General features: G+C 43.1%; 1 protein-coding gene across 1 annotated transcript; it reads right to left on the reverse strand.

Moving 5' to 3' along the window:
• Window positions 1-3,992: 3,992 nt before the first annotated feature.
• Window positions 3,993-55,808, reverse strand: LOC147022708 (protein-glutamine gamma-glutamyltransferase K-like). The gene is made up of 14 exons (XM_085887504.1): window positions 55,665-55,808; window positions 46,031-46,219; window positions 40,599-40,838; window positions 29,526-29,644; window positions 24,361-24,456; window positions 23,689-23,863; window positions 23,233-23,371; window positions 22,629-22,732; window positions 22,426-22,514; window positions 17,173-17,329; window positions 16,466-17,002; window positions 16,178-16,338; window positions 8,731-8,867; window positions 3,993-4,632 (listed from the first exon to the last, which is right to left on the reverse strand). Exons 1-14 carry the CDS (start codon window positions 55,678-55,680, stop codon window positions 4,488-4,490), a joined length of 2,304 nt encoding a protein of 767 aa, XP_085743630.1. The 5' UTR covers window positions 55,681-55,808; the 3' UTR covers window positions 3,993-4,487.
• Window positions 55,809-72,089: the final 16,281 nt, after the last annotated feature.

Here is a 72,089-nt window from a genome sequence, read left to right on the forward strand (position 1 = left end):
TTCTGCCTTCATGATGTCATGTGACCTGATTTTGGTTAAGGTGGGTATTCACTTTCAAACCTTAACCCAACTCATTGGATGAAACTTGCGGGTTTGTATTGAGTCACCAAACTCGGTGGTAGTGGTTAGAGCATCCTCTCCGAGTCTGGGAGTTCAGCAATTCAAACCCTGGCTGAGATATACCAAAGACTTTTAAAATGGTACATGCTGTTTCCTTATTTACATTCAGCATTTAAAAGGATAAAAGCACAGAGAATCCCCATCGGTTGGCATCCATGGGGAGGGAGGATTTCATCCTGAGGAAATGCCCTGCTGAGTGCAGTAACAAAAGTGGCGCCATTGTTACATCGTTGCTGGTACTCAGAGTACCCTGGGAAATGTTGGCAATTCCCCCAAGCTCAGTGGTTGTGTTATGTGTATGTCTTGTCAGTTTGCCCATGTGTTTGAGTGGAAGCTCCATTATGAGCTGTGGACCTTGTATAAAAGTGGGATATTGTCAGCCCATTTTTATTCTGCATTTTTCCGTGTGTGTGTGTGTGTGTGTGTGTGTCCAAAACTATATATTGGCCATGTATGAACCAATTTTATTTGTACTTGGTACAAAGCCAACACAGGATCGTACACATGCGCACGTCTTTTTTTTTCAACAACAGATCCAAAATGGCCGACTGGCGCCCATTATAGTTGTAAAAAAGGGAACTCATTGTCGAACATGTCCTCAACCATTTATTGGTCATGCATTTACTTATGTTGTTTAAATTTGGCAAACAGATGAAGAACGTTGCTTTACATATGCACGTCATATTATTTTCGAGACCAGATTCAAGGTGGCTGACTGGCGGCCATTTTAATTGTAAAAAACCCGATGTTGAACACATCCTCAACCATTTCTTTCGAGATCAGATTCCTGATACCAAGAGAGCCTGCCACCATTTATCATGAGTTGATGAAGCCACTGTCTGTCATGCTCTGATCTGCAGAATTTTTCCATTCGGTTCATCCACATACTCAGTTGTATCAGCATAAGCAGTGTCCAATGAGTTTCAATTGAATTCACTCCAACGCATTGATGGCACACTGTAAGCCAATGGTTCTGGGCTTGCTTGTTTGTAGTTTGCAGTGGCTACACTGAGACCTTAAAAGTTACAACACTGTGAATCTGAGACCTTAAAAGTTAATATTGCTGACCCTATTCAAGAGCTTTGCAATGTAAGTTCCTCATCTCTGTCGAACAGGCATTCCTGGACCTTCTCATATATGCCTTGGATGATGGCATCCACGAGCATATCTTCCGATTGTGCATACTCGCAATCCATGAGAATGAAACGCAAATCCTCAACAAAATTCTCAAACGATTCCTTGGAGCTTTGTTTCCTCTTGAACAGCCAATGCTTCACAATGCACTTGTTTTTCCGGGGACAGATATACAATTCACATTTATCCAAAACATTGTTAGGGTCATTCTTCTCACCTGCATGACACCTTCACCTTCAAAAGCCTTCTTCCTTTTTTTTTTTCCTTGTTTTGTATAAATGATCAAGGATAATGGAAGAGATCAGGCAGATTGGAAAGCATAATCTCGGGGAAAATATATCATGGGTATGGATAGGGGTAGGTAGTGGTGAACAACTGTCTTGAAGACCCAAAGGGATGAATGACACTGAACAGACTGGAGAAGTCGGTTCCACAGGTAAGATAAAAGGAACAAATGGGTGTCAAAAAGAGCAAAAAAGGAACAATGAGAGTCTTGCATACCTCTCATTCTTATTCATGATCCACATTCCAAACCTTGCAGTTGTTGGGCAGATCAGCCAATGGACCATTGAAAACAAATCCAATGTGGTTTTGAAATCAAACAAATTTCTGATTTCGCAAAGCTGATCCCAGTCAATGGTGGTGTGTTTCGGATACCAGCTTCAGATAGTACAGATGGACAGAGTTTGTCACAGATTATTCTGATACCATGCAACATACTGTATGTTGGATCCCATGTCAGGCTGGATCACCAGAAGTGTCTTGTCAGGTCACTTATCCCAACACGAGCAACTCCAGAGTCGCTTACGAATTACGGAACACCTTCAAAACATACATCACAGCTTCCACATGTTTGTTCTGCCTTAAAACTGATTTTACACAATGTTGTTAAAACCTGAACAGTGCGAATGTGTGACTGTGAATGAGTAAGAACTACAAAAATTGCAATGTGCTCTCAGTGCCGGGCAAGCTCTTTACTCTGATAATTCTTGACAGGGTTCGCCGCCATCTGCTTGAGCACCAGTACCCAGAGCAGTCAGGCTTTACATCAAAGGGGTAAACGATTGACCGTGTCCTTGCTCTTCGGCTCATCACCGAATGCAGACGAAGGTTTCGGCAGGGGATGCTTGCAGCCTATGTTGATCTCTGAAAAGCATTTGATTCAGTGAATCGGGATGCCCTCTGGAGGATTCTTGGTCTTCATGGGGTGTCACAAAAACTGATCGATCTGATGTCTGAACGATACTCTTATACTGAGAGTGCTGTGAGATATGGTGAAACCATCTGACTTATTTCCAGTTGTTACTGGAGTTCATCAGGGGTGTGTTTTGTTTCCCACACTTTTCAGCGCTTGTATGGACTGCATTTTGACAACGATGTCTGAGAGATGAACCTGCGATGCAGGAATGTCAAAATCTCTGACCTTGATTTTGCAGATGATGCAGTCATCTTTGCAGACTCTTGATATCATTTTGGGGGCCCGCAAGGTGCCTAATGAGGGGTTGGAGCCACTGGGATTCCAGGTTTCCTGGTTCAAAACTAAGATCCAGGCTTTCAATGACTGATTGGATACTATGATCTTGTCTGTTTCTGTTTGTGGTGAGGACGTTGAGGTCATGGAGGGATTCACTTACCTTGGCAGTAATATTCATTTCTCTGCTGGCTGTGAGCCAGAGGTAAATAGATGTCTGGGTTGGACCTCGGGATTCATGGATTCATTCGACCATGGTGTGTGGCACTGTGGGTACCTGTGCAGGAGGATGAAAGTCAGATTATTCAGATCCTTGGTGCTTCCAGTTTTGTTCTCCGGATGTAAGACTTGGACTATGAGCAGGGATCTGAGACGGAGACTTAATTCCTTTGGTACCAGGTGTCTTCACAGAATCCTTGGCTATTGCTGTTCAGATTTTGTGTCCAATGAGCAGTTGCTAAGGGAGACTCAAATGAGATTTGTTACCTGCATAGTCCATGAGCATCAGCTGTGGTGAAATGGGCATGTGGCTCATTTTCCTGACACTGATCCTGCTCACCAGATTCTCTCAGCGAGGGAGCCTCATGAGTGGAGTTGGCCAATGGGTCGACCACGTGCATTGTTGTTGCAGCAGGTTGATCAATATCTCAAGGAGATGGGGATGGGCCAGGCATCTGCCTCGGGGATGGCCAGAATACCAGTGGAAAGTGGACGCAGCAATGGCGCATGCTCCCACACCTTTCCTGAATAACTTGAATCGTGTCACGACTGACTCTTATATTTTATGACAAACTGAAAAGAACATTTTATCTTCCATGAATTTTTCCATCAAATCAAGTTCTCCTTTGATTTTTTTTCTTGTTGTCACTCAACTTGTGAACTCACAAGCAAATACAATATTGTTCTAACAACATAAAAGCATGATGTCAAACATTGTTAAAACATTATTTTGAAGGGTATTTATAACGTCATGAAAATGTTATTGAAAAACATTGTTTTTGTAAAAATAATTTAAAATGTTATGACAGCACAAATTAACATCATAAATGTCAAAATGTTTTAAAATCACTTTAACTGTTGAATTTTCTGATTATGTTTTTGTGATGTTTTTAAAATCATACAAGATAGTGTTTTCATAACGCTTGCGTAAAAATTTTTCAAACATGAAAATGGTTTGGCGTTCGCTTGCTTTGCCTGTCAGGAGCTTGTAAATTTTTTACTGTCACCATTTAAAAATTGAAAAATTAACATCACATAAAAAAGTCTCTGAAGTTCAAGGGGTTTTATTGTGTCCTGTGAAACAAACTTTTACAATTCATGCAAATGCTAAAAGTTTATCCAGATTAATCATCTTGAATTGATCATGCATGTATGAAAAAGCACGAAAGAAAACAGTACTTTCTGTTTTTAAAAGGATATCAGTATCACAAATGCTCAGAAAAACCACCACCATGGAAAATTTCCTCAAAATTGTTCATAATTTGTTAAAGACAAGCAATTTCCATTCTGTTTAAAAAAATCCCCAAAAACCTCGTCATAAAGAGTGAAAAGGACTTTCACTTACACACATTTTAACTTTGACACAAGAAGAGATGATGTCAAATTATTTTTCAAACACTGGCGAAACAGTCAATGACATCCTTGCAATTTATAAGACATTATCACATTTTGTTTGGCTTGCATGTTTTAATAAAATGACAAACAGTGGCTTTTGAGTCGTTTCTCCTCACATTTGACTTCTGAGATCAATGTTATTTCTGCATTAATCTTGCACCTCAATCTTCACTTGTCCATGTATTTCTGGAAGCTTGGGGTCATCCAAACTGATGATAAGACTCAATTGGCCTGTCCGTGTCGCTTCCACATCGGGGATGATCAACTTGACAGTGGCATTTGGACCAATCATGCTGCAAAATATGATTGAGCAACATGGGTTTTTCATTAGGCATTAGACAATAAAAAACAAAACAAAAAGTGCATCTCATAAACAAAGGGGTTATTAAAACAATATAATTACACATTAAATAAACTAAAAATTGAATGAAAAGCCTATAATAATATTTTGGATGTTTCAAACAAGAAATGCACCAGCATTTCATCTCACTCCTTCCCTACCAAATGAATGATTAAAGGTGGGGGGCGGGTATATGAGGCCACACGTGGTCCAAGTGAAGAGGGGGCCCATGTAGTGGTGGATTATCACTGTAATTAAGAATTCTTATGATCGTGCCAGCCATTATTGTGCTCAATTGGCTAACAAAAGAAAGAAAGAAGTACAATTGGCAGTTTAGCGATCTCCGTATTTGGTATTTTAGTTTCATATTCTGGCGTCTTTATCAATCTTGATCATAATGAAAATGTCTGCAAATAAAGGGTATCCTCACTCACCCCTGAACTTCCACCCCACGCCACTCAAAACTAGATCGTTGAAGAATTGTTCTCAGCAGATCCTTGATAAATTTGGCAAAACTGGATTCAGCTATACTCATTCATATTTGGAGCACAGTCTTTGAGAGCTTTCACCAGACCAATCTCTTACTTCATGAGACCAGCTTAAATATGAATGGTGCGGTGTCCTCACTCGATTCTCCTATTGATTTTTTTTCCTAGACCCTGCAGATAGCGTTTGAGGACTTTAAAAACCTAAGCATTCAATTGTGGCCATAATGAGTGCAATTCAGCTCAGAGTGGCATCCTAATGTGCAACTGTCACTTTGATGAGGGAGATGAAGAAGACGCTGTGCTGTCATCCAAGGAGAAATTGAAGACTTCGGTGTTCCTTGTCATCATTGATCAGCTAATCAGTGCCTTGAAACATCGTCTTGAAGCATACAAGGAAATCACCGATAAGTTCGGATTCCCGTCCAAGCTCGCCTATCTCTCGAATCGAAAGATCAAGCAAGCTGCATCAAATATTGCCCGGTCCTATCCCAACAATCTGAATCCATGATTGAAGTGAATTTATCCAGTTTCCTAACTTACTGGCATTTTCAACAGAGCTTTAAACTTCACACAAACAAAGTTAGCAGAATTGAGAATGTACCAATTTCTCCACTCTCACACCCTCACCCAAACATTTCCGAATATTGAAATAGCTCTTGGGATACAACTGTCGATGATGGCATCAAATTGTATTGGTGAGGGTGAGCGGTCCTTCTCAAAACTAAAACGTATCAAGGAAGAGGTCAATAACCAAATGGGACAATATCGACTTAAACAGTCTTTCAATCTTGAGCATCGAGAGAAGTACTGAGAGGACTTGATTTCTCAAAAATCATTGACGAGTTTAGCTGACAAAAATCTAGGAAAAGACCAATATAATACAGTAAACGCTCAAATATCACAGGTTCTAATATCGTGGGATTCGACCAATCGTGGGCAACTTATTGTGTTCTGATTTAGTTATTGTCATATTTAATTTCAGCCAATCACAGTTTCTGAGCTAAGATGAGTCATTGTTTTCATCCACGTGTACGCTTACCTCCCATTATGAGCCTTTTCTTGTTTCTTGCACACTGTTAATTGTAGTAATCAGACCAGCATACAGAATGAAGCTACGTTTAATAATGAATCATCATTGAACAGGAAATGACAGATGGATATCCTGAAATAAAAGATCTATAAGATCTCATGGCCACACAAAAACTAAATATGACCACTGCACCTGTCGTTTATCTGAGCCGGGCCTAATGTTGTTACTCATATTTGATAGCATTCTGACTCGTGGGTCTGCAGAAGAAGATTATTGAAGGAATTTACTCGATTTTCCCAAACACAAAGTCGGCCATTTTGACACACTTCTGGTCACGTGATCGGCATGATCTTATCAATTTAACATCCCTACGCTGACCTAATGTTTAACCCAAATTTCGTAGCATTCTGACTGTAGGGTCTGGAGAAGAATATTTTTGAAGGAATTGACTAAGTCCGCCATTTTGACCTACTTAATATCATGTGACCAGAATGAGCTTTGCAATCCCCGTTACCAGTCAGGAGTGGAACGTTGCTGCCAAATTTCACCCAGATCAGCCCAGCGGTTTGGCCGGAGAAGTAGATATAGGAGATGGATGGACAGACAGACAAATGAACGTTGCACGATGACAATACCTTATCTGGAATTCAGATTCCAGATAGGCTAATAATGGTACTCAAACATAAAACAATGGACAAAAATTACTTGTGCCAAAAGGAAGAGAAAGGTTTTGACATTGGGCAAAAAAATTTTTTTTTAATTAGATACGATGGCAGGAGGTGAAAGTGCCGATTTATCCCTTTGAGTGGACCACTGTACGGGAGAAAGCATTGCTGTCTTACATATTTGAGTGGAGTAGTGACACAGAAGAAAATCATTGCAGATTTACCAACGTTTCCATGAGGCACCCAGGGCCGAAGGCTCCAGTTCAACCAAGGCCAACCATGGTGCTGCGAAAAAACTACCCACCGCAGCTCATGGAATTAATCAAGGCAAGGGATTTATGCCAGAGCAGGTTTTTAATGCCAAAGAGATGGGATTATTTTGGAAGAGGATGCCATCTCTACCTTCCTGTCCCAGCAAGAAAGATCTGCTCCAGGTCAAGGTGGTCTGCTCCAGAAAGATCTGCTTCCGCCGGCGGTCAGAAATCTATAACAATATTTACCCTCACCCATCTCGCTATTTTTTAAAAACAAAAAACAATTAAAAGGTAAAACTTGTGTTTTTATATTTGGTATTTATTTTATTTACATGGTTATGACTTGTAAAATCGATTCAAGTATATTGGTCAGTCGATTTTTTTGTTATTCTGTCTGTTTGTCTGTCTGCCTTATCAATCGCCTACAGGTCACAATTTTAAACCAATCTTCACTAAACTTTACCAAGTTGTAGACGTATTCTCAACTGAGAAGTCAGTTGATTTTGAGGTCAAAGATCATCCTGAGGTCAAATATATAAAATCGTCATTTTTCATCGGATTGACTTGAAATTTGACCAGAATTTGCATATTGCTTCACTGACTTGGGAAACCACCATTTTACAGATCAAAGGTTAAAATTCTAAAATCAATTCTTATCTGAAAAATCGTCAATTTTCATCTGATTGACTTGAAGGCTGAACAAGATTTGCATAGTCCATCACTGAATTGGGAAAGCAACTATTTGAGGTCAAAAGGTCAAAAGTCAACTCAAAGAAAAACTTCTAAAATCATCAAATTTCCTTTGAAAAAGTCAATTTTCATCTGATTATTCTGAAAATGAAGCAGCAATTGCATAGTGCATCACTGAATTTGGAAACAACGATTTTTGAGGTCAAATGATCAAAGGTCAATTCAAGGTCAAACTTCTAAAATCATCAATTTCAATCTGATAAATAATCCACTTTCATTCAATTGACCTGACCTTTGATTAAGATTGTCAATTTTAATCTTAACAAAATGGACAATTTGATGTATCCATAGCAACCTTTATACAGAGAGGGGTGGATTTTGCAAGTATCATGTGCTGCACGATGTTTTTTTTCTTGTTTCTATGTTAACATGTTAACATGTTTTATATATACTGTATACATATATATATATATATATATATATATATATATATATATATATATATATATATATATATTTCTGTATTTTTTTTTCTTCTACATGATTGTTTCAATTGTGATGGGTTTATTTCTGGCTGCTGCCCACCTTCCTCTCTATTATGTTGAATCTCAGAAACCGAACTCCCCTTTTCCCATTGGCCCTTGGTTTCCACTATCACAGTTTTAACTATTGCGGCATTTTCCAGGACCCTAACCCCTGCAATATTTGAGGGTTTACTGTATTGTACAGGGAGTGACCTGATTTGAACATATGCATACTTAACATGGTGCACTGTGACTTTGCTCACTCATGTCGATTACTATGGGATGGAAACGAGTACCAAGTTCGCATTGTGCAGTTAGTGGCAGGAACCCATACCTTTGGTCATCATACCTTGCAAATATTGAACAGCAGCAGAACTCAATATGTGACAAGCTGACCTACCTTGCTTTCATGGTTTCTGGAGTCTTCAAACCCGAGCCTTCTGCCATAAGATGGACTCTTTCCAGAGGACGAGAAATTGGATTGGTGAATCCCACTTCAACCTGAAACTTCTGGTGAACTTTAATATTAACAGGGACCTGAAAGAAACAAGAATTGAGTGGTGTGGTAAAAAGTCATCAGTAACGTGTTCAACATGATATGCTTTTGAGGCACAAAAATAACAAACAGTTCAACAAGTCTCAGAGAAACAGTGTTCATTTTTTCATGTGTTATGTTCCATCTTCATAAACGATTCATAGATCTGAGACCCTTCAAATTACCAATAAAATGCCCATGTGGAGTTGATGGCATAAGGTCATGCAAAACTGGCCATATTCTTTCCAACAAAAAAGAAGAAAGTTTGTCAATAAACAGAATAAAGTGATGTTCCAGGGGTTACAAAAAGCATATGGAACATATCCAGAAGTAGTTGCCAAGCTCTGAATTCCATATTTATTGCTGAAAATTAGATTTCAACATTTTCTTTCAAAGGTAGGATGTGCTGGTTAGGGTTTATACTACCAATCATACATTTAGTGCCCTGCCCATTGGTGCCTTTCCAAACTGTCATGATATTGGACAGGAATTTTTATGAATATTGTGGACAAGCCAGCCATTTCCCAGAGTCAGAGTGGACTCTCCAATTACAATTCCACAGAGTTTACATGAAGCGAAAATCCCAGGTATATTAATTATTTCTCCAACTGGGAATGAAGAGCATCAATCTTTTCATTCTGCCATTAATCATCAGAAGATTGGTGCTGACAGTAACCCTTCAACACCCAGCAATACCGTCATGTTGCAATAAATCAAAAATACCCTTTGTAGTCAAATCACTTGTTCATTGTTATATCCAAATATCAGCTTCCTCACTCAAAATGTACCCGAGATATTGCCCAGATGAGAAAGAAAATAAATACGCAATGAATAAATCGATAATAATTAAGTAATAAATTAATTAACTTATGAATCAAAAATACAATTAGCGTTTTTGCCCAAGCACATCTTCACTTTTGTCTCCAAATCTCAGCTTTCTCGCTCAAAGGATGGCTGAGATATTGCCTGGACAAGAAAGAAATAAAACAAAGTAAAAACTGAGTACTCCCTTCCTTTGGCACCCGGCGATGATGTCATGCATCAACTGGATGTGGAATTTGGAATGCGCGGTGTAAATTACTGCATTGGAGTCATCAGAAGGAACACAAATCAGTAAAGGGTAAGGAGGAAATCATCAGGTGGAACCTGGGTCAGATTCAGGTTTCAGCCACTGCTCCACTACCCTCAAACCCATCCAGGCATAGCCAAGTGAGCATTTCAGAAAAATTTCTGCACGAATTCACTTCTCCTGAGAGATAGATAACAAATGAGAGGAATAGAGAGTAAAAGAGATGAAAAAGAAGAAATAGCAAGAATTAGAAAGAATAAAGAGAATTGTGAAAAAAAAAATTAGAAAGAAGTGTGAAATGAACAAAGATGTCAGAAAGAACCCAGACAGATAGATTTCAGCAGTTACTCCCCTGGCTCAACCACAGCAACAGGAACAAGTCACAAGAGGTCTGTCAGCGGGGAAGCGCAGTCCACACAAAATTAGGATATGGAACAAACAATCAAATGGAAAACTAAATACTGTATTAGAGTGATAAATGTTAGTTCGAAAGGATATTTATCAGTTTTTCTGAATGCCTTTTTCCATGATTGGTTTATAATATTAAATCAAAGAAAAAGATTTGCCTTTTTCATTCTTTTTTATCTGATATTAAAGCCAAGATAAGTTTTAAGTGTGATTTTTCAATCACCCTTTCATTCTGTTTTAGACATTATTACATTTTGATATGGTAGGACTGTTTTCACCATTCTTTTCTGCAGTGTCTTAGGCTCAGAGGGGATCTGTATCACAATCAAGTACCGGTGCATTCAAAGTCCACCACCCCCATGCAAAATAAATAAATAACAAATCCTCCAGCGCGTGACATCGCCGAGGCACCTTCAATGCCTGGCGATGCCACCTTGCAGCACATGGAGACGGAATTGGGAGGGAGCGGTGTTCAATAATTGATTGATTAATTGTATAATTAGAATAAAAAAAATCATAATCGTAAAATAATTAATTTCTTCATCAATTGGATGCATTCCTAAACCACCACTCTTTCATCCGAATCTGTAACTTTTTGAAAATTAAGTAATGAATCGAAAAATGAAGTCATTAATGGATGAATACCCTTTATATCAAATCAAAAATACCCTTTATAGCCAAATCACTTGTTCACTGTTGTGTCCAAATATACGCTTCCTCGCTCAAAAGGTGCCCGAGCTCTTGCCAGGAAGAGAAAAAAACTAAAGTAGAGGGGGAGCACTCAGTAGAGTGCAAAACCTCCGCCGCCAATACTGCTGGGTCACTTAAGTGAACCTGATATTCTATTCATTGTAGGTCAAAATGGATCAGACTCCACTGAACCACGATTGAATAAACTAAACTAGATCGACGCGCATGTAGAAATACCAAAAAAAAAATCGAAATTTTTTTTGAAAAAAAAGTTGCAAAATTTGTTGTTTTTTTTCTCTAACAATTTTTTTTTGGGGGGGGTTGGAAATCACTTAAAACATGTAGAAATGCAAAAAAAAAAATCGAATAGTTTTCAAATAAAATCGAAATTTATTTGAAAAAAAGTTGCAAAATTTTCTTTTTTTCTCTCTAACAAATTTTTTTTTTGTATACCTTGTCGAGGCTCGTATGAGAGCGAACACACAACTCACAGCAAGGGGGCATGAGACAAGAGGGGAGGAGTGGAAGGGACAAAACAGTGGGGAACAGACACATTAGGTGAACTGTGGAAGGGAGAGGGATGGGGATGGGACGGAGAACATGGCGAAGAGAAGATGGACATTTCAGGGACTTTCAGGAAGGAAAGCAAGGGAATTGAAGGAAGTGGGCTTGGGTGGATTATCGGGGGTAGAAAAGATCGAGGATTTGGATGGGGGAAGATAAGAGGTGGTGGTGAACAGCTGTTTTGAAAGCCTCGAGGGAAGAATGGGAATGAATAGAGTGAGGAAGTTTATTCCAAAGGCTTCTTCCAGAGGATTGTTGAGAAAGTGGATGGGGGGGTTTCTAAACGGTCCTTTCGAAGAGACTAGTGAGAGTGTGAGATTTGTCTGGATTGAAAGACATGTTCCACGTGTTGGACCAGTTTGTGATTTTATCCATATCTGCAGTGAGCGAAGAAGCTGCTGCTTGCCGGTCTGAGGGATGACAGATGGTACGGCAGAGGGTGGAGTCGTCGGCAAAGAGAAATAGAGGATTTTCCAGAGAGTCGGAGAGATCATTGATGAAAACCAGAAAAAGAACAGGGCCCAGAACGCTACCTTGAGGAACTCCAGCATGCACAGGAAGAGGGGATGAAAGAACTCCATTTAGGGCCACACAGTGACTGTGACAGGAGAGGAAGTCTGCGAGCCATGAGTGGAGATGGCCTTGAATACCATGGGAAGAGAGTTTGGTGAGTAGTTCAGGGTGCCAGACTGTGTCAAAAGCACGTGATATGTCCAGGGATACGGCTCAGATTTCCTGTCTGGCATTGAGGACCTCCATCCATTGATGGGAGAGCAGAAGCAGCATATCCAGGGTAGAGTGACCTGGTCTGAAACCAAATTGATGATTGGAAATCAAGTCATTGGACAAGAGGAAGGATTTCATGTCTGAAGCGATTATGGATTCAATAACCTTGCTGATGATTGGGAGAAGGCTGATTGGTCTGTAGTTACAGGGATCTGTTTTTGCACCTTTTTTATGCAGGGCAGTGATGTTAGCAGATTTCCAAGCAGATGGCAGATGACCTTGGGCAAATGAGAGGGTGAATAGAACAGAGAGAGGGTGAGCAAGAGCAGAAGAGCAGGCTTTGAGGACACGTGGGCTGATGCCGTCTGGACCGGTTGCAGAATCTGACTCGAGGTTTGAAATCAAGCTCTACACCTTGTCAGGAGAAAAGGATACAGAGTCCAGGGACAGTTGGGTGCGACTGGGTAAGGTGGGTAGAGAAAGTGATGGGTTTAGGACACAAGATTTAGCTGCAAACATCGAGTTTAGACATTCAGCTTTATCACGTGTGGAATCAGCAGTGCTGCAATTTGAGGTAAGGGAGGGGATGGAGGGGGAACATACACCAGAAACAGATTTGATTAAACGCCACCAGGATTTTGAGGAGGGAGAGAGATTTGAGAGTTCAGACTTGAGATGAGAAAGATGTTGTTTTCTGGCTCTCCTGAGGGTAGATACACACTTGTTCCAAGCTTTGTGGAAGGAACTGAGATTGCCCTCAGTTGGGTTTGCTTTCCATGAGGCAAAGGCAAGTTGTTTCAGGACAACTGCCTCGCCACAAGCTTCAGTAAACCAAGGGCGGGAGGAAGGGTAGGACAACTGAACACGAGAGGGGATAAATCTGGGCATGAGGGAGAGCAAGTTTCTTTGAAAGAATTCCCAGGATGAGTTGATGTTTGAGAAAGTAGTGATAGGAGACCAGTCTGTAAGTTGAATGGCTGCTCGGCGACCCTGCCAGTCGGCTTGAGTGAAATTCTTGAGGCTTGAGTGAAATCTTTAGATTTCATAAGTAACAAGCACACAAACAAACACACAAACAAACACACAAACAAACAAACAGAAACGGAACTGATCAATATACTTACGAAATCTTTAGATTTCGTCAGTAACAAACAGACAGAAAGGGGTGAAAACAGTAACCTCCATCCATCTTCACTGGCATAGGTTAATAAGTAATGAATAAATCGAGAATAATTACGTAATGAATCAATTAATTGATTCATCAAAAAAGTAAAAAACAAAGTTTTGCCAAAGTACATCTTCACTTTTGTCCCCAAATTTCAGTTTCTTGCTCAAAGGATGACTGAGATATGGCCTGGACAAACAATAAAGAAAATAATTAATCAGTGAATTTATTAATCAATGAATCAAAAATACTCTTTAGAGCCAAATCACTTGGTCACTGTCATGTCCAAATGTCAGCTTCCTAGCTCAAAAGGTGCTTGAGATATTGCCAGGATGAGAAATAATATAAATAAGTCATTAAGAAATCGATAATAATTAAGTAATTAATAAATTAATTGATTAATCAAAAAATTAAAAATAACGTTTTTTTACGTCGCAAATCTTCACTTTTGTCCCTAAATTTCAGCTTCCCAGCTCAAAGGATGGCTGAGATATCGCCGGGACAAACAAACAGAAAACAAACAAACAGCATAAAAACTGCGTACTCCCTTCCTTCGGTACCCGCGATGGTGTCTTGCATCACCTGGATATGGAATTGGGAAGGAACAGTGTAGAACAACACACAAACACAGACAAATCCATGACAGAACACCTATGTATATCATGCTAATAGATTGTGCTTGCCTTTTGCAAGAAAAAATATAAGTCAAATAAATAGAGAATGATTAATGAGCAGCATGAGCCCTATATTTCAGTGTGATCCCAGTTCCGCCCCTCGCCCAACTGAGGATGCGATGTACCACCAGGACAGTGCAAGTTCCACCCCATCCTGGCTGAGGGAACTTTTGTTTGGCCAACTTTTGTTTACAGATATTTTTGTTTACAGACAGTTTTGTGATTGTTTTTTCTGAAATTGTGGCTTTGCATCAGATCATTATTCAAAATTTCAACTTTCTAGCCCAAGTCAAAAGTACTAAACATTCATATCAGTGAATCAGTGAGTGCTTAAAAGGGGCTTTCTCCATCAGATTAAATCCAAGATAAAATTTTAACATGGCGTGGAAGAGAGTTTAAGCTCATTTTACGAACAGGAGCTCGACAAAACATAATTTTAAACTCGAATTATTTGGCCGAGGCCCAGCGAAGCGAGGTCCAGGCCATTTATTCCTGGTACGTAAAACACCTCGCATGCAACACATGCCTCCAAATACGGACATTTTGGAATGCCAGCTGCATTTTCCATACACTCATATAACTTTGTTTTAAAAATAACAACCTCTAAATAGCTAAACACAACTATGTTGAAAGTTTCGTGTCAATCGCTCAAGTGGTTGCAGAGAAAATATATTAAAAGCGAATAAAGGTGAAAAAGTGAGGGTGGAAGAAAAAAAAGCCACCGCCAACGTTCCACAACATTGTCAAGTTTGGTAGGGGACAACTTTTACTTGTAATAAAATGGTGTAATAACATAAAAAGTATAAAATGTTTCTGTCCTACTCAACAAAATGCATTGACTCAGCCTGTTTAATTGCCTGAGATTTTAATATCATTTTACCAGCTGGGCAAACTCATTTTAGGCAGCAGGGAAGAATGGGCAAGATTTGGCTCCCGTCTTGCATTGGGGGGTGCAACCACCGCAAAGGGGCATCTTACAGTTCGTTGAAATGGCAAGTGCCAACTCGAATCACCCTTGCCACTACATGCACAACCACCCACAGGCTTCCAGACACATAAAAGCAACTCCACAAAGACACCACAGTGACATCCTCCAAAACATCCCCCCAATGAACAATGGAAACTACAAAAAACATCCACACTCACATCACCATGAACGCAATCAACAAACTGGGACTAAAAAGTATCCTGGGCAGTAAACCCCCACCCATCCATGACAAAGACCAACTACTCTCCAGGTCCGATTGTGTTCACCTTACACGCTTCCGCTATGGATACCACCCACAACTCTTGCACTACAAACACAGACTCGACGACACCATTGATGACACCTGCAACCCCTGCCAGGCCACACCATAAACAACAAAACACATGATGGAAGACTGCACGGTCCTGGCTCCATTTAGACAAGAGCACAACATCATATATGTGAGGGATCTCTGGGTCGCTCTTGGGAGATCGATCGGCTATCTCTGTGCTGCGGGCCTGTTCGAGTAGACTGACCGGGGCAAAAACAACAACAACAACAACAACACCAACAACAACTCATTTTCGGGAGTGATTCAGAATGACCCTCTGTATACTACGACCCTCACACAATGTCTGACTGTTAATGAAAGGGACATTGCGAACTTTAATGTCCACAAGCAAGTGTTAGTCAATGCGAGGCTGGATAAATGTCCCTTCTAAAGGATGGCGATACCCTGTCTCCAACGCACAGGTTTGTAGTTTGGAATCTAACTAAACAAAAACGTTTCAGAGGCAAGGACACCAACTCTGGACGATCGTTCAATCTCACAATAGTTGTTTATTCATCCATTTAATAAGTGTTTCTGAGAAAGAAGTTTCACATGCTTAACTTGACATTTTACCAGACAATTGAGTTTTCACTTTACATTGTCCAATGAAATGGTTTGTATTTTGATTGAAAATTTATAATGTTATTGAAAGTTATCTAACGGAAGTGCACAGCACCTTAAATGTCCACCAAAGGAAACATCTGACAAGGATACTTACTGTAATATTGAGTTCCGGAGAAGAAATGTGGTATGTTCGAATGCTTGCTGCAACTGATTTAGTTTCTTCGGTACGAGCCCGTGCAGTAAATCTCAATGAAAAGTTGTCCACCAGCATGTCTAAGTATTCTTCAGGTTGAACCATGATTTGGACATCTTGTTCTGCAATATTGAAAAACATAACTGGAAAAGTCATATAATCTTACAATATTGTGTTAAAGGAAAGCGTAAAAGTACAATACTTTGTTAAGTCACAAAAATTCAATGAATTGCCAGATTTCCTTTTCACCTTGTGAAGCTTGAAGCTTTAGTTCGACGTCTTTGTCGTAAAACTTGCCAACGACATTCCCTGTGTAAGTGACAACATGGCCCAATATTTTCAGCTTGATCGTGCGGATCGCGCTGCTCTCATTGATGACCCGAACCTTGGCATTCAGTGGCTTCCCAACAGTCGTATTTTCATTCATCTCAATGATGAGCTTAGTGCTTTGGTCTGGAGTCTCCGAAATGGCACATATTGCACGGTTTGCCATAATTCCATGACGTTCAAAACGTGAAAGGCGAGACGAATCAAACATGGCCACTGGCCCGATGGAGGTTGTCATGGATGACATGATAGTTGGATCATCATTCCTCCGTGCCAATCGAAGAGGAACATCAGCTGACCTATCTGAGTTGTACATCATTTCTACATTTGAAATGTTTGACATTCTTGATGAAGCTAAAACTGGAAAGGAAAATTCATCACTTCTTCCACTTGAAAACCAACTGTCAGGATTTGCAATTCGTGTTGCCTTTTGCACAACCATCCTTTCTTCCTCGGAACCTGAAATACAAATTATTTATTCTCAAAAAGGACAGACAACTGCTTCATTTTGGCAATAAAAGGTGTTCACTGAAGCTCTCATGGTGAGCCCCTACCTTGAGTATTTAAGCTGATATGGCTGACATGAAGAGGTTTTAAAATAAATTATTCCTGACGTGGAATTTCTTTACCTTCTGGGAATTTGTACTGAAGTGTGATGTCTTCCCTTGCAGAACTGCTCCCCATCACCTTTGTGCTGATGTTTTGTCCAACAACAGTCATGTCTGTGTATATCTTTCTAACCGAACCATCGGTCTTCTTTTCCCAGTACACCTGGTCACTATTCACCTGGAACAGCAAGTGCACATACACCATTGAGCATGAGCTCCATATACAATTATTATTTTGGTGAATCGTCACCAGTTTTAATCCAAAAGATCTGCAAACCATTATCATTATGAAACTCTTGAATATTATGTAACTTTGCAGTATAACCATAACTATTTCAACAGGATATTTAAATAACTGCATGCATGTAAGGTACATACAATTAAGTTTGTACAAGGGCATTGAAAAAGTTATACAAATGAGAAACTAACAATAGTCCAAGGCAAGCCAACTTTTATATATTTTCATTGAATAATTAATGTGTGTGTGTGTGTGTGTGTGTGTGTGTGTGTGTGTGTGTGTGTGTGTGTGTGTGTGTGTGTGTGTGTGTGTGTGTGTGTGTGTGTGTGTGTGTAAAGCTTCTACTTTGATTTCTATACATTTCCACACCTCTGGACCAATCTCCATCAAATGTTGCATATGTACTGGGGGTACCCAGGGTCAGGTCATGGGCATAAAATATCTTAACTGTCCTCCCCTCCCCCTCCCGCAAGAAAATTATTTGTATGTATGTACATCTGAAAATCATAGAAAAACAACGGCTGGTCCAATCTCCACCAGATTTTGCGTACATACTGGAGGTACCCAGGGTCAGATAATTGGTACAAAAATATCCCCTCCCCACCCCCCACAAAGCAATTCTCTGTATGTATGTGTGTTTATACATCTGAAAATGATGTAATAAACCAACAACATGAGACTGCTCCATAACATGAGACAGAGAAGAAACCAATCTCAAACAAGGACATGAGGCCATTTGGTCCATAATTGGCATGGTGCACTCTGGGTTAATTTTTTATACAGATTTAAACATTCTTGATGTTTTGATGGTCTACTAAAGACTAAATAACCTGGTCTTGAGTGGGTGACCCAAATTGAATACACACACACACACAGTTAGTATATTTTCTCGGGACAACCATTCGTCAAAGAAAGATGAAGGGATGGTTTCACATGATCATTTATTGTGACCATCCCGACCTTGTTTACATTCCTTTTGGAGGAATATCGCTATACATCCTTTTGCATTTAAAAAAAATGGTTTTATTACTTGTTCTTATCAATCTGACATTCAATAATATTAAAAAATAATATGTACTGTATTATAATATTGAAGTATATGCAGTACGTATTAAAAAGAACACTCAAAATATGTGACATTGGATTCCCAATTTTTTCTGAAACTAAAAATCCTTAAGTGTTGGATTAATTCTGATTTGAGATTTAAAATCACCATTCTCGAGTTAGTCGAAGACACATACCATTATGTCAGTAGCGAATTTCTTATTGTCTAGTGTAATGGGAAATAGCAATCTGATGCCTGTTCTTAGGGCCCTGTCACACCTTGACGTTTTCGCCAGCGTATGGCAGTGTATCAAAATTGATATAAAACGCTGGCGTACGCTGAACTATTGATGTTTTTTTCAGTTTTGGGCGTATTCATAACGAGTTGGACTTATGCATAACGTATTAGTAACGTACACAGAACGTTTCGATAACTTATAGATAACTTATACTAGCGAATGCTTAGCGTGTTGTCGGCGTTCACAACCTATGGCCAACGATAGTCGAACTTATGCATAGCGTGCAGCAGCATATCGCTGACGATCACGTGGGATAGCCTATTAATAGGCTGCCGCTCGACGATTTAAATCATAACAGCACTAGAAATCGGTGTCAACATCACCCTCATGCCGAAGAAAAAAAAAAAAAAACCATGGAGTCTGGAACACTGACGGGTTCCTCCTGTGAAGCCCATTTTTATATATCAATTCCCCTAAACGCTGCCAATACGCCATTATACGGTAGCTGTAAGTTAGAAACACGTTCAGTAAGTTCTGTGGTCGTCGGGAAGACATCAAATACGTCTACATACATCAATGTGCGTTGGAGATACGTTACACATAGGTTCAAAGCACGTTACTCATAGGTTAGAAATAAGTTTCGGGTACGCTAAACATTACCTCGATGTATTTCGACTTATGAGTAACTTACAAGTAATGCGTGTCGACGTGTGTCAACGATCGCATAACGTGCCTACAACTTATGGCCAGCACATGCGGAACGTGTGCATCATACGCTGGCATACGTCGAAAAATTTTGAGCATGCTTAAAATTTGTCGCCAAGCTCGGCGTACTATGACGTATGCCAGTGTGCTTCAGGATGCTCTTAACGTATACAAAACTTACCCATAACGTATTCGACGTGTACCAGCGTATTCACCAAATTTTTCATACGTCGGCATAAGCTGGCTAAAACGACAAGGTGTGACAGAGCCTTTACATCAGTTTACCCATTGCAAGACAACCTCATCCCATGGGGTATTCCGTTCCGGCTATGAGGTTGGACTGCCTGCACTTCAAACCCGTTGAGCACTTAAAACCACTTCAAAATGTTAATTAAAATTGCAGATGTGGCCAAAGAAATGTATTTCGAAATTGCATAGCAGCCATTTGAAAATATGGTGCAAAGCCACCTCAAAAGGCAAATTTTGTTGGGGTCCATCTCTTATCATATTTAGCACCTGTCATAGCATGTGTACTAAATGTGAAGCTATTGTCACAATTTCTCATTTCTCACAACTCATCTCACAACTCATCAGCAAGGTGATGGAATCCATCATCGCCTCAGATATGAAATCCTTCCTCTTCTCCAATGGCTTGATTTCCAATCATCAATTTGGTTTCAGACCAGGTCACTCTACCCTGGATATGCTGCTTCTGCTCTCCCATCAATGGATGGAGGTCCTCAATGCCAGACAGGAAATCTGAGCCGTATCCCTGGACATATCACGTGCTTTTGACATAGTCTGGCACCCTGCCCTACTCACCAAACTCTCTTCCCATGGTATTCAAGGCCATCTCCACTCATGGCTCGCAGACTTCCTCTCCTGTCGCAGTCAACGTGTGGCCCTAAATGGAGTTCTTTCATCCCCTCTTCCTGTGCAGGCTGGAGTTCCTCAAGGTAGCGTTCTGGGCCCTGTTCTTTTTCTGGTTTTCATCAATGATCTCTCGGACTCTCTGGAAAATCCTCTATTTCACTTTGCCGACGACTCCACCCTCTGCCGTACCATCTGTCATCCCTCAGACCGGCAAGCAGCAGCTTCTTCGCTCACTGCAGATCTGGATAAAATCACAAACTGGTCCAACACGTGGAACATGTCTTTCAATCCAGACAAATCTCACACTCTCACGATGTCTCTTTGAAAGGACCGTTTACAAAACCCCCCCATCCACTTTCTCAACAATCCTCTGGAAGAAGTCTTTTCTTTCAAGCTTCTAGGTCTCACTATCTGCCATGACCTTTCCTGGGAAAGTCACATTTCCAACCTCGCCTCAAAAGCCAGTCGCCGACTGGGAATCCTCCGTCGTGCTAAGTCCTTCCTCGGCCCTCTTGAGCTCCTGACCACTTACAAAGCTTTTGCCCGTAGCCTGATGGAGTACTGCTCTCCCCTCTGGGCTGGTGCTCCTGCCTCCCACCTTTCTCGGCTTCACGCTGTCGAAACCAGGGCATTTAAGATCATCGGCATCTCCCGCAATGCAGCTGAGTCTTTGGGCCTCTCACTCAATCACCGCAGGTTGGTCGGTGGTCTTTCTGTCTTCTACCGACTCCTCTCCAGCCTTGCCCCCCTGCTCTCTCTGCGATTTGTCCCCACCACATTTCCACAGGGCGCTCAAGGTTCGCCAACAACCCCCTTCTGGTAAAACTACCAAAATCACGAATCACTGCTCATCTTCACTCTTTCATTCCTCTTTTTCCCCGCCTTTGGAATAAACTTCCTCACTCTATTCTTTCCCATTCTTCCCTCCAGGCTTTCAAAACAGCTGTTCACCACCACCTCTTATCTTCCCCCATCCAAATCCTCGATCTTTTCTACCCCCGATAATCCACCCAAGCCCTCTTCCTTCATTTCTCCTGCTTTCCTTCCTGAAAGTCCCTGAAATGTCCATCTTCTCTTCGCCATGTTCCCCGTCCCATCCCCATCCCTCTCCCTTCCACAGTTCACCTAATGAGTCTGTTCCCCACTGTTTTGTCACTTCCACTCCCGCCCCTCTTGTCTCATGCCTCCTTACTGTGAGTTGTGTGTTAGCTCTCATACGAGCCTCGACAAAGGTATACAAAAAAAAAACAAAAAAAAAAAACGTTTTTCAATTGTGGCTAAAATGTCCTGATATTTTATATTCAAATATCTATGTAATTTGTAAAGGAAATTGTCCCAAATCCAGGCATTATGATCAGTACCAAAATATCTGCTTATTTATGAACAGGTTTTGCAAATTAACTCTATGGTCAAGGTCAAGGTCACACTCAAGGTCAAAATATACTTGTAGGCATAACTTCAGATCTAATAGAGCTATTGACATGAAACCAACGTTAAAATGTTCCATGAAATAAGAGCTTTCAGGATGATAGTCCACGATTGGTAGTGACGTCATTGGAAGTGCGTCAAAATGACGTCACAAGGTGACGTCATTTTTAAACTTTCGATTATTTTCAGTGTTTATCATTCCATTTTGTTGGACTGCCCTCAATGACGTCTAACACCAAATTTGACGTCCATCGGACTGATGGTTGTGACGTCATGGACGTTTTTAAATGACGTTTTTCAAATGTGCCCGGAAAAAAGTAGCGGCGGCGAAGGTATGCGCTCTACCGAGTGCCCGTTCTAGTTTCCTTTGTGGTGTGCTTTACTTATTAACTGTGCCATGTCTTGTAAACAAATGTAAGTTTGCGTTGCACCCACCTGTGGATGGGACTTTAATTGATTAATAACTTTTTGTTTTGTAACAAACACTTTGTCTGTAAATGATCACAATGATAGTTTGGAGGTTTTTTTTAGTCAGGGGTTAAAAATCTGCAGAATTGAACAACTAAGTTGTGAAATCAAATCCCAGGTAAAGCATTCCTTCTGCCAGTGAGATTCTGCAAAGTCAAATTTCTCATAAATCAAAATTCTCCAATCAACAACACTTGAGTAATCCCAAGCAAATGTATTATTTCTTGGTTTAGAAGTTAAATAATTGTGTGAATCATGAAATTGAATTGGTCACCCTACCTCAGCAAACACAAAATGCCCATCATAGTCATGGTATATCTCTCCATTTTTTATCGCTGCAACAGAAGTTGGTCCACACTGGAATAGTCCTGTTCAAAAACAAAATGAAAACCTGTCATGATTTTACATCATTGATTTTACAAAAATTATTAATAATGGTGAGACAGTGAGATTACACACAACAGAAAACTGGTTCCAAGTACCTGAACTCCTTTCTTGAGGTGTGGAATCGATCACCTGCCAACCTCCATATTTTGATCCGAGGTCACTCCTTTGCATCCAACCTTCATTCCAACAATGAAAGTTCCTGAAAGTACATCGACATTTTCTTGAATTCTTTAAAATCTGCAATCATTCAAATCTTTACTGCATCAGCAGTAGTATGCCATCGACAGAGATCTCTCAAAGCAACAAATCTTAAAACTGTTCATTTTTAATACAAGAAAAGATTTGCAGTATAGTCCATCCATCAATTGGGACCATACTCTTGTGCAGAGCGTTGATGCTGCCGAAGCAGTCTCCTTGTCTACTGGGCACAATCCTGGACAGGTCAACACTCCGACACAGGAAACCAGCAAGCTGGCACTCATTTTGCCAACCTCAGAAGGATGACAGGCAACGTCAACCTCACCTGGTATCGATGGAACAGCTGAGTGGGATTTGAACTTAGGATCCAAGGATCCCAAACCCACCACCCTAACCATTAAGCCAACACCAGGCATCAACAGATTTCAGTCATATATCATTATTCATTTCGAATATCAAGCACAATTCCGTATATGAATCAAATCAGAAAGGTATAATCACCAGATGGAATCACTCGACAGTGAATTTAAGACATTGAAGGATTCATCCACGAAGGTGTCAATGGTGACGTTTTTGTCCGTGTCATGAGCAGAAGAGAAGTTTGAGATGGTACGGCAGGGAATTCCCAGGGAGCGTAACACTGAACAACACAGGCAAAAAATATGTTGAGGGTGATCAAAATGTTAATAGAACGAAAAATAAAAAAGATTAGTGCGTGGGAATGACAATTTTATTGCAGATTTAATTCCACTAAGAGTCAAATCAAGAACTGCAGAAAAGTCAGATATTTGCATCAATAATAATTAATCAGCACCGACAGGAACATAGCTTTTCTTGCAGCAGGGTTACAAAAGTCAATACACAATCTGTTAATTCATTTTTTAATACCAATCACGAGCATTAACCAAAACCTAATACAATGGCGAAACAGAATGCATGTGCTGTGATTGTGCTCACCAGTGGTCACAACACCTGCAAACACCCAACACTGTCCATATTTCACCGAATTTCTGGTTTTGTAGAATTTACGGAGAATCTCGACACTGCCATTCCATGCCATTGGCGAGATGCCATCCGAAAAAGTCGATCCCCAATTACCGATAAGAACTCCACCTTCATCAGTCGCGTTAACCTGGTTAGAAAGGGCATAACCCAAATTATACATTTTTCAAAAGAAAGTGTTAATGAATGAAAATGCTGTTAATAATAAAGTGGAATAATTAAAACTAGTGAGTAAATATTTTTGCTTCATGACATTATTTTATGGGGAACACAAGAAATGTTTTTTTGGGGGGGTTGTTGTGGATTTGTTTTTTGATTATTATTCACTTTTTAGTTCTCTCACCTTCGTTAAATAAGTGACTTAATTGTGCACCGGAGAAGCAATATCACGCCAAAATATCCCATTACAGAGGCAAGGAAACCATTCATCAGAAGAGATTTAAGGACAGAAAAATCAGAATCCTTTAAATATTTGGGAAATATCTCAACAGATCAGAATACTTTTTTGCAACAACCAAAACAGTTGTTTTTATTTTTGAATGAATGCAATAAAAGTATTAGGAAGGGGTGGACAGAGAGAAGGATAACAAACAAATGGCTTTGGTTGAGCTTTTATCGCCAACCTACCAAAGCAGAAATGGTGCGAACAACATTGATAGCATCTCCTCGATTTTCTGTGGATTGCAGAAGCAGCAAAGTTGCATCAAGAATGGGCTTTTCGAACTTCAAAAAGAGGAGAAAAAATACATCAGTTCTTACATTTGTTACGTTACATATTGCACTCATCTCAAATGTTATGGTTATATAGTTGTCATCCGCTTTCATATAGTGTCTCGTACCAAGTGCTTGCTCACTGCACTGGAAATTTTTCATTTGAAATTCTGACCCCAGATTCATCCAGAGTCCTCTCATGTGAATATACAAGATACTGAGCAAGTAACCAGGACTGAAGAATATAAGATATATGGAGGGGTGATGAGGGCGTATTTTGCCCCATTCTATCCGATGAGAGCTAAGATTAGAGTTTTTGAGATACCGTATTAGTTAAGAGTAAAATGGCACTTAAATGACAGCATCATATTGCAAAAATTTTCCATGACAATTTTGCTTAAATTTCCTTACGTTGAACGCATCCCAGCAGTGCAGTTTGATGATGATGCCCTGTCAACTACTATGACTATGACTACTAATCACCATGCCAAGCGTAGGGGTGAAGCGACCCTATTAGGGGTTGATCCTTTTGCACTTTGTTCCCTTGGAACAGGGAAACTGTGACGGGGCAGGAATTTTGTAATTATTTTAGCCATTGTGCCAGTGATTGCTTGACCAGTCTTCATGAAGGTCACCATGTAATCTTTACTGTTCATCAACTAATGACGGCAGACAGGACACCAGTTTAAAATTCATCTGAGAGACAGTATACTAACAGCTTAGTTCAAGCCCCGTTTTCCACTAAAGTAATACCAGTGGCTTGGCTCAGCCTGTCATCCTTCTGAGGTCGGCAAAATAAGTACCAGTGTAGCAGCCACAAGGCTGCACACGAAGGGACAGGGGTATTGCTGGATTTATTAAATCTGCCATTGGTGGGGTGCAAGCATGATGAGCCAAATGGCCTCCTTCTGTGCATAAAAAAAAAATGCTGAATCACCCTGCCTGTGAACACCAGGATGACAGTTTGTATCTTGGTTGGGACTCAAACCCAGGTGAGATGGTGGTGAGTGTGTGTAACTCCAGGGCCTCCTGCCAGCCCATGCTGCCATCAATGTAAACTGTAAGCTGTATTACATTATTGAGGACATTCTAGTCCATGGTGATGAAGGTGAGTGAGCCAGAAACGTTTTCACGAATATGCATGAAAGCGCTTGTGAAAAGTGAATCGCCTGTCGGCTCGCTCAGCCATTTCTGTCATGCTAATTCACTGCGGTCAGGTGTATAAAAACAACAAATCATGTCAAATTACCCACATGGATGTGGATTCCTTCTCATGATTGTTTTGAAGACCCATGACCATTACAATACTGTATGTATTTACAAGTATATATATATATATATATATATATATATATATATATATATATATATATATATATATGTATGTATGTATGTATGTATATATATATATATATATATATATATATATATATATATATATATATATATATATATATATATATATATATATATATATATATACATGAAGACCACAAGGGGAAAACCAGAAATGTCACTTTTTTTTTAATAAATTTCAGGGTTATTGCACCTGCCAATAGTTGGCAACATAAGGTTTCCTCTTACAATATTACTTAAACAAATAACCAGAGGTGTCACATAATTTATATGGTATAAAGTTTAGCCGTGCAATGAAAAAACAAGTGTTGTCAAAGCTGAACAAGTAGAAACCCAGAGTTGTCAGTACATTACTCCTGGTTATCTCCCTTTCATTCATGTTAACTGTTCCACCATAATATTCAGAGTTGAGAAACTAAAAAAAGAAAGGTTGTAAAACTTTCACAGCATAAACTCTGAGCACTACAATAGCCTATTTGGTTATATCATGGGCTCCGTAGTTGGTGCATATCGTGGTTCAAGCCTGGTCGAACCTTTATTGTGACTTTTATGGGACCCACGCCGTGGCTTAATGGTTAGCGCGTCTGAGTACCCATCCTCATTCGATGTACCCACCGCCAAAACAATCTGCTTAGGTATATGAGGGAGTCACATGAGGTGACTTTGGCTATCGCGGGGGTGGCTTATCCTTGGTTTCCTCCCGGTTTTCCATCATATTAAGTAGTACGGAGTAAGAAATGGAGAATCCGTCGTCATATAAGCGAAATACCCTTGAGTATGGCGTTGAACACCAATCAAACAAAAAAACAATGACCGTTTAATGTTGAAAAAAATAATCTGTGATCATCAAAGTCATGTAATGTATGCTAATAACCAACAAGCATGAATTTGCTACACATGGCAATTATTAAACAAGGGAATAACCAGTGATGTCAGTTTGCAACATTGATTCGTTCTTTGCTCTTAAATTAAATAACACAGAAGCTTGGCAAATGCTACATGCTTAATTTGAACAGCGAATAACCACTCTTCCTTTTACTGGAAAATAAATCTATATGACAGTTATTAAACAGTCCACAAAAGTCTTGAAACTTTGTTTTTCATTTTCTTCAAAATTGACTTATCCTGACATCTCTGGTTTTCCCCTTGTGGTCTATATATATATATATATATATATATATATATATATATATATATATATATATATATATATATATATATATATATATATATATATATATATATATATATATATATATATCCCTGTGTCGTAAGAGGCGACCAGGGTTGCGTCAGGAAGGGCATCCGGCGTAAAACCTGTGCCAAATCAGTATGCGGATCATAATGGATGATCCGCTGTGGCGACCCCTAATGGGAGCAGCCGAAAGAAGAAGATATATATATATATATATATATATATATATATATATATATATATATATATATATATATATATATATATATATTCCATATATATATATATATATATATATATATATATATATATATATATATATATATATATATATATATATATATATATATATATATATATATATATATATATATATATATATATATATATATATATATATATATATATATATATATATATATATTCCAAAAAGGCAAAAATCTCTGTCTCTCTGTCTCTCTCTGTCTCTTATGCACAGCCACATCTTTGCAAAGAAATACAAGAAGATCAAATACAAGTGAAGGCAATTCAGCCCATCATGCCTGTGGGGAGGGGGCATGGGCTTGGTTAAAAACACACATAAACCACACAAACCCCTTGACAAGACCCCCACCAACAGCACTCCGTACACATACACACAATCACCCATCAATGCTCAAGCTACCGAAAAGTCCTGTCGACATCCCTATACCCCTCCATCTCCATAACTTCCAGTACCTATCTAATTCTAATTTAAACTTATCGACTTTTTCTGCTGCCACTACTTTTCCAGGGAGGCCATTCCATGCATTAACTATTCTCGGAGTGAAAGTCCCCTGCCTTACTCCCATCTTAACTCTCCTCTTCTTTACTCTCAAGCTATGGCCCCTGCTTCTGTCACTGTATACTCTGTTGAATAATTCATCTGCACTTATTTTATCTCGCTTACCTGCTCAGCCACTTCCGTCAATACTTTCGGTTGCATATTATCTGGACCTGGAACATTATCTTCTCTTAGATTACTGAGCTGTTCCTTTACTTCCTCCACTCCAACCTGGATCTTCTGTAAAAGCCCTTCCTCACCTCCTCGATATATAGTCTCAGCTATTGGCAATTCTCCTGACTGTTCTTGTGTAAAAGTTGAAGTGAAATACCTGTTTAATAAGCCTGCCATCTCACTTGCATCACTAACCACTCTCCTGGTGCTATTCCTCAACGAGCCCACACTGGTCTGAACCTGTTATTTTCCCCTGATATACTTCAAGAAAGCCTTGCTATTATGTTTAATATTCTTAGCCATTTCCTTCTCATACTCTATTTTGACTTGCCGAGTTATTTTCTTCACTTGCCTCTGTTTACTCTGATAGTGAAATAAATCTAACTCCAGTCCTCTTATTTTAAACCTAATAAATGCTTTCTGCTTCTCCTTAATAGCGTTCCTTATGTCACTGCTCAACCACCTTGGTCTCTTTCTACTTGTAGTTTTACACCTCATTGGAATGTACTTACTCTGCACTCTACACATTTGGTCCTTAAAGGTTTCCCATTTCTCTGATGCTGATTGTCCTGCTGTTAGAATCTCCCAATCTACACCCAATTCTCTCCTCATACCCTCAAAGTTTGCCTTCCTGAAATCTCATCGCTTTACCCTATTATCCTGAACTCTATCCCTCAACAAAATCTTTGCACACACAATGTTATGGTCACTTGCTCCGAAATTCTCCCCAACCTCCACCTCCTTCACCATACTAGGATCGTTACTTAAAAGGAGGTCGAACACTGCACTCCCCTGCACTGGGTTAAAAAGTAATCCTGGACTAAAACTAGGAAATCCTCATCCGCTCTGCCCTTTCCCTGTTCCTCCACCCAATCTGTCCCTGTCCATTTAAAATCCCCCATAATCAATACTCTTCCCTTACCACATGCCCTTAAAAGTAACAAACTCCAAACGCGGGGTACAAATCCAACTTTGTGCTGGAGAAACATAGGCTACCTGGCTGTGGCCTCATCCGTAGTTTTGGGGCTGGGGGGGGGAGTGTAAATTATCCATGTAAATGTGTATCGTGTAGCGCCACCTGGTGCTGCTGGCAGAGGGTATTACAATTTCCAAATTTCCTTTGGCTGCAAGGTGTTACATATTCACGTTTCTCTTCCATCGTAACATTGGGTAAATCTGCTCATGTATGTGCTGGTATATATATATATATATATATATATATATATATATATATATATATATATATATATATATATATATATATATATATATATATATATATATATATATATATATATACCAGCACATACACACACACACACACACACACACACACACACACACACACACACACACACACACACACACACACACACACACACACACACACACACACACACACACACACACACTGTGTCCCCAATGCGAGATTGGTGGAGGTCACTTGGGTCCACTTAGCCTAATAGTTGTGTTGAGTCTAAATGCATGTCAAACAATGAGACCTCCATTTCACCACACTGGTTATTTGTCAAATATGCAACAAGCAACAATTACCTGTCCATAGTTCCATGGACGACTGAAAATTTGGTTCTGAGATCCATAAAAGATGCAACCACCATCATTCAGCACATACTCTTTCTTCTCTTCATCTCCCCTCATGTACACCACATCAGCTGCCGAAAAACAACAAATTGTGGTGTGATGACAAGATTGATGGATGATGATGATAATTATTAAAATATTATGTGAAAGCATGCATTTTCCATGAACTATCAAACTAGTACAAGTAAAATGATGGTTATAGTTGCAGAGTAGATATTGCATCACTGGAGAACACACACAGCTGTGCTAAAAAAAAAATTGAAAGGCTAAAGACCCGCCAAAAAAAACCCCAAAATCAAGAATCACTGCTCACCTTCACTTTTTCATTCCTCTTTTTTCCCGCCTCTGGAATAAACTCCCAACCTCTTTAATCTCACTCCTCCCTCCAGGTCTTCAAAGTCGCCGTTCACCACCATCTCATATCTTCCCCCATCCAAAATCTTGATCTTTACTACCCCTGTTTTCCTTCCTGAACTTCCCCGTCGTGTCCATCTTGTTTACCCCGTGTACCCCACCCCATCCCTCCCAGCTCAGGCCATTGTCTGTTGTGATGGGTTTGAGCTACTCGAGTGAAGGGCTTGCGACTCTTCAATCTTCGGGGGAGGGAGAGGGGTAGTGTCCTGAACTTCCTGAACTTCCCCGTAGTGTCCATCTTGTTTACCCCGTGTACCCCGCCCCATCCCTCTCCCTTCCACAGATATCCTGTTGTCGTTATTCCCCACTATTCTGTCCTTCCCTCTCTCACCCCTCTTGTCTCATGCCTTGTTATGTTTCTGTGCATAAGTTCTTACACGAGCCTCGATTTGCTATACAAATATATACCTGTATATATATTTTTAACAATTATAAAAGCTAAATTTTCAAGAGCAAAAATGTGCATGCTAAAAATATATACAAGTCTGGGTACACAGCTTATCATATGGTGAAGTCATCTTCTCAGATGGCACAATTCCCCATTACCTGGAGGGGTATAACAAGGTAAACATGAAGAGTCTGATGAGGAATTGGAGAAAGAAACAAGGAAAAGGTGGATAGCGGAACTTCTCCACACCTGGTTATGAATCAGTTGCAATCTGTTGGCTGATACCTCAACTGAAGCTGTTACCAACTGTAACCCCTGTCCCACATATTCAAACAAAAGAACATTACCAAGTCTCATGAAGGTAGTAATTGGAGACCAATCAAAGCCATCTCTCCATATTGCAGGATCCTCTGCCACCATTAATGCCTGAGGTTGACTTAATGGTTAGGGTGGTTGGGCATGGGATCATAGCGTCCTGAATTCAAATCCTGCTTGGCTATTGAATTAATACCAGGTGGGGTTGACTCAGCCTGTCATCCTTCCGAAGTTGGCAAAATGAGTACCAGCTTGCTGGGATTATTGAGCCATTCGAGTATCCTTTGTTGGAGTGGTGACCCATCCAGGATTGTGCCCAATATCCCAGGAGATCAGTGCCTAATAAAATAAGACGGCATGATTGTGGAATTCCCGAGCACATCGAGGGTTTAACCAGGCACACTGAAGTCTAATATTACATACAGTAGAGCTAAAGTGACGTGTGAATTCTGCGATGAACAATTGATTTGCAAACGAGGGCACTCGGCATGGGATTGGAGGAAATTTTTTGTTCGTTGATAAATACACGGACTTTAAAATTTGGCGGAAAATTGCTGTTATTAAAAATCGTTTGACCAATCAATACCATGTTGTTGTGAGAGTGCCTTTTCAAACGTTATATGCAATTTGATCGATTAAATCAATCCAATTCTCTCCACTCATCCATGTCTTTCAGGATAAGGCAAAGTATATTGATAACTTTGGATGAAATCAGCAAACCAGCTTCTTCTGCTTTTGTGTGGCATGTCTCCGAGTTGTTGGTCTACGACAAGAAGTTTGCTGTTTTTAGCCAGCCGTGGGTCATTGTAGTCAGGTGTTGCAGTTCCTGCCATCCTTCCTCGAGGTGATGTATGGGGCAGTCTTGCACAAGATGACCTACAGTCTGGGGAGGCCACACTCACAGTCAGATGACTCAGCAAGGCTCCAGGAGAACATGTTGTGACGGAACCTGTCAACACCCGTCTGGAGCCGATTAAGGCGACACCATTACTTGCGAGACAGATTACAACCAGAGGGCTTGGAGGAACATGGAACGTGTCACAGATGGCCGCTGTGTTAGTAGGTACACCACTGCTTCATCTTTCACATGCATCACCATTGTTCAGGCCATTGTCTGCTGTGAGAGGTTTGAGCTACTCCAGTAAAGGGCTTGCGACTCTTCAATCTTTGGGGGAAGGAGAGGGGTAGATCTTCTCTTGGCTTGTTGTGCAAGGGATGGCCGGGGTTCTGAGGTGCATTGTGGGTTGCTTGTATAGTGATGGTGCCTTGTCTAGTGTGATGCAAATGGATGTCTGCAAGGACTGGAAGGTTATGGGTGGGAGTGGCAAAGACATTCATTGATGACCCTTAAGGAAGAGTTGAGGTGCACATCTACCTTCTTTGTGTGGAGAAGGTGTGGCGTTTGTGTAGTGGTGTGTTACGCAATTAATACGAGGCATAATTAGAACTGCCACTTTATAACTGCCAGCAGTGATGACCGGGTACCAAGAAATCCCACTTTGATGCAACCCAGCTTTGATTGGACACCTGACCCTGACCCATGACGTTTTTTTATTATTATTCAATTGAATTCAGAATGGGATTAAAATTAATTCAATTCAAATCAAATGGAAGACCAAATAGGTATAGTCCTGCATTGGAGTAATCAGAAGGAATGCAAACAAGCAAAAAGAAAAGATAATGTCATCAGGAGTAACCTGGATAGAATTCACATTTCAGCTGCTACTCCTCGACCGTCAAACCCATCCAGCCATAGCGAAGTGAGCCTTATTCAAAATTATACAAAAAAAAAAAACCCAGATCAAAAAATTAAATAAATCTGGCTGCCAGACCATGTGTCGAATCAAGTTGATATTTAAAACTTTTGTTCCCCATCACTATTAGATCACAATTCTGAAGTTTCATGTCGATTGATTAAGCGGTTCCAGAGAAAACATTATTTAATATTTTTCTTCAATACAATATGGCTGCCAAACCATATGACATTAATTATTCCTAAACAAACTTGCACATGCATGCTTTAGGGAACATTTGTGTGAAGTTTCCCCTCAACCTGTTCAGCCGTTCTGGAGAATAGGATTTTAATGTTTTTGGCTAAATCCAATATGGCTGCCAACCATGTGACCTTTGACATATTTATGAACCTTTTGTTCCTCATAGCTAGATGGTCATATGTTTAAAGTTTCACCTCGATCTGTTCAGCCATTTTGGAGAAGAAGATTTTTGAAGGTTTTAAAAACAAAAAAAAATAATATAGCTGCTGAATCACGTGACTCATGGCATCATCAAAAAACTTTGTGGACAATTTTATCCCTTGATGACAGTCAATTTTCATACTGATCGGATGTAGTGTTCTACATATGCAATTATAATGTCATAACGAAGGCACCTGTGATGTCATAAAAAAAAATCACTCTCATTCCACATGAGGAGTTCATGCTATGTGCCAAGTTTCAAATTTTAACTTGGTGCAGTTTCAGAGATGCAGAGCTCCAATGTTTTCCCGATTTTTAAACATGGCTGCCACACCACGTGACCTATGAAGTCACAATCATCACTAGAACACTCTACATGAGAAGTTTCACTAATGGTGAAAAATTCATCTCAATCTGACAAGCAGTTGCGGAGAAAAACACGAAAAAGTTCTGTGCGGACAAAAGCAAACAAACAAAGACAAACAAACAAACAAACAGACCCAAATGCAATAGCCTCCCCTTCGGCGAGGGTAAAAATGAAAAAAATTGAACATATGCAGTAACGGTTACATCACTCCTGTGTGATGAGTCACATGACGCCATTGCATGAATTCAAACTGCTGCTCGGCATTATTGATGGAATACTGTTGCCATGATGGAGGTGTTGTACATGTCTGCGATGCAAGCCCCTTTCCTTTTTCAAACTTTGTTCGTAGTACGGAAGAAAAACGGGGCAAGTGGTGTCCTGGGAAGGTATGAAATGAAACATGGGACATTTGGTTAAAATACTGGACTCTCCCATAAAATACGGGACACATGGTCAGCTTGTCTAAAGGGCTGGCAGGATGGCATGGAAGTACGTATTCATGCCTCTGGAAGCTGTCTAGCCTGGGTTTGAATCCTGACCAAGCTATAAACGGTCATCGCAGTGTTTCACAGGCAGGGTGATTCTTCATTGTGTGTGCTGTCCCGGATGTTCAACTCATGATATTGGGCTTCTGCGTTTGCTACTTTGCTCTCCACGTCGGTTTAATCTATAGCTGCTTCTTTTATCTCAATCAAAGCTAAGGATTCCACCAGTCTGTATGTAAGATGTAGAAACTGGTGGAAAATATATATTCTGTATTATTTACCTCTGCCACCAAAGGTAGATGGATGTTTTCAACCCTGTCTCTCTATTTGTCTGTCTGTGAGCAGGATATCTCAAAACGTTATGGACAGATTTTAACAAAATTTTGTTGACAGGTGGGTTTAGATTTTGGTGAAGATCCGAATCCAGATCTGGATACGAGTATTTTTTTTTCAAGTGATTCTTCACCATTGAGAAATTGGGACAAAAACTATATATAGCACGATATTTCAAAAGGTTGTGGACGGATTGTGAGAAAAACGTGGCAGATGAGTTTGGTAGGTGACAATAACAAGCCGATTAGATTTTGGTGTAGGTCTGGATGCAGATCCGGCCTATCAGTGGGATACAAAAAAACGTAAACTTTTCAGCCTGCCAGAGGTATGGACTCTACCAAGTGGCGTTATTGTTTCGTCCCGGTGCTGCTGTTTGTGTTTTCGTCCAACTTTCTGTGTTAAATCATACTTTGTTGTGCTGTATTGATGAATCTATGTTCCTGTTGAAGTCTGGTCCACTCCTCTGGAGCTCTGCTGGTCAGCTTTCCCAAAGCCCTTTAACTCTGCTCGTTGGCTTGTGGCTTCTGTTTCTGTTTTTACCCCATGTGCTTCGTTTTCGCTCCTCTTCTCCCAACTATTGTCATTTCTGAGCCTGCAGCTTAATCTTTTTCCCCTCCTCAATCCAAAAAAAGAGATGAAAACAACAATGAACATTTCCTCACTCTCCAACCACCACCTCAAATAACAACAATAACAACACAATGAACTCAATCTGCCAAACCAGTTCATCCTTCATTCTCGACACCATCTCCTTTTCACATGTCAACTTTGAGAATCCTCAGAACTTCTATATGGATACAAACAAACACGACATAATAGTGACTGAAGCTTTTCGTGCTGCACTATTCAGGGTAAATGCAGACAAGGACAAAATGATTCGATTTTGGTGATTAGCCAGATCCCGATCCGACGACTAGAAATTTTTTAAGTGACTCTTCACCATTGAGAGATAGGGCCAAAAACGATATAATATTGTACAGCATGATATTTCAAAAATGTAATGGGCCCGATATGTTCTCTTGGGTCAAGTATTATGTGGTGGAGGTATGCGCTTTACCGAGTTCATTTTGTTTGACTGTTACAAAGGTAGATAGACGAAAAAAATTACCTTAATACTGTGTCCCCATGCTCGCTCAGGACGAGATAGCATACAATCAGCGAAATTCAGAGCCAAAGTACTACAAAACTGCAGGTCCGTGGTCCAATTAACGATCCCATTCATGTTCTGCATTGTTCAAAATATAAAATTAAATTGCATTTCAGTAGTTCCTCGATTTTTAACTCTGTTAAAGTGTGTACGTGAGATCAGATGACACTTTTGGAAAAGCAATGGACCTCATTATGGGTTGGTTTGAGGAATGAGGGACAATGCGCAGGGACTGGTCCTTTGTTTTCACAAGCAGGTTTGGACCTTCTTTCCAGAGTTAGATCTAACTGAACACAACTGGCTCCACTTCCCAATTATCATAGCAGGAGTTCAAGGCAGATGTCATTACATATGTTCTTCATTTGCAATTATATTTTTTCATAGCAATGGGTGGGTGTTTATTGGCTCGAGGTGTATATTGTCATGCGAATGTCTATTGGACAATTTGGTCGTAGTTTGGTCGTATTGGACAATTTGGTCGTAGTTCATGAACTGCTCATCATTTGCGTTACAGGGTCAAAATATTCAATTTTTCAGTTTTCTCTGTGTTGATAGACATCACCAAGCTACATGCACTTGTGTGAAAAAAATTAGCAAAAACCACCAATTAACGGCGAATATGGTATTTTTAATTATTAACTTTAATGGATAATGCATTACAAGGAAAACACATTTTCGCATTTATCTCAAATTCACCCTTTCTGAGTAAATTGGATGTGGATCAGTTATCATTTGGCCGTTTTGGACAATTCAACTGCCAAATGAATCCTGAGAATCTGTTCGATACAAAACTATGCAAAGATATTTACTAAATCTCTTTTAGGAGTTTGTACATATTGGTCAGGGTTTGCTGAATAATAACGAGTTGAATAAACAATTTTGCATCATCCAACAGCAAGTCCGAAGTGTTACTCACCTAAAAAATAACAAAATAGATTAGATTAAAGCTTATTGATTGAAATGAATTCAGTTTATTCCAAATTTGACTCACCACATCCGCCGTCTCCGCCTGTTTACTCCACCCCTGACTTGTATCACTTATTTGCCTGTTACATAAAAACTATTGCATATTTTTTATTTCGGTTTTTTCCCACAATAAACAAGACAAAATTACCTTTCTTCTTAAACTAAGATATCTAGATATCTGTGGTTTTTCTGGTCTGTAGTCAAAGTAGAAAGTGGATGTTTTGAAAAACATGTAACAACTCCGCATTTTTAGGGTTACCAGTTCAAGAACTATGACCATTTCCTCCAATGCCATGCTTCAAAGCATGACAACATCGTTCATTTGATTGCGGAGTTACGCAGTGTTTTTGCAAAGAATAAAAAGTGAAAACTTTTGAAGATGGCGATGAGTATACTCTCATACACACTCATCAAACGCACGTTAAAGCAAGTCACAAATATGCATTTTCTAGATATCTGGAAGGGAAAACACAATAAATGTACTTCAATTAATTAATGGTACATTTGCATAAGCTTTCTCAAACGGAATTATTGTCTTCGATGATAGAAATGTGCAAAGTTTTTAGATCCTCGTGGAGGATCTCTAAGTCTTACTCACATTTTAGTTCTTGTGGACATTTTTGTTTCACAGCCTACAGTTTTTATCGAAACTTCCTGAAACTTGGCATATATATTGTTGTGGTTGAGGAAATTCGCAAACCACCATTCAGGTCCCGTAGGTGAGATATCTCTGTAAGTACATGTGTAGTTAGCCCCAAACCCGTTGTTTAGAGGGAATAAATGTCTTTCATTCAGGCTGCGACCCTTTAAGATAGCCGTTTTTCTGTTCTATCTTTATTTTGAACCAACCACGTCTCAACCGCCATCACACAACAACCACCAACCGCAACGCCGCTTCACAACAACAACAACGCCAACAGCCACGACCTTTACCGTCACGGCTCGCTCCCGTAAACATTGCATCACCGCCATTCCAAGCGTCGCTATGGCCATCACCGCCACTTTAGGCCGTCCACCACCTTCGCCTCTCCTTCTGCGGCCGTTCCCGCGCCGCTTGTGGGCGCCGAGCGTCAGGCTGTCCTGGCCTCATGTGGGACGCGCGCCGAGCCGCAGGTACAAAGTGCGGCCTTTCCGAGGAGAAGTCGGATCAGGAATGATACACGCTCACTTCTGATCCGTCCTATCAGCAAGTGTGGGGCGATTTGGCCCCGCCTCCAGGCGCGTCGGAGTAGAATCGATATATGCAAATTCGAGGATCAGGGGAGGTTCACGCCCACTTTTCCTCCGTCCAATGGGCGAGCGTGGCTCCGCCCCCGAGCTCATCCTGATCCGGAAATTTGCATATGGGTTCTCCTGCCATACTATAAAGCGCCGAGCGCGGGGCGAATTCAGTCAGTTTTGGGCTCGGGCGAGTTGGAGAGGTGTGGCGGCGGCAGAGTGTGGCAGCAGCAGTCAAGACGGGTCTGGAGGAGAGTCAGTCTGTGGAGGTTCGGAGTCTGTCGGGGAGCTGCAGAGAGGGGAAGCCGGGAGCGTGGTCGAGGTCGCAGTGGAGTCGCTCGGCGCGCGACCCAAGCAAGCCAGCTATCCTCTTTCCCCAGAGCATCAACAATTCCCCCCCTTCCCCCCCCCCACGCTGAGATAGTGCGGAAAGGGGGCCCCGTTCCCACCCCATTCCAAGCAGTGCCAACGAAACCTGCGGAGGAGCGCGGAGTTGGGGCACCGCCGCCACATTTGCGGCTCATCACAAGACGGGTAGGCTCCGCCCGGTCTCGCACCCACAGGCCCCGTCTGCCCCCTTGTCATTGAGGGAGGCCTTTTTCTTTTGCTTTTGAGAAAATGTGTTGTCGGCGCCATCTGTAAAGTAAAACTGTGTAAGTGTTGCCATGTGCTCGTGTAGTCGGTAGTAGATCTGCATTGTTGTGTTTCTTTTGTTGCAATTGCTTTTGGTGCATAATTGTTGTAATTGTATATGTGTGCTTTCCGTGTGCCGTGGAATAAATGTGCATTATGTTGAACCGTTTTCCCGTTTCGCTTCGTCTTTTCTTTAATTGAATCTTCATCGTACTTCACGTAAAGGGTTGGTAGTGGGCTTAATACGCCCGATAATTAATCGGAACCGTCGAGGTCGACGATATAACACCGCTCGGTTATCCCGATAGTACGGAACGGGTCGCTTCAGTGGCCCGTGTCCGGAGTCGACCTGCGGCGAGGTGCGATCGCCTGGTCTACCCTCCGTGTGGGTATTTAGGTAGGTCGAATTTGGCGAACAACCCTATCCCACGCGGGGGCCGATTGGCACGATCGTGGTGAGGCCGAAAGGCCCACCCGTGACTAGTTCCCGGCGTTAGTCCGAGAGGGTCACGACAGAATTGTCCGTCCGGTGGGCGACGTTCCGCGATTCGAGTTACATGGCCGCTCGCACGCCGGCGGGCGCGAATTCGCAACAATATGTAAAAATACCCTGCGCAGACAGTAACCATCTCCGATTTTGAAAATTCCTCCAAGAAAAAAAAGTTATGACGTCAAACTATCTCCGCTAATGGAAATCGCCGAAAAAATTATCACAACCTAGGCAAGCTTTTTGAATTCTGTTTGCGTGAATCGAACAGGGCATTAGCAGAAATGAATTACCACACATATGATACATCACTATGACGTCATATCAATTTTTATGACGTCATTCCAATTTTTTGACATTTTTTGTTTCACAACCCAGAATTTTCATCGTATCTTCATGAAACTTGCCATGTTTATGCAGAAAGCCCACGCGCAGGCAGTAACCATCTCCGATTTTGGAAAATCTTCCGAGAAAAAAAGTTGACATCATAATATTGCCGCTAATGGAAATCGCCTATACCATTATTTCCGAAACTAGGCAAGCTGTTTGAATTTTGTTTGCGGGAATCAAGCCGGGCATTAGCACAGATAATTTATCGCAAACCTGATACATCACAATGACGTCATATTCGTTTTTATGCCGTCATCATTAAGAGGACGAGGATCTCAGCTCATTCGAGCTTGTTTTCAACCGTGAAGCATCTGTGACTACGACAGCAATAGCTATGTTTGTGGAATGTGACTGGGCAGTGCAGGGTCTAAAAGGTTTCTTTCAATTTGTTTTGAACTCCTGAAGCACACCATGGGAAAAAATGAATACCATTTAAATGTGGAAATCGTGAATAAGGACTTGTTAAATGTGACTTTAACCCTTTGAACCCAGACGGCCGGTTTACCAGCCGCTATTCAAACCTCCACATACCTGAGTACCCGGCTTGCTGGCCGCTATTCAAACCTCCACATACCTGAGTACCCGGTTTACCAGCTGTTATTCAAAGCTCCACATACCTGAGCACCCGGGTTACCGGCCGCTATTCAAAGCTCCACATACCTGAGCACCTGGTTTACCAGCTGTTATTCAAACCTCCACATACTTGAGCACCCGGGTTACCGGCCGCTATTCAAACCTCCATATACCTGAGCACCCGGTTTACCAGCCATTATTTAAACCTCCACATACCTGCCATAAATAGCGGTTTACCAGCCGCTATTCAAACCTCCACATACCTGAGCACCCGGTTTACCAGCCGCTATTCAAACCTCCACATACCTGAGCACCTGGTTTACCGGCCGCTCTTCAAACCTTCATATATCTGAGCAGCCGGATTTTTCTCCAGGGAGCCTAGGGTGTGAGAGCCGAAAGTCCGAGGAGCTCACAGTTCAAAGGGTTAAATGTGACTTGTTTTTGATAACTCTGCCAATATGACCACTACCGTCAAATAGATTGAGGAGAAGCTGCTGGAAAGAGTGTTTGAGACATAAATGTGATCTGAGGCATCATCATGGAACTCTTCATCTTGGAAAATCTTAAACTGGGAAGATTAAGAAGGTTACTCAGACTGATTTTTGATGGATGAAATCAACAGGACATTGATAAATGTATGCTAACCACCGTGGGAAGCAAGGAGAAGATAACGTTCCAGACGTTAACCTGTCATTCAGAGCAAAAGAGGGCTAACGCGTGAAATGTCAGGTTCTACTTACTTCCCACGGTGGTTAGCATACCTCAATCAATGGCCTGATTTTTTTTTTTTGGTAGATTAGAGGCTCATGGAGTAGCTTCGAGACAGAATTGACGAGGACATAACAGAACAATAATAACAGTGGAAATAAGGGGGTTGGGGGCACACCAACAGCAAGGTATAAAAGGTAGTGGAACAAAATAGAGGGAGAATAAGAGGAGGCCACAGGGGATGAACAAGAAAAATACAGCTGAAAACTTTAATCACAGAAGTGGAAGGGAAAACTGGAGAAGAAGCAGAAATGGAACAAGTATAGATTATCAAGTTTTTCTCGGCTATCCCTCATGCATGCACACAAATCCATCAGACAGCCATTATTTTATCAATTTCTCTTACCTTGCGACCATGGATTGAAGAGAACGTAGATGTCGTTCTTTGGATTGTACTGTGAAAGTGCGACATTTGAATACGTCTTGCTCAGTGTCCACACAAATAAACGAAATCTCCCGGCAGGACAGTCGACACTGGTGCACACGTTGAGCGTCACAATGTCACCCTTCTGCTTTTTTACGACAAATCCCCATGTTGCCTCGTCGCCGTTGCTGGATTCAGTGATTATGTAACGCTTACCATTTCCTGTAGGTGCACATGAAAGGACAAGTTCAATATTTCGATACCATAACTCAGCCATAATATTGTCTCTACTCGTATAAATATTAATTGCGTTTTCCCGGTACAAATTGAAAACCAAAGTGGAGGAAAGTGAACATGTGGTGGGAGCCGTAAAATCTTGGGTTTCCTTTTGACTCTCCAGTTCTTAATTGAAGTCAAAGAAGCCCATCTCACTATAATCATACGGGAATGAAAATAAACCAATATAAATGTTTTGAGATTTGGTATTTTTGTCTTTCGTTGTTTGTGTTGTACCATTCTCATGTAATAATAATAATAATAATAATAATAATATATATATATATATATATATATATATATATATATATATATATATATATATATATATATATATGATATATTGAGGAACCATCTACATTGTGTTGCTGCGATTTTGTTAAGCGAATGATCAGGTTCATTTGGAGCCCTTGGAAGGTTAAATTTATTGTAATCTTGTTTTAGAGCTAGCGTATAAATATCCCCACGGGCTCAGGAACCAGCAGAAAGACACCCGGCACCGGCTGGTGAGAAACAGTGATAGTTCAGCCATCATTGAAGTCTTAGCTTTAACCTGCATGGTATCCACTCAGGTGTGTTTCCATCCTGCAGGGAAGTTGCTGTCCATGCGACAATACCAAAGACTTTAAAAATGGTACATGCTGCTACCCTGCTTGATTCTCAGCATTTAAAGAATCTAAGCTCAGAAAAACACCATGGGTTGGTATCCCAATGAGAAAGGGTGCGGAGGAGGCACAATATTTCTCATGAATTGCCTGGCAGACTGAGGAGAGAAGAGAGATGCTGCTCTGGGAAGTTACATAAATTTCCCCAAGATCATCAGCTGTGTTTTTCTGTAGTCAAATAAAGTGTTGTCTCATGTCTCTGTCTAACAAAAATTTTGACAAGTATGTTGATCACCTCCATTTGCTTTTCTGTCTGCTCACCTTGAATTGCCTACAGGACACAATTTCAAACCGATCTTCACGAAACTTCACCAAATGGTGAAGTTGGTGGCCCGACGGAATCGTATTTATTTTTGAGGTCAAAAGGTCATCATAGGACAAAGGTCAACAACCTTTTTGAATTTCTAAAATCCTCAATTTTTGAGGATCCTCAAAATCCTCAAAAATCCTCAATCAATCTAAAATCAATCAGGGCAGCTCACCGGATGACAGGATTGGGGTAAAGCCTTCGGGATTCCAACTCTTTGATGATAGGAGGGAAACCATCGGATAACCTTCCAGGGTCAGATTGTCATAGTGTGTGCCGAGGCGGTGCTGAGGTGTCGTCCACCAGATGGCGGTCACCTTGGATTAACCTGAGGCATTGCCTTCAGGAGGGTGCCTGGAATGTCCTATCCAAAAGAGAGGATTATCACCTGTCACAATTATCATCGGAGCTCAGGCATTTGAACATTGGTATTGCAGCACTCTCTGAGGTTCGGAGACTGGATAGTGGCGAGATCTTGGTGGGTGGTTACACATACTATTGGTCTAATCGCTCTGATGGTTACCATGACCAAGGAGTTGCGGTAGCTGTGTCCATTAAGCTGACTTCAATGATAACTGAGGTAACACCGGTAAGTGAGCATATAATGAGATGAAGGATTCATCACTCCTTGGGTGTCGTTTCCCTGGTCTCTGTTTATGCTCCGACTGAGGCGAGTGATCTCACCATGAAGGACACATTCTATGCCATGCACGAGTCTGTGGTTGATCAGTGCCCCAGGCGAGATACTCTTCTGGTCTTGGGGGATTTCAATGCATCGACTGGAACTGATGGGGATGGTTATGAGACATGTGTTGGTCCCCATGGGTCTCGAACTGTGAACCAGAATAACACTAAGTTCCTTGACTTTGAAATAAGTCATGGACTTAGGGTGGCTGGTTCATGGTTTCAGCGCCCACAGGCTCATCAATGGACTTAGTATTGCAATGCAGGTGGTGTGGCAAAGGAGATTGAATATATGCTCGTTGATGGTCACTGGAGGATGATAGAGAACTACAGAGTCCATCGGAGTGCTCAGTTCCTCAACACTGACCACAGGCTTGTGGTAGCAATTTGCAGATTAAATCCAGGAGAATGGTACCATCCCGGCCTCAGCTTGATGTTGGCAAGCTCAAGGATGAGAGAGCAGCTGAGGAGTTTGCAAACAGGCTGAGTGGAGATTTGGAGGTCTGGGTGCTTTGGGGAATCCTGAAGAGTTGTTGAGTGCCTTCAAAACCACCGTCTTTCGTGTTACCTGTGGTTGTTTTGGAACTCACTGTCGGGAGAAGAAGAATTTTGTCTGTAAAGGGACAATGGATACCATTGACCAAAGTTGCAGGGTCAGGCTTAATGGCAGAGCTGAGCTGTTCATGGAGTTGAGGCGTAAAACTATACGTGCACTGAGGGTGGACAAGGAGGCCTATGTGTGCAGAATCTGTGAGGGGGTAGAACATCACCTGTGGTTAAGTAATTCCCATCTAATTTACAGGGGAATTGATGCAATGTGTTCCTCTAAGCCCAACGCTGTACTGCAGTTAGAGCGGAGGGTGGAGGGCTCTTGACAGAAGTGAAGGCCCGCTGGGCCGGTTACTTTGAGCGGCTGTACCAGGCTGATCCACCAGCTGTTGAGTTGGATGTCAGGGGTGTTACAATCCCTCTTGCTGACCTTCCAATCAGCTGTGATCCACCTTCGTTTGTGGAAACACAGACTACTGTGAACTAGTTGAAACGGGGTAAATCTTCTGGGATCTGTGGCATCCATGCTGAAGTTCTCAAGGCTGATGGAAATGCTGAACTCGTGTTGTTGCATGCAGATCTGTGCTCTGCCTAGAACACAGGCATCATCCCAACTGACTGGAAGAGAGGCCTTGTTTTCTCTCTCTGAAAGGGAAGGGTGATCGCCAGGACTGCAACAACTATTGAGAAGTGACGCTGCTCTCAGTGCCGGGCAAGGTCTTTGCTTGGATTAGAGTGTTTGCCACCATCTGCTTGATATGGTTTGCCACCATCTGCTTGAGCACCAGCGCACTGAGCAGTCAGGCTTTTCACCAAAGAGGTCAACGATTGGTCATATCCTTGCCCTTCGGGTCCTCACTGAATGCAGACGAGAGTTTCAGCAAGGGCTGCTCACAGCCTATGTTGATCTCTGCAAAGCGTTCAACTCAGTGAATCAGGATGTCCTCTGGAGGATTCTTGGTCTTCGTGGGGTGCCACCAAAACTGAGCAATTTGATGTCAACTTTATTCTGGTACTGAGAGTGCTGAGATGTGGTGGTACCATGTCTGACTTATTTCGAGTTATTTCTAGAGTTTGTCAGGGGTGTGTACTGGTCCACAATCTTTTCAGTGCTTGTCTGGACTGGATTCTGAGGAGGATGTTGGAGAGATCAAGCTGGGGTGCATCATTTGGGAATGTCAAGATCTCTGACCTTGATTTTGCAGATGATGCTGTCATCTTTGCAGAGACTCTGGATATCTTTTGGAGGGACCTCGAGGTGCTGAATGAGGAGTCGGAGCTGCTGGGATTATGGGTTTCCTGGATCAAAAGTGAGATCCAGGCTTTTAATGACATATTGGATGCTGCTATCTTGTCTGTACCCATTTGTGGTGAGGATGTTGATGTCACGGAGAGATTCACTTGCCTTGGCAGTGATATTCATGTCTCTGCTGGCTGTGAACCAGAGGTCAATAGACGTCTGTGTCGGGTCTGGGGAGTCATGGATTCACTGGAAGATGGGATCTGGTGCTGCCATTACCTGTGCGGGAGGACGAAAGTCCGAATGTGCAGGTCCTTGTTGCTTACAGTCTTTCTTTATGGATGTTAGACTTGGACTCCGACCAGGGATGTGAGACAAAAACTTCATTCCTTTGGTACCAGGTCTCTTCGGAGAATCCTTGGTTATCACTGGTCTGACTTTGTGTCCAACGAGCGGTTGCTGAGAGAGACTCAAATGAGATTTGTTGCCTGCATCATCCGTGAGCATCAGCTCTGGCTGTATGGACATGTGGCTCGTTTTCCTGACTCTGATCCTGCTCACTAGATTCTCTCAGTGAGGGAGACTCAGGAGTGGAGGAGGCCAATGGGCCGACCACATGCCTCCTGGTTGCAGCATGTCGATCAGCATCCCAAGGAGATGGAGATGGGCCAGGCATCTGCCTGGGGGATGGCCAGACGGAGGCCCCTTGAGTACCAGCAGAAAGTGGGTGCAGCGACACACTGCTGTGGTGCATGCTCACATACCTGACCTGACCTGAGGAGTGCAGAGCTAGGATTTAGGTGGTAAAAAAAAATGAATATGTCCAGGGGTTCAGAATGGTGGGAGTATAAATATATATAATATGACATAGTGCTGCTCCCAGTGGGGGTGGATTTTCCAAGTTACACCAAAGTTACACAATTATGGGAGGATTTACCACTCTCGAAAATCCATTATTGCACATAAAAGATCAACACCCTTTGCTTAACCGCCCTTCCATGAGCATTAGACCCTGTAAAAATATCGACTGTGGAACGTGAATTGTATGTGTATGGGTGTTCAGACTTGATATTTTATGGTGGCAGAGGTTGGACACGGATTCAGGTGAGGTAAGTCCAGATATACTGAATTTTCAATGTAGATACCACTGTATGGAACACTTTATATTTGGTTAAAATTTTAACCAATTTTAAATTTAAAATGGAACACTATTTTACTTGGAATCTTCTTCTTCTTTCGGCTGCTCCCGTTAGGGGTCGCCACAGCGGATCATCTGTATGATCCGCATAGTGATTTGGCACATGTTTTACACCGGATGCCCTTCCTGACGCAACCCTGGTCGCCTCTTACGACACAGGGATATGGTACACCTATTTTAACCAGGGTATACACCGGCCCAGCAGACTGGTACTCATTTCGCCGACCTCGGAAGGATGACAGGCTGAGTCAACCCCCTGGTGTATTAATTCAGTGGCCCAACGGGCTTGAACTCAGGACCTTTTGGATCCCAAGCCGCTGCCCTAACCACTGCGCCAACACCAGGCTTTTTACTTGGAATATGATATGCATTTGCTTGATAAAGCAACATCTTTAAGAATATTACAATATGTCAGAGATGTAGAAACTTAACTGTCAGAGAGACAAAATAGTTTTACTTCCTTGCCCAACATAATATAAATGCAGGTTTGCTTACCATTCATTTCCAGCACAATGATTTCAGAGTTTTGATCGAATCTTCTGCTAAATGTCACCTTGATCTTGAAAGATTGCCCTCTCCGTACAATCAGCTCATCATATTCATATTTGGAGGTATTGTGCCCCATTTTGTTCACACCATTGCGGTCACTGAGGAGGTCAATTTTGACCACCTCCAGTTTGTTTCCTGAGAAGCACACATAACAGGTTTAAACATGTAAAAACTTTCTCACTTCTCTAATACATACAAATCATATCACTCCTTCTGCCATTTAATGTCATTGGACAATTTTTGAAATAATAGTTAAGAGACTTTATGAAGATGAATTTCCAAAGGATACGATTGTCACCCTCTCGGATAACATGTAAATGACGATGCTTCCTTCTTGTTGTCAAAATTATATAATAGTCGTGCCCAAAAAGGTCTTACAACTGCACAGCCAAACGGCATAGGATGTATTACTCTGTTTGCAATAAATGTAGTACAAAGTATATGGGGAAGAGGACAACATAAGACTCACTCGATGATGGACAACAGCTTTACGAATGGCTTCATTCAGCAACAGCAAATCCAAACACATTTGTGAGGAAAACAAAAAAAATTGTCATCTCAAAGAAATGCTCCATCGAAATCTTTTCGGAAAGAAAATGTGTTGACATTTGCTTCCTTCGGCCTCAGTCGCATTTGGCACGGCGGGGCCGTAGGGTCTACAAAATCTAGGGCCACTAGCAATTATAGGGCGGCTGCAGTATTTCCACGGTCACACAATGTCGCAGTCACATATGTTTTTATTTTTCGGGGAGCCGCACGGCGTGTTTAGAAATTGTGGAGACCGAAAACGTAGGGGTCTTTGATTTGATGTCGCACGGTGACCTTAGGGCGTCCCTGCAGCGGCCATATAATTTTCAAGGCAGACACAAGGTAGCCTCAAGGTGCCCGCAAGGTGACCGCAGGGGGCCCTAAGGCGAACGTGCAGCCAGACGGACGGTAACGAGTGGGTATATATATATATATATATATATATATATATATATATATATATATATATATATATATATATATATATATATATATATATATATATATATATATATATATATATATATACCAGTTCTTTTTTTACTGAAATAAAAATATAACAGTTCCGAATATACCAGTATATATATATATATATATATATATATATATATATATATATATATATATATATATATATATATATATATATATATATATATATATATATATATATATCTCTGAATATACCAGTTTGGAGTATAGGCAAACACCTATACTCCGATCTCTAGCGGTAGCGCACGGTGGACGCACGGTCGGTGCAGACTGCCACGGAGGCCGTACGTAGGACGCACGTCAGGCATAGGGGAACCGTGCGTCGACCCTGCGTTGCCCGCAGGTAGTCACACAGACCGCAAGGCCACCGTACGTTGAACACAGGGACGCCTTAGGACTACCTACGGCAACTGTGGAAATAGTGCGGCCGCCGTAATTTTTGGGGGTTGGCAAAATTCATTTTTCATTGATAAGAGCCTACGGCAGCCGCACGAATAACGCAAGCCCACCGTACGCCCTACGTACGGTCGACGTGGAACATCTATGTCATGGCTACGGCTTGTCGAATTGCTACGGCCAACATAGAAATGAAAAAAGTTATAACGACGCGCTTTAATTCCACAGCGACCCGTACGGCCTGTAAAAGATAGCCATACTGCGAAGGGCCACCCTGGGGCCACCGCAGAAACTCTGCGGCTGCCGCACGTTTCTGTCAATTCAGGGGGGGGGGGTACGGCCGCCGCATCCTAGCCATAGAGCAAATGTGACTTAGGCCTTAAGCTTGAGTCACATTTGCTCTACGGCTAGCATACGGCGGCCGTACCCCCCCCCCTGAATTGACAGAAACGTGAGGTGGCCTCAGGGTGGCTCTACGCCGTATGGCTATCTTTTACAGGCCGTAGGGGTCGCCGTAGAATTAAAGCACAGAGTTATAACTTTATTCATTTCTAGGTTGACCGTAGCAATTCAACAAGCTGTAGCCATGACATAGATGTTCCAGGTCGACCATACGTAGGGCGTACGGTGGGCTTGTGTTATTTGTGTGGCTGCCGTAAGCTCTTATCAATGAAAAATGAATTTTGCCAACCCCCAAAAAATTACGAAAAAAAATTACGTTCTCTTTAGGGCCGCCCTGAGGCCACCTCAGAAACTCTGCGGCCGCCGCACGTTTCTGTCAATTCAGAGGGCGTACGGCTGCCATATCCTCGCCGTAGAGCAAATGTGACTTAGGCCAAAATACGCCGTGCGGCTCCCCGAAAAACAAAAACATGTGACTGCTACATTGTGTGACCGTGGAAATACTGCGGCTGCCGTATAATTGCTAGTGGCCGTAGATTTTGGAGACCCCACGGCTGCCGTGGCAAATGTGACTTTGGCCTAATCAACCATTTTGTTGGAGTGCTTGCCTGAGTGATTAATCGTGGTGGGCAGAATCAATTCCAAAGCATTAGATTCTTGATTCCAACCATGGAATTGAAAGGAATCGAGTGGTGAACTGAAATTGATGTTGATTCCGAGTCATTCCTACATCCAAGAAACAAGCGTTGTTTTGGGGGGAAAATTTTTTGACCCTGTTAGGCAAGATCCAGTTACACATGGCCTGCTAATGTATTAATTGAAAAGGAACACACCCCTGGGGCATCCCGCTTGCAATATAGCAGCAAAAGTAAGTCACTTACAAACTAAACTCGCCCCAACGGCGTTCCTTTTCAAAGAATAGCAAGGCATTTAAAGTTAGCCGGTAAAGTGTACTGATTGCTTTGCTGATGGATGGGTTGGCAATGCATCGACTGATAAGTGATAAGTATTTGATTGTTAAAGTTTTGACAAGATGTCATTCAAAAAGCCAGAAGTTCAGTTTGGAACTATTTTGGGAAGGTTAAAGAAGACAGTTCAAAAGTTGCACACTCACTTTGTTGAAGAGACATTGCTCATCACTAATATTTCCAAGATGCTAAAACATTTGATGAGCCAAACACCAGTGAGAGTCCCTATTCGTGATGGATGAGAACGCAGATTCAAAGAAACCAAAGTCTGCAACAGCAACAAGTTAACTTTCACAACCGAGGATTGAAAGCACTTTCGGGCCGGAATACTGCATTACCTTCCTCTCCCCTCACACTGCCTTCCCTTCTCCTCCCCTCACACTACCTTCCCCTCCCCTTCACTCAGACTGTCTCTCCATCCCCTCATGTTGCCTTCCCATTCCCTCCTCTCATGGTGCCTTCCCTTCACCTCATGCTGCCTTCTCTTCCTCTCCCCTCATGATAACCTCCTCCCAAACCCGCTCCTCCACGATACAACTCTCCAGAGGTCGAGGAGAGGAAGAGGTGTTAAAGAATGTGTGAATTGGACGAATGCTGCTAAGATCAATTTTGCAGTCTAAATTTTGAAATTTGGCTCAAGTTAAGAGATTCTAGAGCTCATCACATTTTAGTTGTAATACGTGTGTGGAAATTAAATAAAGGCACAAACACTGGTGCAGATTTTTCGACAATTGAAGGAAAATGCCCTTCCTTCCCTTCCCCTCCCCTCAAACTCACCTCCTCCCAAAGCCCCTCCCCCCTTCACCCCCTCCCCCCATGGATGTCTTCAGGCAGTGTTTAGCATGGCCCGTTTTACCATGCTGTTTTAACGTACCCCATTTTGTTCAATCCTGTACTAATGCCAACAGATGGGACCATTCGCCAATCTCTCGCTTTCCCTCAAGTTCCCCTACCAAATGCAAGTTGAGAGCCCCTCCCCCGTTTTTCCCCAACCAAACGCAAGTCCAGAACACCCCACTTCGCCTCCCCATTTTCCCCCTTCTTTACTCTCTCCCCCATCATCCTCCCTCCCATCCCCGCCCCTTTCTGGAGTGTATAGCAATGTGTGGTGAGACATCACTCTCCCCCTTCCTCAGTCTCCCCCCCCTCTTTTTATCTCCCCTCTTCCTCACCTTCTCCTTGCTCCCCCTCCCCACTTCACTCTCTCACACCTCCTCTCTTTCTCTCTCCCCCACCCATAATACTCCCATCATCGAAGTGACAGGTTGTATTTTCTAGTTGTTAATACATCAACCAAGTATCAGGATCAACCGTGAATAGCTCGTCTGTAAAGAATTTGAAGAGTAACTAGAATAGCACTTGGGAGAGTACATACCTCCACCAGGCAGAACAGTTTACGTTTTGTAGCCTATTGATCGGCTGAATCTGCATCCATACCTCAACTAAATTCTCATCAGCTTGTTCGTTACTCCCAGACCTGACCTGACCTGACTGGGATTCGATTTGTCACCTATCGCTTTGTGGTAAGGTCCACAAATTTTTGAGATATCCTGCTCAAAGGGAGTCCACAGCCACAACTGGATTGAACGTTTCGTCATCACTTGGCACAACTTTTTGAAGTACTAGTGGGCTCGTTGATCCATTTAACCAAATATGATTTGGTCTTTCCGGCCTTTTAGCATACCTGCCTGCTGTGCTGCTTGAGCATTAGCTTGTCTTTTAAACCTAGCCCAGATGTGCTTGGGCCAGGGCAGTGATTATACGTTCAGTTCATTGTTATTATTGAAAAATTATGCTATTATTATTGTTGCTAATATTATTATTATTAATTAATATATGCTTTGTTACAATGTTATCAAAGTTTTTCTTCTTTATTTTGTAATTAGAATGCCATGCAGTGGAAGGACCGATTAAGCTGCTCTTTATACCTGAACATGGCATGCGTTTAAAACATGTGAATTCTTCTGGGTTCTTTGTAGTTAATTGGCCTAATCAACTCAGCAGATCATGCGGATTATTTTGGTGTATCACATTTCACATCAGAAAGCTCCAGTAGAACTTCACAAAAAAACATCACACACACACACACACACACACACACACACACACACACACACACACACACACATACACACACACACACACACACACACACACACACACACACACACACACACACACACACACACACACCTCGTCCATTTAGAGTAGACTAACAGGCGTACCCGGCATTGCCTGGTGTTACCCGGTCAATTTTTATTTGTGGGGGATTGAAACACTTCCCTACACCCATTAAGAAATGGGGTCGGGGATCATTTAATATTCCCTTTCACATAGCTAGAAAGTCTTAGGCACTATGCCGCAATTTAAAAATGGCCCGTCACAGTCACCTGTCCAACTCACAATCCCATGATATTTGCGGAAACTCCGTGGCAATGCAACTGTCAAGTGACCAAGAGACACAAAGGCAAGAGGTAACAAAATCAACTTCTTACATAGCGAGATGTACTGTGCTGTACAGGGTGGTTACAAAGCCCCATTACCCCCCCCCCCACACTAAATCATCATATACCCTGGTACATTTCGTATCTTCGTGTCGTGTCGATGCTAATATTTAGATTTTTATGACAATAAAATACATTTATACCTCTTGTGTGGTCATTATATTAATTTTTCAGGTGCTGCAGAGGGGATAACGGGACTTTGTAAACACCCTGTAGATTTATTGGTGACAAGGCATTGTAAAAGTGTTACCTTATAAGTGGAATTTGATGCTATTTGTGAATGGATGCTTGTGAATGTGTCTTAGATGTTTCTGGGTTAATTTTGCCCCCGATCAATAAATATGGGGCTGTTTATGAACAAGAAGAAGATGTACCGCCAACTTTGACCACTTCCAGAAGAAGTTTATATATATATTTCAATGACTGGTAATGTTTTATTTATATATTAATGTGTATGTGTATTGTACTTGAATACAAATATCATTAATCAAAAAGGCTTAGACACACACTATCAAGCGAGTTTTTTTTATCCCCACCCCAAAAAATCGACCTTTTTTGGGTTTTTTTTCAAATATTTCAATTTTTTGTGTAAGACACTCTGGCACACACTGATGAACCTCAGAAAGTTTGACGAAGATCCGTTCAGCCATCTCTGAGAAAAATGGTGACAGACACACAGACAAATGGCTCTCTTATCATGTCGATCATACTATGTATCGTTTTTGACCCCACCTCTAAATGGTGAAGAATCTCTTGAAAAATTAAAAACATTCTCATATCCGGATCCAGATCCGGATCTTCACCAAAATTGAAACAATTCTTCCTAGTCACACACCCAACATGTCCTGTTAAATTTCGTCCAAATCCTTCCATAACTTTTTCAGATATCCTGCTCACAGACAGACAGACAAACAAACAGACAGGGATGAAAACGTAACCTCCGTCCACCTTCGGTAGCAGAGGTTTCAAAAAAAAAAGTTTTTTCAAATATGTCATGAAATGATCCAACACTTGGAATATCTCTTTCGATTCTAGAAAATCTTCTACTCTAACTCTACATCTCCAAAAGGACCATCTGGCAAACCCTCCCATCTACTTCCTTGACAAACCGCTTAAAGAAGTTCAGTCAATCCCTCAAAATTTTAGACTTCACTATCATCCACATTCACTCTTTTGCAAACCACCTATCATACTTGACTTCCAAAAAAACCCCATTAGCTTAGAATTGTTCATATTTATTCTTTCAAAGAAACTTGCTCTCCCTAATGCACAGATTTATCCCCTCTCGTGTTCAGTTGTCTTACCCTTCCTCCCGCCCTTGGTTTACTGAAGCTTGTGGCGAGGCAGTTGTCCTGAAAGAACTTGCATTTGCCTCATGGAAAGCAAACCCAACTGAGGGCAATCTCAGTTCTTTCCACAAAGCTCGGAACAAGTGTGTATCTACCCTCAGGAGAGCCAGAAAACAACATCTTTCTCATCTCAAGTCTGAACTCTCAAACCTCTCTCCCTCCTCAAAATCCTGGTGGCGTTTAATCAAATCTGTTTCTGGTGTATGTTCCCCCTCCATCCCCTCCCTTACCTCAAATAGCCGCACTGCTGATTCCACACGTGATAAAGCTGAATGTCTAAACTCGGTGTTTGCAGCTAAATCTTGTGTCCTAAACCCATCACTATCTCTACCCAGTTTACCCAGTCGCACCCAACTGTCCCTGGACTCTGTATCCTTTTCTCCTGACAAGGTGGAGAGCTTGCTTTCAAACCTCGAGTCAGATTCTGCAACCGGTCCAGACGGCATCAGCCCACGTGTCCTCAAAGCCTGCTCTTCTGCTCTTGCTCACCCTCTCTCTGTTCTATTCACCCTCTCATTTGCCCAAGGTCATCTGCCATCTGCTTGGAAATCAGCTAACATCACTGCCCTGCATAAAAAAGGTGCAAAAACAGATCCCTGTAACTACAGACCAATCAGCCTTCTCCCAATCATCAGCAAGGTGATGGAATCCATCATCGCTTCAGACATGAAATCCTTCCTCTTCTCCAATGGCTTGATTTCCAATCATCAATTTGGTTTCAGACGAGGTCACTCTACCCTGGATATGCTGCTTCTGCTCTCCCATCAATGGATGGAGGTCCTCAATGCCAGACAGGAAATCCGAGCCGTATCCCTGGACATATCACGTGCTTTTGACACAGTCTGGCACCCTGCCCTACTCACCAAACTCTCTTCCCATGGTATTCAAGGCCATCTCTACTCATGGCTCGCAGACTTCCTCTCCTGTCACAGTCAACGTGTGGCCCTAAATGGAGTTATTTCATCCCCTCTTCCTGTGCATGCTGGAGTTCCTCAAGGTAGCGTTCTGGGCCCTGTTCTTTTTCTGGTTTTCATCAATGATCTCTCGGACTCTCTGGAAAATCCTCTATTTCTCTTTGCCGACGACTCCACCCTCTGCCGTACCATCTGTCATCCCTCAGACCGGCAAGCAGCAGCTTCTTCGCTCACTGCAGATCTGGATAAAATCACAAACTGGTCCAACACGTGGAACATGTCTTTCAATCCAGACAAATCTCACACTCTCACTATGTCTCTTCGAAAGGACCATTTACAACCCCCCCCCCCATCCACTTTCTCAACAATCCTCTGGAAGAAGTCTTTTCTTTCAAGCTTCTAGGTCTCACTATCTGCCATGACCTTTCCTGGGAAAGTCACATTTCCAACCTCGCCTCAAAAGCCAGTCGCCGACTGGGAATCCTCCATCGTGCTAAGTCCTTCCTCGACCCTCTTGAGCTCCTGACCACTTACAAAGCTTTTGTCCGTAGCCTGATGGAGTACTGCTCTCCCCTCTGGGCTGGTGCTCCTGCCTCCCACCTTTCTCGGCTTCACGCTGTCGAAACCAGGGCATTTAAGATCATCGGCATTTCCCGCAATGAAGCTGAGTCTTTGGGCCTCTCACTCAATCACCGCAGGTTGGTCGGTGGTCTTTCTGTCTTCTACCGACTCCTCTCCAGCCTTGCCCCCTGCTCTCTCTCTGCGATTTGTCCCCACCACATTTCCACAGGGCGCTCAAGGTCCGCCAACCACCCCCTTCTGGTAAAACTACCAAAATCACGAATCACTGCTCATCTTCACTCTTTCATTCCTCTTTTTTCCCGCCTTTGGAATAAACTTCCTCACTCTATTCTTTCCCATTCTTCCCTCCAGGCTTTCAAAACAGCTGTTCACCACCACCTCTTATCTTCCCCCATCCAAATCCTCGATCTTTTCTACCCCCGATAATCCACCAAAGCCCACTTCCTTCATTTCTCCTGCTTTCCTTCCTGAAAGTCCCTGAAATGTCCATCTTCTCTTTGCCATGTTCCCTGTCCCATCCCCATCCCTCTCCCTTCCACAGTTCACCTAATGTGTCTGTTCCCCACTGTTTTGTCCCTTCCACTCCCGCCCCTCTTGTCTCATGCCTCCTTGCTGTGAGTTGTGTGTTAGCTCTCATACTAGCCTCGACCAAGGTATACAAAAAAAAAAAAAAATATATGCTGAGACAAAATGCTTCTCCAACCACTTGATATAACAAATATGCATTGCACCAATAACACCATTGTTTGAGGCCAATTTCCTCTTTGCCTTTGCTTTTTTTTTAACTCATCCATAGAAAATGAATTGAAATGGACAAGGAATTACGATAAAATTACGACGACATAAATGCCATGCATTACTTACAGTACATATCTTAGTCCTGAAAAGTAATGCAAGAACACACACAATGACAGGTCTGGCAAAATATAGACTCAACATCCTTCAGCACATAACCTTTTCATATTCTTTAGTTTTTTTCCCCTTCATAGTTTATAACCATTCTCAGATACACTATAATCAATACTCAGCAATATCTTAACATTTGTTTCGTTCATATTCATCTGTGCAATCTCATGTTATACTGAATAATGTAAAAGCAATGCATATTCTTCACCAAGATCCAAAAGTCGAAACCTGAAGCACTAAAGGATTTTTTTTAATTTTTTTTAATTTTTACATTCGCTTGGATTGTTGGATTAACATTTAGCGAAAATCAAGTACAAGAACAGAAGACACAATGCGAATAATACATCGGATTCTAACAATGTGATCTCTGCATCGTGAGCAAAGTGCTTCGAACTGCTGCGACTTGAGCCTTTGGATAATTTTTACAGTTGCAAAAAAGTACAATTTAAATTCACTCTTTGGTTTCAATTTGTTTTTACACTTTGCACAACATGTATCAATGACTTGCAATCACAGACACATCTGTAAATGGCACTCACCAGTGTAAAAGGACATTTTCTTTGCTTGATTTTGAAGAAAAAGTAACTTGACTGGCTCCTTCACTTTGCCTCTGATAAACTGACTTAGCACCTCAAATATATAGTGCCAAACCAACACTGGGATGGATTAAGCCCAAGCCGGGATTTCCATTCCAACGCCCAAAGGCAAAAGCTATCTTCAACCACACCCACAGTGTCCTTGGTAAAATCATCACAAATTTGACATGGTGATACTATCGGCTTTACAAAGATCAGTTTAGACAGTGGTGTGTCGAAATTGTGTTAATTTTTAGACGGATTCGTCAAATCCCTTGTTGTCATGCAGTTGTTTTTTATCCTTATGTCTTCAAAAGAAATCTGATCACATTGCTTCTCAAATAATTTTTTACTGCAATTTTCAACCATGTCGACACCAGAGGTAGGGAAGTGCATGCCAATAATGATACCTTATAAAATGAGACAATTATTTCGATAAACGAAACACAATAATCACAGTCCAAAACCAGATAAAGTCTTAGTTTGAAAACTTCACTTTCTTAATGCACAACTAACTTGTGCTATGGCCGAAGTAAACAAATTAATATCACAGATGGTCTCTGGTTACAAAGGGGAGTAACATGATGGTTGATTAGTAAGTCTTTGGCCTACAATAAAGGAAGTAAAATATAATAGGAGTAATTTTTCAGTTAAAATCTTTAAATTGTAGGAAAAGTCAATTTAGCAGAATATTGGCAGTCTGGCCACAAACGTACTATTGACTCAATGCACTTGACCATCTCAAATCTGGTGTCTCCAAGCATCAAGTTTCAACAAAGCAGCAATCTCTTTACTTGAAATAAGGAACGATGAGACAGCTTCAAATTTAGCATTCTTCAATCTGGCACAACTACAAACAAAAATTACCCTTTGCCTTTGGACTTGGCCATTTTATTTGTACGAGCATTCTTCATTTAATTGCAATCGTCATTGTCTTCTTCGAGCTCTTCCAGCAGAACTCCGTCTTCCTCCTCAACAGCATGATAATAGAAAAATAATTTCATGTATTTTTTTCATACATACATCAATATTTCAATAGATTAGAAAGAATGTGCATGGATTCACAAAGTAATTATTGTATTTTCATAATATGATTTGTATAATTATGATTGTAAAGTATGATTTGTACAATTATGATTTGTATAATTATGATGTAATATGATTGTAAAGAAAATATATATATAATTACCATAAGTGAGAATCAGCTGTGCTGGTCTTTGGAATCAGACAAATATTGGCAGCTTGTTTCAGACTACGAGCTGCTGACAGCATCATCATCTACGTCATTATGTACTTGATCCAAACTTCCAGCTATGATTGTCAAAATCGCAACAATTTATTCTCCCAATTCACCAGTCAGTATCCACACATCCGGTTTTTTGCATGTCGAGTTTCTTCTCACGAACCAGTGCCTTTGCCTTCATCTTCATCCTCCTCCAGAGTTCTCAGAGGTTGCTGGCAGAAGATTTTGTGCACTCTAGAAAATGGGCTGTCATCATTTTTGAAATATCTTCCCATGCGAGCTGCTTTTTAGCTCACCTGGAACGTAGTTCCGTTGCGCTTATGGGATGGCACGTCTTCATTCTGTCCGTCCATCCGCCCACAAATACTTTCAACCTCCTCTCTGAAACACATCAGATTTCAGTGAAACTTTAACACAACGTTCATCACCATGTATGTACCAAAGTTTGTTCATGGCATGAAGAAAAAATCGGGCCATAAAGGGGTCTGTCTACAGGGGTTTCCCCCAAAAATAGGTATTTGCTTTCTTCTCAGAAACCACACATGCAATTCTGATGAAACTTGACCACAATCTTCACCAACCGTGACGTACCAAATTTTTTTCATGACATTAGAAAAATCGGGCTCTATGGGAGTGTAAGGGTGGTACCCCCAACACTCCTGCCCCAAAATATGTATTTGCTTTCTTCTCAGAAACTCACACCCAATTACAATGAAACTTGACTCCAACCTTCATCACCCATGATGTACCAACGATTTTTCATGGCATAAAAAATTAGGAGCATTGGACCTGCAGCTTATCTGGGCTCTGGCCTAATGCTGTAACCCAAATTTGGTAGAATTCTGACTGGTGGCTCTAGTGAGGAAGATTTTTGAAGGAATTTACGCGATTTTCAAAACTTTTTACGAAGTCCATCATTGTGACACATTTCCGGTCATGTGATTGGCATGACCTCCACAATTTAACATCAGGACCCTGTCCAAATATTGAAACTCAAATTTGCGATCATTCTGACTGGTGGGTCTGGAGAAGAAGATTTTTGAAGAAATTTATTAAGTTGGCCATTTTGACATATTTAAAGTCATGTGACCAGAACGAGCTTTGCGATTCCTGTTAACAGTCAGGAGAGGAACATTGCTGTCAAATTTCAGCTGGATAAGCCCAGCGGTTTAGCCAGAGAAGTCGAAAAATTAGACGGACGGATGGACGGCGTGTGATGACAATACCTTATCTGGAATGTAAATTCCAGATCAGCGAAAAATCGGAGTCTAAGGGGATCGACATATAGGGGGGGTTGCCCCCAAAATAGGTATTTGATTTCTACTCAGAAACTACACACACAATTTCGATGAAACTTGACCACAACTTTCATCACCCGTAATGTCCTAAAGTTTGTTCATAACATTAAAAAGATTGGGGTCCAAGGGATTCTACGTCGGGGTTGCCCTCTAAAAGTGGTATTTGCTTTCTTTTCAGAAACAACACGCACGATTCTGATGAAACTTGACTTCAACCTTTATCACCCGGAATGTACCAAAGTTTGTGCATGGCATGAAAAAATAATCCATAGGTATTTATTTCTCTGTTACATATTTTGTGGGTTATTCAAGCCTACCAGAAGTTCCCTGGTTGTCTTATCCAGCTACAACCAGGTGAGCACCCAGGGTATTGTCCCTATGTTTCTTATTTGTGCCCACATCACTTCTCCTGGTTTGGATCGTTCCCCGATGAACCTTCATTAGCTCGATTAAACCCATTCGTTGCTTGAATGAATAATTGCCCCCTCTTTTTTTGCCGACATGCTGCTGCCTTCGGAACACACAAACTAAAACTTGTACAGCGAGGCCAATACAGTGTCATTGAGGTTAATTGGTTTGGTAACCTGCTATATGACGTGCTGAAAAAAATAAATGATTAATCGGAATGAATCATAACTTAAAAGGCACAACCAAATGGCTGTTTAGCTGTTTACATACACAGCTAATCTCCCTTCATAAATTGCTATTTAAACCTGGTCATGAGCTGTGCCTGAACAAAGATGGCTTTGATAGCGTTTAGGAGTTCGGTGTGTGATCGCAAGAAGCTTGCAAAATGCCTTTCCTAAATTTGGCCCTTTACGTTTTGGTTATTTCTTTGAAATAAGTACGCAGAGTGTCTCTCGGTGTCCGTCTTTTTTGTACGTATGTTAAGATTTGACTGAAACATCTCACAAACTACTCCACCGATATCAACCAAATTTCGTATGATGGATCAAGATTGTTTGGTCTCATGGGGGTGTGCTCCCCATCTGGATCTGCCCCTATAAGAGGCTGAAAAGGTGGTTTCACCTGAAATTCAGGTAATTTATTTGAAAATCTTCTCAGAAACCAATGGCCAGATGCAGACCAAACTCTTGAAGAAATAAAAGGACCATGCCGTTAACCATCAGGAAATATAAGGACCATCAGGTGTCTGTCTGTCTGTTTGTTCGCATTTTTTTTGCAAGAACCGCTGGACTGACAATCACCAAATATGGCACACAGCCCAAATCCGATCTGGGGATTGTCCAAAGGGTATCTTCATCCACCACCTGAGCCTTTCAAGATCACTTTTCCAGCTTTTTCATTTAGATGGAATCTCATTGGTTAACATATATCACGTGACATAGAACACGGACAAAGGCCAGCACACCTGATTGGTCGAGCTGTGTCTTCCACCCATTGGCTCAGTGCACAGCTGGCCCAATTCCAAGCACAATTGGAACCTAACTAAATAAATAATACGTTCACCGTTTTCGTGCAGCGGTAAGCCAAAGCTATTTGCTATGGTAAGTGGTGTACAGTAGGTTCCTATTCACAATCATCACACCATGTCCGTCCCTTGAAGATGTATGGTTTAAAAATAGTGTTGTATAATTCTGTAAAGGATCAATTTGCTTTGAGAAATATAACTTTACAATGCCCGCGCTTTCTGCCTCCCTCACGACTTCCATCCGTCCAACAGTTTTTCCATTAAGAATCATTCCTGACTGTGACTGGGCATTTGGTATTATTTTTCACATCCTCTGACAAAACCTAAAGAGGAACCCAAATGCTCAGATCACCTCAACGCTAATCCATCCCTTGTGTCTTTTTTCCAATTTATAAAGTCGGTAATTTGCTGTGCATTGTCAGTGCTGTTGTGCCGTGCCGTGTCCCCCACGATTGAGCGGAAGAAACAACTGTCACTTTAAATTTTGCACAATCTCTGCCGAGTTACACATATGCACCAGCGATTTGAGTTATGGCACGGTACAAATGGCGTCCGGGGAAAGTGTTAAATGGGATGATCCCATAACACACAGGGCACCTGGTCAGCATGAAACGTGGGACAAAGCATTCACCACCCATTTTTTCTGTGGTGTCCGTGGTGCCTGAGCAGTGTATGTCCTGTGTCCATGGTGGAGTAAGAGAACTGATTTATCAATTAATAAAAAAAATCCCTCATATACCAGTACCTTCAAATTAAGGGAAACACAAAGCCTTCATTTTCAATGGCTTTCTGAAAAGAAAAAAAAAACATTTTCCATTTGGGTTCTCCTTAACACTCGACTAAAATATACCATGACAAAATACGACCACAATTGACTGTTTAAGATGGAAAATGCATTTTAAGTGAGTGAGGAAGACCCTTAAGACCTTAAAAACTCTTCAGACCCCTTTACCCACTGATGTACTGGCTCTCCTGCCCCCGACAGTTCCCTCCCACCCCCACCCCGTCAGTTCTCCTGCATCTGATCTGCCTGCCCATTCTCAGCCCTGCCGGCTCTCCTTTTCCCGCTTCTCAGTACCGCACCTGCCAACCTGCCATTGAATGTCAACAATGATCCACCTGTTTGAGATGAATGCACTCTGTAGGTAAACTGCAAAAGTGAGTGAGTGACTATCTTGTTTGTTGAAATTATGTCCAACTTTAGCTCGTCCTCAGCTGGAGAAAACCGTTAATTCAAAGCATTTTCAACAAGAAAATGAGCAATCAGAGATTGCAGACCCTCGCCTGGACTTCTTTTGAGTGGTGCATATTTATAGGTGTTAGGGAAAATCCAATATGGCTGTCAAACAATGTGACCTATGATATCATATGTGACTCTTTTGTTCCTCATGGACAGGCGATCATACGTGTAAAGTTTCCCCTCGATCTGTTTTGCCACTTCAGAGAAGAATATTTTTGAAAGTTTTTTTTTTTTTAAACAATAGGTTTTTGGATCGGTCACGAATCACGTGACTGATGACGTCATGACTTTTTTTCTTCTGTGGACCATTTTATCCGTAGATGACCCTCAAATTGTCATCCTGATCGGATGTGGCATTCTACATATGCAATTATGACGTCGTAAGAAAATCACACTCATTCCCCATGAGGACTACTTGCTATGTGCCAAATTTCAATTTTTTGCTCGGTGCAGTTTCAGAGATACAGAGGTCCAAAGTTTTTCCGTTTTTCCAATACGGCTGCCACACCACGTGACCTATGACGTCATAATGATCATTGCAACATTCTACAGATGCACTCGGAGCAATGGTGAAAATTTAGTCTCAATCTGGCAAGCGGTTACGGAGAAAAACATGAAAGTTCTGTGTGGACAAACAACCAAACACAGAAAAATGCACCCAAATGCAATACCCTCTCCTTCGGGAAACAAGGTGCATTGCTTTATAGTGGGGCAACTTAGCTAAATATAGCATAACAATTGTGAATTTTGTGAGGAAAGCACCAAATTTGGCACCCTAGTAGCCTATCATATTGTTGCGAATTCGCGCCCGCCGGCGTGCGAGCGGCCACGTAACTCGAATCGCGGCACGTCGCCCACCGGACGGACAATTCTGTCGTAACCCTCTCGGACTAACGCCGGGAACTAGTCACGGGTGGGCCTTTCGGCCTCACCACGATCGTGCCAATCGGCCCCCCGCGTGGGATAGGGTTGTTCGCCAAATTCGACCTACCTAAGTACCCACACGGAGGGTAGACCGGGCGATCGCACCTCGCCGCAGGTCGACACCGGACACGGGCCACTTTAAGCGACCTGTTCCGTACTATCGGGATAACCGAGCGGTGTTATCGTCAACCTCGACGGTTCCGATTAATTATCGGGCATATTTAGCCCACTACCAACCCTTTACGTGAAGTAAGATGGAGATTCAATTAAAGAAAAGACGAAGCGAAATGGGAAAAACAGTTCAACATAAGGCACATTTATTCCGCGGCACACGGATAGCACACATATACAATTACAACAATTATGCACCAAAAGCAAATGTAACAAAAGAAACACAACAATGCAGATCTACTACCGACTACGCGAGCACACGGCAACACTTACACAGTTTTACTTTACAGACGGCGCCGACAACACATATACTCAAAAGAAAAAGAAAAAGGGCCACCCTCAACGACAAGGGGGCAGACGGGCCTGTGGGTGGAGACCGGGTGGAGCCTACCCGTCTTGTGATGAGCGCAAATGTCGCGGCGGTGCCCCGACTCCGCGCTCCTCCGCAGGTTTCGTTGGCACCGCTTGGAATGGGGTGGGAACCGGGCCCCCTTTCCGCACTATCTCAGCGCGGGGGGGGGGAAGGGGGGGAATTGTTGATGCTCTGGGGAAAGAGGATAGCTGGCTTGCTTGGGTCCCGCGACGAGCGACTCCACTGCGACCTCGACCGCACTCCCGGCTTCCCCTCTCTGCAGCTCCCCGACAGGCTCCGAACCCCGACAGACTCCGACCTCCTCCAGACCCGTCTTGACTACTGCTGCCACACTCCGCCGCCGCCACACCTCTCCAACTCGCCGAGCCCAAAAAACTCTGAATTCGCCCCGCGCTCGGCGCTTTATAGTACGGCAGGAGAACCCATATGCAAATTTACGGATCAGGATGACCTCGGGGGCAGAGCCACGCTCGCCCATTGGACGGAGGAAAAGTGGGCGTGAACCTCCCCTGATCCTCGAATTTGCATATATGGATTCTACTCCGACGTGCCTGGAGGCGGGGCCAAATCGCCCCGCGCTTGCTGATAGGACGGATCAGAAGTGGGCGTGTATCATTCCTGATCCGACTTCTCCTCGGAAAGGCCGCACTTTGTACCTGAGGCTCGGCGCGCGTCCCGCACTAGGCCAGGACAGCCTGACGCTCGGCGTTCACAAGTGGTGCGGGAATGGCCGCAGAAGGAGAGGCGAAGGTGGTGGAGGGTCTAAAGTGGCGGTCCCTGGCCACGATGATGCTTGGAATGGCGGTGATGCGATGGTTGCGGGATGGTGTGCTGTGAAGGTAAAGGTCGTGGCCGTTGGCGTTGTTGTTGTTGTGAAGCGGCGTTGCGGTTGGTGGTTATTGTGTGATGGCGGTTGAGACGTGGTTGGCTCAAAATAAAGATAGAACAGAAAAACGGCTATCTTAAAGGGTCGCAGCCCGAATGAATCACATTTATTCCCTCTAAACAACGGGTTTGGGCTAACTACACATGTACTTACAGAGATATCTCACCTGCAGGACCTGAATGGTGGTTTGTGAATTTCCTCAACCACAACACTACCCCCTCCCCTTTTTACAGACTCATCCCGAGTCGTCAAATTCTCGTGTGCCATCATGTGTAGTTCTCCCCGAGTATGTTTTACCTACGGATCCCTGAGTGCGACATTCATGGTATTCGTGTCCCCAAAATAAATAACCTGAGGGCTGAGTAACTAACTAAACAAACCCACTCACACGGACGACTTAAATAAAATTGCCGGCGCTAAGACATACATGCCGGGGGCGTACTCATATGTACAGTGCATCTTAACCTTAACTTACAAATTTTACACTAAACCATGGCCCAGGATCAATGGACTCTGCAAAAAGAAAGCAGTTAGCAGGGAGCCAGGCTGCTTGCATGCAGTCTCTGGCTCAAGCAATGCAGGTAACAGGGAACGTGGCCGGCTGCTCACACGCAGTCCAAGGCCTTCGCTTTCGAAATGAACCCAGTGAATCACAACGGTGCATGGGCTGCCCAAACGCAGTCTCCATGCCAGCTCAAGTGGCACACGCAATGAACACAACGGATGGATGGATGGGCACAAACACGGTGCACGGGCGGCCACTGCAGGCCCGTGTTGTAGCTGCCAACAGGGCAGTTCTTGCAGCTTGCAAACTGTTGCCTTGAGCCTGGCGCACATGGAAATGAACAGGGGGGGGGGGGCAAAGCAAAATTGAACGGGACTGGTGAACAGGGGCAGTGGGCATGGCATGGCAAAGGCAGCAGGCAAACAAAGCCGGCAGACGAACTGGCCGGCACAGGCCTTGAAGAAAAACAGCCAGCCGGCAGATGAAGTGGGCCGGCACAGGCCTTGTAGCAACACAGCCAGCAGATGAAGCTGGCCAGCCTTTGCCGTTCATTGGAGGTTGGTGGAGGGAGTGCGGTGGTGCTGGCCACTCGGAAGGCGGGCTCGGACCTACCCTACGGTCTCCCTCCCAACCTATCGCCTTTGCCTGTCACTGTCCATACCCACTCCATTAATTTGTAAAACCCAATTTAGCCCCAACTTATTTTTAGGTTGTTTTTATTTTTACTTCCCCACTATAAATCGTCTCCTAACCCCCTTTATCGTCCTTGTTCGGCTAACCTATCCTGTCACCTAGCCTACTCCCAACCCCTACGTTCCCTTCCCGGAGGGGAACAAGGGAGAGCTAGTGTCCTGTGTCGAGGCCCAACGAAGCCTCAAGATGGCCTCCCCAGACTTCAGCGATCTATACACAAAGTGGGTCCAGCGGCCCACAACGAGAGCGAGGGGATGGATGGTGCGGAGGGGTACACTTCCTATTCTACCCTATCCATTTAACTGTTAAACTACCCCGGGGCTTTCAACAAGCGCCTCGCGCTTAAACTATTGGTTCTAAAAACCCAGATTCCCGTGGCCTGTGTTGGTGTCCTCTCAAATTTCGGGCCTTGCCCCCCAATTTTCTTCCCGTGCCCTCACACGGTCTCATGGCTGGGACGAGTGGCTCCCCTTGGCAGGCACGACCCTCTGCCGATTCCCCTATGATGGCACCCCCGGGCACTACACTGCCTCCGAGCCTACCAGCTCCCTAAACACCGGGGAGTGCCCCCCATGGCACCTCCCCTGAAACGCACACGTGGCAGGCTGGCTTCCCGGGCCCCTTTCCGAGGGTCACCCGTGCCCACAACACTGCCCACGCGGCTAACGGCGCCCCGGGCCCCCGCACCAAGCGGGCGCACCCGTGCCCATTACGCTATCCCGGCCCCCCATGGGCCCTTGGCCTACTACGGCCGACTAGCCTGGTGACCGGGGTACCCACTCAGCGATACTCACCTTTCGCAGCCACGCTCCCAGCCTGTCAACAGGGCTCCTGCACCCCTCCAAATGGGTATCGAGCCTACTTGTCCACCAACAACAAAACGACCTCCATTTTGGAAATTTGACTAACCCCCTAACTCACTCGACACTGACCCCGGGGTCCCTTGGGCGGGAGTCACTCCTCCCCCCAATCACTCATCGCACCATGCATTCCCCATTCGCTCCACACACACAGACCCGCTGGCCTCACTCACTCAACATGTACTCACTCAACTCACCAACTCTTCACACACCACTGAACTCTGCCATCCTTCTAACTACATCCCCTAACTAACTCGTGCTCCCACGTCGTCCCTTATACTACAGCACGTTCCATTTAACACTACGTAGCTAAACTACGTCCCATCTACACATTCACTGTCAGTCACTGTCTCCAAATAATCCCATTAATCAATTTCCCCACCTACATCTGACTACAATCCCTCTAACTAATCCATTTCACGGGCCCCATGAGGACTTATCCCTGCCCCATGGAGCCGGTCTAGCTAAGCTAACCCTTCCCCCTAACTAGTGCCATCCTGTGCCCAGGTCAAGGGGGTCTTCCACCCCTTGCCCGGGAATCCTGTTCACCCGAAAGCGAGGCTTGCTTTTTTTTTCTTTATTGCGCAGCACCAGCGCGGCAACTCACAACCTGCGCACCAGCGCGGAAATTCACAGCCGTACCTTTGGCGTGACATCATGGCAGCCGTTCGCGTCCCTCGTCTCTCTTGGACGGTACCATCCGGCAGGGATTCATTCTCCTGCCGGATTCCAACCACACACACGCAGCCATGACGTCACCCGGCGCATAAAAAAAACACAAGCCTCACGTCTCGAGGGGTTCCCCACGCGAACACATGTGCCCTGCCCGTTGGAGCTGAACACACTCGCTCGCGTGGAGAACCCATCTGGTCCAAATCCGAAATCCTGCCTAAACTTTGTCCGTCGTGGGATCGGCAACATTCACCGCGCTCGTTTCCGGACCAGGCTTCTCTCCCGCAAGCGAGCACGTGGGGGCCTCGTGCGTTGCACAGCTCGGACCTCGCGCTCGCTGCTGGGTGAACCCGGCACGGTCCCCGAAACAGCTACAGCCGCTACTCGGCTTTTGTCCCTCAGTCACCGTTGTCGTCGTCTCCATTCGACACACGCACACCTGCGTGTTACGATGCTCATACTCCACTCCATTACATTCACACCGGGAGACGCGGCTGCATGCTCACACATTCCGACCGACATCTCCCTCACACACAGCGACCTTGCACATGCTGTCTCTCTCACACTTAGCCGCTCACTCACGCATGCCATTACCCTTGCACACGTGGCTCCACTCACTCGCGGCCTTCCACTCACACATGCGGGGGCACTCGCCCACGGTGCCTCATCCACACAAGGCGTGCTGGGAAGCACACCCTTCGGCACACTTGCCACCACACCACTCACACGGGGTCGCTTCCACACACGGGACGCACTCACACCTTGCACCACACACACCGGGACAACCACACTGGGGATTCGTGTCCCCACAAGGGTCTCCGGGGCCTCTATACCCCCAAGCTTTCCGTGCACCTGTTCGCAGCACTCCTCCCCTCGAACTCGCAAAGCACGCCGAACCCACCTGGTCGTGATTCGCCTCAAGGGGGCCTACTCCCTCCCCTTGTTCCTGGAGGAGGCCATCCAGCTGCTCGCACTGGGTCTCCACCCAGTCTGCCAGCTCCCCCTCATGGTCCTCCACTACCTCCGTGTGTGTGTGTACGTCTCTAACCTTGTCATTATCATGCAGTCTCTCCTCTATTTTTCTGTCTCCCGTGTCTCTATACATTTTCTCTCCTTGTTCCTCATTTCTGTCTCTTCCTGGTTCCTTTTTCCTTCCCATGTGAGTCGTTCTTTCTCTCTGAGCCCCATTGGCTGTTCGTTCTCCCTCCGGAGCTCCTCAATCTCCGTTGACTCCAATCTCGCTCTCCGTTTTAGTTGTTCAATTTCACACTCATATAGTTGTTGTTTTCTCTCCCACTGTTCCTCCTGCTCTTTGTTTTCCAATCTCATTGTTCCTTTCAATTGGCTCATTTCCTTCCTGTGTTTCATTCACTGTTCTCTCATTACTCTTCCTTGTTTCCTCTCCTGTCTTTCCTTATCCAGTTTCATGGTTTGCTTCATTTGGTTCATCTCCATTTTGTGTTTCATTCGCTGCTGTCTCATTACTCTTCCTTGTTTCCTCTCCTGTCTTTCCTTATCCAGTTTCATGGTTTTCTTCATTTGGTTCATCTCCATTTTGTGTTTCATTCGCTGCTGTCTCATTACTCTTCCTTGTTTCCTCTCCTGTCTTTCCTTATCCAGTTTCATGGTTTTCTTCATTTGGTTCATCTCCATTTTGTGTTTCATTCGCTGCTGTCTCATTACTCTTCCTTGTTTCCTCTCCTGTCTTTCCTTATCCAGTTTCATGGTTTTCTTCATTTGGTTCATCTCCATTTTGTGTTTCATTCGCTGCTGTCTCATTACTCTTCCTTGTTTCCTCTCCTGTCTTTCCTTATCCAGTTTCATGGTTTTCTTCATTTGGTTCATCTCCATTTTGTGTTTCATTCGATGCTGTCTCATTACTCTTCCTTGTTTCCTCTCCTGTCTTTACTTATCCAGTTTCATGGTTTGCTTCATTTGGTTAATCTCCATTTTGTGCTTCATTTGCTGCTGTCTCATTGCTCTTCCTTGTTTCCTCTCCTGTCTTTCCTTATCCAGTTTCATGGTTTTCTTAATTTGGTTCATCTCCATTTTGTGTTTCATTCGCTGTTCTTTGTCTATCTCCTCGTACTCCAGCCTCAGCTTTTCTTTCAATTGGTCAACCTCAGATTCATGTTCTTTTTGTTTTCTATTCCATTGTTCCTCTCGTTCTTCCCTCTCCAATCTCATTGTGTCCTTCAATCTCCTGATTTCTCCTTCCTGCTTCATTCCTTGCTCCTTCACTTTCTCCTCATACTCCAACTTATTTTTTTTTTCCTTTTGTCGTTCAGTTTCAAATTCATACTCTTTCAGTTTTTTATTCCACTGTCTCTCTTGTTCTTCGTTCTGCAATCTCATCGTTTCCTTCAACTGACTGATTTCTTTCTCTTGTCTCATTCCTTGTTCTTTCAGTACTCTTTCTTGTTCCTCATTCTTTAATCTGGCCTTCGCTTCCAGCTGTTCGATCTGTACAGTGTGGTTTCTTAACGCTTCATTTTCCGTTCTCTTCCTTTCCTCTTTTAACACTATCAGTTCTTTTGATAATCCCCCCTCTTTGTTTTGGTGTTTCTGTAACTCAGAAGCTTCCGTTTCTAATCCTTTTCTCATCTCTGCACCTTCTGACCTTGCTTTGGCTTCTAACTCTTCCTTCGTCTTGCCCTTGTGGTTTTCTACCCGTCTTCCCAGTTCCTCTGTCTCCGTTTTTACCTCCAGTCCCAGCTTATCAACTCTTTTCGTCATGTCTTGAAGTCTTTTCTCACACTCCACCGTTACGAGCTTCAATCCCTCCTTTGTCTCCTCCTGGCTTTCTTTTAATTTTTCTAATACCTTATTTACCTCGTGTCTCGTCTCACACGTCTCCCGAATTATTTTCTCACCCGCCCCGACCACGGGCCTGACAGCCGTTGCACTCCCTCCCAGCTCGTTCGTTCCCACACGTGGCGTCGTCATTATGCCTGCCTGCAGACATTGGCCCATTTGCCGCATCTCACCCTGCATCTCTTTCATTCTGTCCGTGTCTCCATCCATTTTGTTTTCCATCTGTTGGGCATTTGTATCCATTTTTTCGTTCATGCCTCTCATTCCGTTTCTCAACTGTCGTGCAGCTGTTTGTATTTCTGTCAACATGGCGAATAGCTGGGACATGTCGGATGCACTCAGGTGAGCCGTTTCGGCAAGGATTGGGGGGTTTTGGCGGAGAGGTGGAGGGGAGGTGTCATACACCGCGGCCGCCGCCGCACCTATTTCGGGCTCTGGGTTCAGTTGGGCGAGTTCGTGTTCCTGCACAACCAACATTTCCTGCACGGGGATTTCATCCTGGACCATGGATTCTATACATTCTACATCCATTTCTAATACCCCCGGCTCCCACTCGCCTTGAGACGCCATCTTATTTCTCATAAAGGGTTAATTTGAATCGCTCGTAATTTGGAGGGAATCGGGGGTCGCTCCTCTCACCCCTGGACTGATTCCCGTGAATTTAGCTGGAGACAGGAGAGCCCGTATTCCCGCTCTCCGACACCAGTGCCGCAAGGAGGGGGATGGGTTTGTATCCCACGACCTGACACCAGTGTTGCGAACTCGTGCCCGCCGGCGTGCGAGCGGCCACGTAACTCGAATCGCGGCACGTCGCCCACCGGACGGACAATTCTGTCGTGACCCTCTCGGACTAACGCCGGGAACTAGTCACGGGTGGGCCTTTCGGCCTCACCACGATCGTGTCAATCAGCCCCCCGCATGGGATAGGGTTGTTCGCCAAATTCGACCTACCTAAGTACCCACACGGAGGGTAGACCAGGCGATCGCACCTCGCCGCAGGTCGACTCCGGACACGGGCCACTTTAAGCGACCCGTTCCGTACTATCGAGATAACCGAGCGGTGTTATCGTCAAACTCGACGGTTCCGATTAATTATCGGGCGTATTTAGCCCACTACCAACCCTTTACGTGAAGTAAGATGGAGATTCAATTAAAGAAAAGACGAAGCGAAATGGGAAAAACAGTTCAACATAACGCACATTTATTCCGCGGCACACGGATAGCACACATATACAATTACAACAATTATGCACCAAAAACAAATGTAACAAAAGAAACACAACAATGCAGATCTACTACCGACTACGCGAGCACACGGCAACACTTACACAGTTTTACTATACAGACGGCGCCGACAACACATATACTCAAAAGCAAAAGAAAAAGGGCCACCCTCAACGACAAGGGGGCAGACGGGCCTGTGGGCCGAGACCGAGTGGAGCCTACCCGTCTTGTGATGAGCGCAAATGTCGCGGCGGTGCCCCGACTCCGCGCTCCTCCGCGGGTTTCGTTGGCACTGCTTGGAATGGGGTGGGAACGGGGCCCCCTTTCCGCACTATCTCAGCACGGGGGGGGGAAGGGAGGAATTGTTGATGCTCTGGGGAAATAGGATAGCTGGCTTGCTTGGGTCCCGCGACGAGCGACTCCACTGCGACCTCGATCGCGCTCCCGGCTTCCCCTCTCTGCAGCTCCCCGACAGGCTCCGAACCCCGACCGACTCCGACCTCCTCCAGACCCGTCTTGACTGCTGCTGCCACACTCCGCTGCCGCTACAACTCTCCAACTCGCCCGAGCCCAAAAAACTCTGAATTCGCCCCGCGCTCGGCGCTTTATAGTACGGCAGGAGAACCCATATGCAAATTTCCGGATCAGGATGAGCTCGGGGGCGGAGCCACGCTCGCTCATTGGACGGAGGAAAAGTGGGCGTGAACCTTCCCTGATCCTCGAATTTGCATATATCGATTCTACTCCGACGCGCCTGGAGGCCGGGCCAAATCGCCCCACACTTGCTGATAGGACGGATCAGAAGTGAGCGTGTATCATTCCTGATCTGACTTCTCCTCGGAAAGGCCGCACTTTGTACCTGCGGCTCGGCGCGCGTCCCGCATGAGGCCAGAACAGCCTGACGCTCGGCGTTCACAAGTGGTGCGGGAATGGCCGCAGAAGGAGAGGCGAAGGTGGTGGAGGGTCTAAAGTGGCGGTCCCTGGCCACGGTGACGCTTGGAATGGCGGTGATGCGATGGTTGCGGGATGGTGTGCTGTGAAGGTAAAGGTCGTGGCTGTTGGCGTTGTTGTTGTTGTGAAGCGGCATTGCGGTTGGTGGTTGTTGTGTGATGGCGGTTGAGACGTGGTTGGCTCAAAATAAAGATAGAACAGAAAAACGGCTATCTTAAAGGGTCGCAGCCCGAATGAATCACATTTATTCCCTCTAAACAACGGGTTTGGGCTAACTACACATGTACTTACAGAGATATCTCACCTACAGGACCTGAATGGTGGTTTGCGAATTTCCTCAACCACAACAATATTATGAACAGATTTGGATATTGGGCCATCTCAAATTCAGCTGCTGATGGCTGTGGCAGCCATTTTCCACTGCCATCAAAAATTTTGAGATGGCCCAATATCCAAATCTGTTCATAATATGATCCGCTACTAGTGTGCCAAATTTGGTGCTTTCCTCACAAAATGCACAATTGTTATGCTAAGTTGCCCCACTATTAGCTCTTATGTTTGGAACAAACTATGATGTCAAGGTTATGGACCTTTACAGTAAAATAAAGGAGCAAAAGTAGATATATAAGTTTAACTTCAAAAGTAAAGATAAAAATGGAGAAGGAAACACCAACAAATATAATGTACATTAATTTAACAGCCCCTGCGTGTTGTTACCATCATGAGCAAATTGACTGCTCTCATCGAAGAGTATACAGAAATGGAAAACTTGGATACTTGGTACTGATACTGTAGTGATGGCATCATACACAAGTAGGTATATGTTTTTGGTGTTATTCGGCAATTTCGGCAATTCTCTGGATGTATTTCATTGCATAAATGATTTGGACAATGGGGTTAAGAGTTGGCTTTCTAAATTTTCAGATGACACAAACATTGGAGGTAATGTAGATTGCAGAGAGGGTAGTAATTCGGTTCATGAAAGTGTAGGTATTTTAATAGATTGCACAATAGATTGGCAGATGGAATTTAACGTAAAGAAATGTAAGCTGCTCGGGATGGGTAAGAATATTGAAATTAGAGACTGCACGATGCAAGAGGAG

The sequence above is a fragment of the Eptatretus burgeri genome, chromosome 7, assembly GCF_056783735.1.
Source record: "Eptatretus burgeri isolate ZD-2024b chromosome 7, Ebu_testis_v1, whole genome shotgun sequence".
NCBI lineage: Eukaryota > Metazoa > Chordata > Myxini > Myxiniformes > Myxinidae > Eptatretus > Eptatretus burgeri.

Coding starts and splice junctions, on each gene's coding strand:
- LOC147022708 (XM_085887504.1), bottom strand. Junction 40,839..46,030: donor CATTGTGCTGGAAATGAATG/GTAAGCAAACCT, acceptor GTGCACCTACAG/GAAATGGTAAGCGTTACATA. Junction 17,330..22,425: donor GGCATTTTGTGTTTGCTGAG/GTAGGGTGACCA, acceptor TTGCTGTTCCAG/GTGAATAGTGACCAGGTGTA.